Source organism: Ruditapes philippinarum, unplaced genomic scaffold, assembly GCF_026571515.1.
Source record: "Ruditapes philippinarum isolate M1 unplaced genomic scaffold, ASM2657151v2 ctg500_1_1_1_1, whole genome shotgun sequence".
NCBI lineage: Eukaryota > Metazoa > Mollusca > Bivalvia > Venerida > Veneridae > Ruditapes > Ruditapes philippinarum.
The window spans coordinates 191233-256793 of record NW_026867377.1 but is presented as its reverse complement, the minus strand read 5'-3'; the positions used below and the strand labels follow the sequence as shown (position 1 = coordinate 256793).

Sequence of the window (65561 nt, the reverse complement as noted above, 5' to 3'; positions counted from 1 at the left end):
ATGACCCATTTTCAACTTTATTCTCGTGAAAGCAATGATTTTAATAATTCTGTACGATTATATTATTTTAAATATAAATCATTTTAAGTTCCTACATTTAAGTTTTTACCATAATCACATTTTTATCGACTTTACCTTTTGATTACGTGACCATACGCAAGATGACCATTACATAAAGAGGTTTTTAATAAATGCATAGTAAGCATTTTACAAACGCACGCACATGCGCACGCACGCGCGCGCACACAGACCGACATACATACACGTGGACTCGCGTGAAACGTATACTCACACTCATACGAGTATTTGTTTTTACCAGATCGTTATATGTCTATATCGTGAAAGTAAGAGTCCTGTTTGGCAAATCGACGCAATATGAATACTAAAACGTATAATTATGTTTCCGACGTCCGTGTTATATATTTAAAATAATTAGAAAGAAAAATTTGATACTAAAATCACCTGTTTATACTGTTATTTAATCTTATAAATAATATTCAAGAATGGTCTTACTTTTCTAAGAAAATGACCAAAAAATGACAAACAATAATTAACAAGGTGTTATATGAAATAATAAGAAAGAACGTCAAAAAATGTAAAAAAAAAACACACACACAAAAAACTGTCATTATCAGCAGAACCTTTACAGATGATGACTTCTTGAAGATCATTAAATAGGAATAGAATGGGAAAAAATGATATTACAGGAGATTTTACTTATTTGAGGGATGAACAAAGACGTTTTTATGAGTTATAACACCATTACCAAGAGTATTCATCACAAAAATCACAATTTTATTTACTCACCTCATAAATTTGGATAGAAGGTTTGCAATGAGAACACCGATTTTTTATCATCAGATATTTGTTTTAAGAATGTATTTTCATACAACATCTGCTATTGTTTTAAAGGAAATCTTAATTAGGGACACACTTAATTATGAAGTTTTACTATTTATTTCGTTGAAGAAATAAAAACCATGTTTCTGCAGGATTTGTTCGTATCAATATGAAAATTTCACAACAAAGGGGATAACAAGATTTCAAATTTTGTGGAATTCAACTGTGTTTCGCCTTTTTTCTTATATCAGTAGCTGTGATAATTAGAAAAATAATAGTTATTGGCTTAAAACTGGGCGCGATCTGAGTTTATAAACAACGTGTACTGACATTAACATACAATAAGGAACGTCAAATTAAGACAATTAATCTAAGATAAATCTAATTTTTTATTCACATGTGTGTTCAGCTAACAAAATTAGTCGAAAATGAAGCTGATCAAATAAAAATTAGATTTGTTATATCTATGATAATAACAAACTTTTGTATAAATGAGATGTGTGCATGTGTTGTTTTCGTCAGTTCTAGATCTAGACGTCTTACAAAAAATAGTACAAGCATTGTATATTGAAAACATATGACTTGCGTTTCAAAAATTAAATCGCAAATTTTTAAAAATTTCGCTAAGATGTGCATATGGATAAATATTACACACATTGATTTTGATTGTGACTTTAGATAGAAAAAAATGGATAACGAAAGTTACAATGGTAATTACTCAATAGACAATTCAAATGACGAAGATTCGGAAACAAAAGAATCCTATTATTTGATGTTCGTTGTTTCTACGCTTATAATCATTTTAAATGGAGCAGTACTTTCTTTGTTGATCATTCACCGCAAAGATGAAAAACTGAAAAAGCTTGCATTTCAATTATCAACGCTTTGCTTGTGTGACGTCATTGCAGGACTTGCCTTGCTCTTATACAGATTCCCATTTTTTGAATCATTCAAAGTCAGAAAAGATGTATGCATTGCTTACGTCATACTTCTACCAATCGTTCAGATTGTATCACAGTCTAATATGATTGGTTTGGCTTTGCAAAGGTATGTAACCTTACGAAATATAAATTCAATGACAATTTCTTGGAAACAGCGATATTTAAACGGTATACGGTTGACAACTATTTTAATTATCATTGCATATATTGGAATGGCGATTCACTTCATACCAGAGGGAGAAAGAACCTTAACAGGCAGATGTACCTCTGTTTTTGCATTTGGAGACAACAGAAACAAAATTGGAATTATTGGAAGTTCAATATTTGTCATCATGCTTCTCCTTGCAAATCTTTTGTGTGGCCTTTGTATAAGGATACTGATGCAAACTCGACTGCCTCGTCCAAAATGCACATCAAATCCTGCTTTAAAAACCAAATCTGAGCAGCAAAATACTAATCGTATAAATAAATCTGATCAAATGCAACAAAGCAGTATCACGTCTGTGACGGAGGAACTTGGCAAGAAACAGTTCCCTGAGAAAAACATGACATCTTTTGATATCTCTACCACGGTAAAGACATCTACAAGAAACAACAAACAAGAAATGAAAACCACGGACACAAAACGAGATAAAATGATTCGAAAGGCGGTTAAAACATACATGTATATACTCCTTTGTTCAAATATTTGTATTTGGACATCGATTGCGCTTATCGTTGTCAACATTTCTCTTGGAATAACAACACAATTTGCGTCGGACATGATTTTAATGGGCCCTTTTCTGAATTCTCTGTTCAACCCATTCATATACGTAATCAACGTCGAAGCATTTAGGCGTGTTATATGTTGACAAAGTAAGGTGGAATGTTCACTACAAGAGGAGAAGGAACACGATGAAATGCATATGATAGTTTATTTTTATATGAATATTTTGTTACTCTTAAAGTCACATTAAACCATACATATATATAGAAATAGCAAACATATGCTAAATAATATTTCAACAAATAATTTAACACATGTTATGTACTTCTCGTCTAATAACGATAGCACTGAGTTTGACATTATAAGTGGAAAGGGTAGCAAAATATAAAAAGATTGGTTTTTTAATACGATACAAAAATGCTAAATCACTATAAGTGTACCTTTTGCCAAAACGCAAAAGAAACAAAATTGATTCAGCTATATAACGAAGTATAATAACATTTTTGGAGTCGAACCGGACATCAAAATGAAAAAAGCTTTTGAAAGATAAAAATGTTTGCATTATGAGGCTTAATGGGCATTTAATATAATTGTTCATATTGATATTGTTTTAAGTATAGTGCTATGTTTCCTGTAGATAATGTTAAATGTACAACAATTTCGACATCACAATCAGTATTAGCGAGAATCCTATAATCATTTGTACATCAATACTCAGTTGAATAAACGTTGCTTACTAGTATATTGAAAAATAAGAACAAAGATCTACAAGGCAAGGCGACGTTCACAGTAGCCCCAACACAACCACTTACATTTAGCCGGGTTCGGATATCATTGTACAAATGTTAAAAAGGCTGTAGAAAATAAAAGATGTCTAGTGATTACAGTATAATTGAATTAGTTTTTTTATAAGAATTATAGTGAAGTATGTAAAATGTATTGATGTTCATTCCAATTCACTCTATGTTAATATCCAGCTGTACAGTAATGTAACTTTTCCGTTATACTTCGAAGGACAATATTGGAAACTGAAAAAAACCTGCTCAGACATTTTAGGAAAACGATTTTCTAGATTTTGTAATTATAATAATTCCCTGGATGATATTTCTGATTGTTTAAGACCTCTACAGACGGTAGGATTTTGAAGTACAACACCAATTAAAACTAAGATGTACAAGTAAATCTTAATGTGTGAAGGCTATTATATGTTTTTCTTGCATTCGTACACCTTAATACCAGATTTACAGGATAGGACATGTCCTATCTGTTAATTCTAATTCTCGCATACACGCAAGCATCTTGTCGTTGTTATTGATCATATGATTGGTATTTTGGCATCACCTGTGTTTATGTTTTTCTCTGGTTAGTGCTTCATCATCTTTTAGTGGTCTGGTGTTAGTATTGGCATCTTTGTCATCGTCTATTGATATGTTATTGTATGGTATTGAATAACTACAGATGTGTTGTCGTAGATAATAATCATGCAGACTGTCCAATCAAAAATGACATCTTTTAGTCTGCTGTTTTCATCGGTTATGTCGTAATGTGTTATTAATGTGGTCGTTTGGCTTTCATTAGCATTGGTTCTTAATTTTTCGTTGTAGTGAAGTGAATATTGAAATTTAAAACTTTGTCTTTTCTTCCAGATTCATGATTAGTATTTGTTTTTGAACAGAACGTATTTTCTTTCATTGTGTCCGATGTCATTGATTGTCTCCCGGTTCATTGTTGGCCATTTTATTCAAGTTTTTTTTTGGTAAGTGTTTGGACTAATTCTTGGCCAGCAGACACAGTCTATTCGCGTTTGAAAATTTTCTTCCATGACTTTCTCTTGCTTTGTTTTTTTCGGATATTATTCTTTTTTGGGCATTTTGGAGCATCGACTCTTCATGACAGTAGTGACAAATTAATGTTTAAATTATTTTAGGCTGATACCCCTTTTTACATCTTTTTACTTCCTGTTAGTATGGTCATATTAAGTGGATCTTTTTTCTGCAGAGATTAAGTTCGCTTGCAAATTTGGAAAACCAGTCTTCTGTTACAAATCTTTTGCGCTGTTTTCTTATTGAAAATTGTTGGTTATCATATGTTGAGGATAAAGCATGATTTATTCTTCTAAAACTGTCTTTACTTACTTGATGATGAAAAATGATATATATTGCTTCTGAAATGCTTCTTGAGGTTTTTATTGATATTCATACGCCATTTGCTGATCTGGGAATCCTTTCAGAAGGTGTGTGTTGGTGCCAGCATTTGTTTGAAGGGTTCTGGAAAGCAGTTTCATTTAGCAGCTGACTATAGTACTAAGATTATTTTAGGTTTGACAATATTCAAAATATGTTCTACATTCTTCACGATTTGAAGCCAATATACAGACGAAATTTGAAGAAAGATTTGCTTGGCAATTGTCGTGCCATTTAAAATAAAATGTTTAGAATTAGTATTATAGATACAGGTCAATAGTTCTGGTTATACACACTATATTGCCGAAAATGTGTGTTTAGAAAGTTTGAACCGTCGAACGCTGAAAATTCAGTCGCATTAGTTGGTTATGACTGCGCACTTTATAAATCAACACGTAAACAAATAATCTGGGGCAATAGATTCATTAAAATTAAAAACCAATGTTTGTTTTTTAAAACATGTATTAAATCGAATACATATTTTTTAAATGATTTACTTAATGATCAATGTGAAATAGATAAAAAAGTTATCTTAAATAAGCTAGTAGATAAACGCAACTGCGTCGTTGAATTAAACTTGCTCTTTAAGGCTATACCCCTAGCCTGGAAACAAACTATGAAAACGTTTCACTCTTCGCAAACAAAAATAAAAACAGAAAAACGTCTTAAGATAAATAACAGACCTTTTGAATTGATGGATTCAAAAACAATATATCAAATATTAGTAAACAAAATATTCATTAAACCCGCTACACATTCGTATTGGTCAAATAAATATGAGAGAAAACTGAACTGGATTGATATATATAAATTCATTACAAGAATTCCTGATAATCAGTATAAACAATTCAAATTTAGAGTAATTAACATGATCTTTACAAGCAAAGAAACGCGCTATAAATGGAAAATGGTCTCGTCTCCACTCTGTAATAATTGCAATAAAATAGAAGATTATCAACATCTTTTTATCGATTGTATGGCACTTAATTATTTTGGGAGAAAATTATATATATTTTTCAAGAGTGCGGAATTCAAAGAAATATACGTAAACTAGACATCCTTATTTTCGGTTATAAAATATCTCAAGAAGAATACTTTTACATAAATGTTATACTCACCATTGTAGGTTTTAGTATTTATAAAGCTTACTTTTGTAGTAATAATTGGTCAAATGAATTTAACATATCCAAACTGTTTAAAACAGAATTCAAAATAACGTATCAATAATATAAATACAAGAAGACAAAAGTTAATTTTTTTGACAAAATACTCCAACTTTTAAAAGATATATACTAACCTCTAGATAGATTCAAGTTTTTTTCACTTTGTGTGTTTATGTACGTTGTTACTCTAATACATATGAATATCTCAAATTGAATTTGTTATATTATGTCATTGTATATATGTATAATTATATATAATATTTGTGAATAAAAAAATAAAAAAATAAATCAACACGTTTGGTTGCTATTTATCTCTACACATGAATTATCTGAACTGTTTGTGTGTATTTGAAGTTACTTTCCTGGGTGTCCAACAAAACCGTGCATAAGATTGGGCGCATTATGAACCTCTTGAGAAAAGCATGAAACTTGCCATATTTGTTGGTTGATATAAGACATTTCATTTAAACCTGGGATCTGGGTTGTCCGAATTTAATATAGCTGCCATATTAAGTTTTTCAGAATATTATAGATTTTAGTTGTAGACAATTTATTATTTTACAGAGTTCATAATATATACAAAACAACCCCACTTCTGACATCATTGTTGTGGTGTTAAAATATAAGTGTTTCTAAAAAAGGTAAGCCTAATTACTTATTCATGTAATGTTCTTAAATAGATTACTCAGGAGTTGTAGCTAATCTTTAGGTTTTTTTATTATGGAAGAAAAATTAAGCGTCATGATGACACCGCCCTTTGAATTCAAAGAAAACACAACTCAAATGAAATGAAATGAAAATAACCACGGCTTTATTAAACTAACTTTTAATTATACTTAACTTGAATATATACTATGCTCGTATTTTGGTAAAACACATTTATTGTAGAGAAATATATTAAAAGCTAGTAAATTCTTCCTAAATATGTCTAATGTGAATAAGTGAATGTGTAAACTATGTTTGGTAAGCTGCATCCCTATCTATTGTTAATTTAATTCATTCATTTTTTATAAAAACTGACAGGTTTTTTTAATGACACTATGTTTAAATGTATTGTGAAGAGTTGAAAATGTAACATTTTCTCTGTATGCACGTAGTCAAAAGATGTTTATTTCACATTTAAAAATAGATTTTAAAGTAAATATCAGTTTTATTCACATATCAAATTTGATCATAATATATCCTTAAAGTTACTTAAAGGTAAACAAGTTTACATTATGTACTTCAATATAAACTGTTCTTATATTATAAATAATGTTGAATGTTAACGAGTTGAAAAGAAGTATCAAAATTGTAATAATTAACTATAGGTTTGAAAAATAACCCTAATGATTATGAGCTATTAAACTTATAGAAATTAAATAGTACGAGCATCAAGCTCTGTTACAAGAATAAAAATTTAAAAATTCAAGATTGCTACCACTTAGAACAAAGAAAAAGTATTAATCTGTAAAATGAAATTACCAAAATTACTTACAAATGTATCAAATATGTTTCAGGGAATTAGATGTTCTTTATGGTTTACTTAATAATTATAATTAATTGATTCACTTTAGAGAGCTTTTAGAAATGTTACTTCTTCAAAGTTATCAACATAATCAATACTCCCTGAGATACCTGGTTAAAAAACTTTTGAATCCCAAAATGAGCTAACATCAACACACAGGTGGCACTGTATGTAACAACTTATCTGATGGGTCTGCAAATTACAGCCAAACAGAATTAACTTAAAAATGCTTTTGTTAACAAAAAGATAATGATTCATGAAAAAGTTTATTAGAAAAACTTAACATTCTACAATAAACAATAGCAATTGAAATATATTCTAGAAAGTAATAAAAAGAATCAAAATACTACTAAAAACTAAACATATTTCTAAACAACTTATATCTCACGGAGTTAAAAGGCCAATGTAAATGAAAGTACAATCATTATCTACTTATATTGTACATAACTACATAAAAGAATCTAAGATTTAAAAATAATGTATTAATAAGCTCTACACAGTTACTCAAAACAATCATAATCAACATTAAACTAGTGAATAATAAACATGAAATGTCCATAGAATATAAATGTTTAAACCTTAATTAAAGTTTACGCCTTTATTTCCTGAAAAATATTCATAAATATTATTTACTCAATATCACTAATTCCGTGTCATCACTTAGTTCATGGTAATGGCATATTTCCATGTGACCAGTGTTAAAATTTGTCAGAATTGATATAATTTATTCATACACCTAAACAACATAGATTTTGTGCAATTTTTTTTAAATCTCTAGGTTTTTACGTAAAACGGAACATCATTTTACAAATTCTGCAAAAAGCTACAATAGTCCATAAAATGTTTGCGTATGTTGGAAACAGTCATCATTTTCTAAACGTTCTTTTTTGTTGAAAAAATAAATTTTGAGTCACAAAGTAAAACTAGTTTTGATATTTACAATTGAGCAGTATACAATGTAGAAATTTTAACTGAAACATGAAAAACTATAGTGTAACACCATTTACCGCGATTAAAATGGTGACATTGTGTTTTTAAAATGGCCGACACAGGGTCTACATCTGGCCCATTGAAACTAATTTTGATTGAATATATTGTTGTTTCCTTGTGTCATATAGTAAAAGAATACCTAAATGTTACAGCACCGTGAACTAAGAGGAGCACATTATATATTATACTTCTTGAGAAATATTTGTAATGAGTATATCACCTGCTGTGAGAACAACAAAACAAAAGAAAAATACAGAAAACTTACGTTGACATTTCCTTGAAATAAAGGGTATGCTTATTGATCTGATTAATTAAGAAATCTACATTAGTAAACTTTCAAAGAATACGCAAAGCCACTGCTATTGTCTTCAAATTGAACAACTGTCATGCATAAAATATAAAATGTATAACTTTGGTCAAGAGATGGATCCGTTCAAGTAATGGAATCAAGAGGCTTAGAACATGTGACCACGGACAAATACATGTATATATTGAATATTAAAAAGCAAAAAAAAAATCGGCCAGATGCAGCCACGTTCAAATAAAAACTAAGATTGTACAAGTATTGTCTTATAATATATAGTTTTGTAAACTCTGCATCAAATGTCGAAAAACGAAGAATACTATACCATATAGATTTTATTAAAGTTGCAAGGAAACATACATATGGTGAATTTAAGTTTGAACTATAGATGTGGCAGCTTTCTCAGTAAGCGAATTTAGCGTTAAAAATTAAAATACATGTAATAAAAAATTGTTTTAAGATGTTAATAAAGTCAATACCTTCCATTTTCTCAGTAGTTCCAGGAGATCATTAGAATAACAACATGTCGCGTCGCAAAAAAATGTCAAAATGTCTATCCAATGACCTAGCTTTTTACTGCTCTGATTGTAACGCATAACATAAATGTATGATCTCTACAGTATGTTAAAATTTGTTGACGAACGCATTATATACCGATTCCTATTACACTTCTTACAATAAACAAAACACAAAACATATACAAAAAAGAAAATCAAAAGAACGCAAAAACGCCCGAAGGAAACAATATAATTAAATAAAAATATGAAAAACAAGATCAATAAGGAAGGGCGGCGTCAATGAACGCACCTCCACACGATCCAGTAACAAGAACCCCCGAACAAGGAGGACCCCCGCCCCCGTTATGAAATGGTTAGGGCAGGGCATAAGACAAAGCACGGACAGGACAATCACATAACTGATACTTAAAAGGAAATAATAGTAACCGACAAGAAAATCAAAGAAAACAAATAACTGATTGTTAAATAGAAATCTGGAAACAAAGTGATCCTTCGGGAGCATTATTCACAACAAAATTACAAGACAATTGCAGACTCGGTTTGATTGAGTCTGTACATGAGGAATAATGAATACGTGCAACATCCCTCACGCCCACAGGCCCACAAAGTAAAAGGGCTCGGGGAAGGCGACTCGAGATTCGGGGAAGGGCGGGACAAAATTAAAAATATAAAACTAGGGACAAAAGGGAAGATACTTACCATAGACGAGAAAACAACATGACGGATAATTATAAAACATAAAATATATAAGGTTCATATCAAAAGAAGCACAAAAGTTGTAAGTATATCATAAACATATAAAATTGTTCAATATATATAATTTAATCTATATATATAAACTGCATGAAAACATAAACACTTTATTTCTGAAACACTAAAAGTAAATATATAAACTTTTAACTAACCAGCGTATTGTTTGGCGAAATTTGTACATAATCATATTTTGATTTAAGAAATGTATAAGTAAACACTAAAACCATTATTATGCTTTAAATAATATACAATAATCATATAAAATCAAAACTGAAAAATCTATATACGTGAACGCATTTGTGAACGCATTTGTACATATTACTAACGAAAACAATTCTAAAGTAAATGAACAAACTTGTATTGGAACAAAAGCTTAAAACTCAAAACTACATGTGAGTAAAATATTAAAATTGAATTAAAAATTTTAGTTGTACGCGAGTACACAGTGTCTTTAAAATATGAGTGACCCCAACCCCGTCCTAGAATAGACACTGACACATTTTAAACTAGGTCAATCATGTGAAATTAAATAGGAAAAATCGCAACGCAGAGTGAACACTTGAATGTAGCCCATTAGTTCATGCTGTTTAGGTCGGACCTCTAGAGAAATGTTGTTCATTACATGCCTTGAAATCACAGTAATCCCCCATTCGTGAACTAACAACAATCCATTAACCGCAATATGTGTCGATCAAGATTGCATCGCGAGCGCCAGCTGTTCATGTATTGTCATGTTTGATTTCATTTCATTCGCAAATTATTGAAGTCTTGGTTACTTGAAGACAAACTTAATTTCGCATATTTAGTTTGAAGGGTTTTCTTCTTTAATTAAAGAGGGTGAAGTTGTTCCCTGTCTGTTCTTCAAGTTGTTTGATTCCTTTATCCAACGGAAGAGCTATGTATGTAGTATCTGAATCCGCACCAATAAGCATTGCGTGTGCATTTACATGTTCATCGTCGGGATCATCAGAACAAATGATTCCCCCACTATCTCCTTCTACTACAAAAGGTTTTACCTCAGCACCTGGATAACTTTCCTCATTTTGTATTTGAACAAGGCAGGCATTCATTCCCTCAATGGTGTAATTGGTATCTGTAACAATTCCCTTTCCGGGTTGGGATTTCGATCCCCAGACATGAACTTTTATTCCGGACATTGTTGCATGTTTAGCCTCAATGTTTTCAATAAGTTTTCCGCGCCGTAGATTACCAACGGAATCTTTTAATTTTTTGTCGTCATTATCAATGTTCACAACACACTCAGCAGCTGCTATATCAAGCGATCCATGTTCTTGTGTGGTTGTACTTTCAATGACACTTGCAATCCTTCTTTCTGACCCGTTTTCGACAAGAAAAACGTCAGAACAGTGCGACACAACATGCTTTGAAACAAGTATGCCGTCTGTCCTCGAACCCTTTGCTTCCATTTCTGCTATACATCCAAGAGAACCTGACTTGTTGAAGTTTTTATTTTTGTTTCGGGCTATGATTTCTGAGCCAGCAGACATTAGCTCCTTCATTTCCGGATAAACGATTGATGTACGATAATTTGTAATATTGTGCGTTCCCATAAATGTTTCAATGTTTTTTTCGCGTTGTATTGTTTCATTCTTATCTTTTATTTCTTCAAGATAAACGTGTACCTTTTGGAAACGGAAGCCTACGGCCTTTATCGTTGGACAAGTTTCAAATAGTGCCTTTCTTACCTAAAATAGGTGTTTAAAAAGATGGCATAAATAAAATGTGCATAAACGTATATTGATATTAAAGCTAAAATTATATTTCATTCATTTTCGGAACAAGCATATGATCACTTTTAAAAGAATAAAGACTTTTATTTTATAAATCTAAATCAAATCATTTTCCCATGTACTAAATGTTTTTACACAGGAAGAATGTAGCATTTCCGGAACAGTAATGCATTTTACAGACCTACCTTTTCTGAAATAGGTCCAGTGACGCTCTTTTGTTTAGGTTTTTGATCCAGTGGTATATGACTTGAATTTAACAACGCCATAATCTCTTCTAGCAGTTGTTCAATCGTTCCTCTTGGTATCGCTTTTGGTGTTTCAAACTTGGAAATCATCTGCTTATCTATAAAAGTCAGAGCTGAAAACGTACTACATTTAATCATTGTCTGCAACATTTAGAATAGAAATAAGGATCATTACATCGTTTGTTGTACATACGTGATTTGTAATTTTTCCATTCTAAAGGCGAAAAGGAGGAAGGACCCCAAACAAAAACAAGACAGGGCACAAGGCAAAACACGGACAGGATAATCACTTAAGTGATACTTAAAACTGAAATAATAGCAGGGTGGGATTTTACCTTCTGGCTGTCTCAGCAGGGTGGGATTTTACCTTCTGAATGTCTCAGCATGGCGGGGATTTTACCTTCTGACTCTCTCAGGAGATTGGGATTTTACCTTCTGACTCTCTCAACAGGGTGGGATTTTACCTTCTGACTCTCTCAGCAGGGTGGGATTTTACCTTCTGACTCTCTCAGCAGGGTGGGATTTTACCTTCTGACTCTCTCAGCAGGGTAGGATTTTACCTCCTGGTTGTCTCAGCAGGGTGGGATTTTACCTTCTGATTGTCTCAGCAGTAATATTTTAATGCAGTCATTGTTTCCATGTAATTAAATTGAATTATTTTTACAGAAACAAATATACTTGTATCTATCTAAGGATAATGCCATTTTGTGACTATTAAAAGTCTCCTACCGGTTTAACGGGGGGGGGGTTAGGTTCACCTCCCATCCGTCCATTTGTCCGTCCGTTAATCTTTTGTCAGTCTGTACGTCCGTCCGTTCGTCCAAAATACTAGACGCCGTGGTAAGCAATAAGTCCTGAAATTTGACATATGGCAGCCTGGAGATTATGCACATTTTTTTTTATAATATAGAGACTTGGAACTTTTTCAACAAATTTACTTAAACTAGAGAAAAGTTGAAACATAAGTAATACATATTCATTCTGGGAAGATTGGATCTGTCGATTACTTGTTGCTTATGCAAAATTTCCTGAACTTAACACATTACTATGATACAGGCAAATTCAGAACATAAAAGATATAAGTTCTGTCACGTCTTCCACAATGGCATAATTGAATGACCCTGACCCTTCAGAATGTTTTTGTGGTTCTAAACGGTAGGGGAATTTTGTATTGCTTGAAGTACTTTGATAATTGCTTTTTCCAGTTTGTATTTCGTTTTAATTTTTTAATCATGTTAACAGGTCTAAATTAAAAGAAAGAAATAACATATATTTATTTAACTTTTTCGATAAACATACCTTCCACGTTTTCATCAAGACTACAGTGCAACAAATCCTGTAAAATCTTGTAGTATTCCATCAACGGTCTGTACACTTCATGTTCCAAATAATCATCAATTGCACTGGCGAGTGATTCTGCTGTAGTAACTACAGAGACCTCCTCTGAATTAAGAACATTTTTGACTTCCTGTGCATGCTTTTGTGAACGCGCGACATAAATTTCAAAACGTTTACTAGTATTTAATACTAATTTTAAGATATCTTCTTTTTCCATAGTAGTAAGTATAGCAATTTTCAAACATTCTTTGTTCTTTTGATGAAACTCGTCTATCAATTCAACAATTTTGCTTGAATTTCGTTTCACAATTTTCTCAGTTGTGAATGTGTCATTTTCGTCCATTTTTCTGTATATAGAAATGATAACTGTATCAGTTTTACTGCAATGGCGGTCTTTTTCACCAGTCATTCCAGCCTGTTTCATCATTCTATTGAATCTTGCTTCTATCCCTGGAATGTTTCTTGAAGCGAAAGACAGTCGCGGAAAACAGTCCTTAGGAACTTGAAATTTTGTAACCGCCATTGTAATACGCAAAAAGTATTTAAAAATTTTATCTTTCAAAAATTTGTTTAATCTTCTATGTGAGTACACTATGAAATCAATGTGTAACAACTTATACCTAAATGTGCGAATTATCTAATCTGTTTTATCATCATTATTATATATGATTTATAAATATCTACTATTATGTTTCAATTTGCACTTAAAAGTTGTAAACAAGCAATAAAATCATATCTTTAACCACTCAAAACTATCCACGATTATACTTTACCCGTGATCTGTATAAGTTGGTAGAAAACGCATACAACTTATGTATATAAGAAAGAAGGTCACGTGCGCGAAATTATACATAAAAAAACACATAAGAAATCGGCACACAGGAGCCGGGATTCGAACCACGGGTCTATGGATTGCCAGTCCAGTATGCTTACCACTACAACTATATACATCTTTATTGCCTCCGAATGTTCTTACATAAAACAGTCATTGAAAAGAAATAAGCAAAGTAAAGCATCATAATTATATACAAAAGGAACAATTTCAAAGATATAAAAGTATATATATTACATAAGACAATATTTGAAGAGAAGTGACGTTAATCTTATCAGCACATCATATTAATGCACTAACATCTTACGCAAGAATAGTACATTCAGCTGCAAACATACATGCATTCAACATTTATATGCTTTTAGGTGTTTTTCGTTTTAAGTTATCATGTACAAAACGTTTGGACCATACAATGAAGAAGAAGGAAATTAAATTGAAATTAAAAGCAAGCCTTACATATAGAAAGCTTAAGAAATGCATAAAATGGCAGTAGTTCCTTTAGCTTTTGCAAGACATTATTTAACATTTTTTAAACATTGTTTAATGCGAAATCGAAATTTTAACAAATATAAATGAAATAGTGACTTTCTTAACATTCCTTTTACATTTCTTTCTTGTCTATGTAATAAATTCATTATGTCCAGTCCAGTATGCTTACCACTACACCTAGCAATAGTAAATTCATTATTATTATTATCCAGTATTTTTCATATTTGGTAGGAATATTGATCGTCGGAAGGAAATGTCACTTTATGGCTCAAATTATGTTGGCTTTAACAAAAATATTGTTTGATCAATAAACAAAAACTCTTTTGACTGCAGAAGAGGGTTTGCGATTATGAGAAATAATAACCCCTTTGTTTTTGTTCGTCGTCATCGTCGTAGTTGAAGTTAACGTCGAAGTCGTCGAGTCCGTAGTAATCGAAGTCTTAGCCGGTTGTAATTGTATTCGTACAAGTCATAATCTCACTTGAAATCGTAAAATTCTCTGTCAAGATCGTAGTTGTCATAACCATCGTGGTGGTCATAGCTGACGATTTTGTCGTGATCGTATTATGAGTGGTAGGTGGTGGTAATCGTTGACGAACCTGTAATCGTAAATGAAATTCTCAAAGTCGTTGTCATGGTCGTTATTGTAATAGTTGTGGTCGTAGTCATAGAGTCGTAATAGTCGTAGTCGTAAAAGAGTAGTAGTAACCGTAGTTTAAATCTACACGTCGTAATACTAGATGTCGAAAAGTAGGTTGTAGCTATACAGGTAATCGTAACATTCTAGAATACTAGTGACCATGGTCGTTGTCGTCATAGATAACAACTTTTACTAAAGTTGGAGTCGTGACCGAAGATAACATAAGGACTTTGTAGACGTAGGCATCGTCAAGTAGTTGTGGTCGAGGTCTTGAAGTAAAGACGATTACCATCATGGTCATCTTACAAATATGAGCTATATATATGTACGTAGATATGCAGTATCTCGACACGGTGTGCTGCATCCGGTGTTATCTGTAAACAGGTGTTTATTTCTCCGTCATCTTTGCAAGAACACTACTACAGGGTATGCAGTGAAGAATGTGGCAACAAAGTACCATGTTAGTGCAGAGAATGTAAGGCCCACTTGATTATACTATTTTGTACTCCATTTGCGACCGTTTTGGTATTTTCTGATCGCAGATCAGGAAATACAATGCTGACATTCAATATCAGGAACAGCGCTTTGCGACAATCCTAACAACAAAAGTAGTTCTCAAAACAGCTTAAAACTAGCGATGTAAGAGAAAGAAATATTTTCATTTTGTTACAAGTATTCAGTAAATTATAACGCATTCAAAATTTGAATGTAGCTTTTGCTTATAGAATTGTTAATAAATGTACAACGCACGAACATCATTTTAATCAATGAAAATTGCTCGGCTATTTCCGTAAAGCTTCGGATTATTGTGATCGGAATTAAACGCCGCCTAAATGAACATTTGTATTCAGACTTTCTGAAAAATAAAGTAAGGATGTTGACCTAAGGACAGGGACGAATTTAGGGCCGTCGACGATCGATAATCAATTTCTACCATTAATAACGGTCATATTAGTTAAATAATAAACAAAACGGTCTTTTTAGTGATGTCGCTTAACGAAGGCCGCTATGGTCACACTTCAGCGCGTATTACACAAAAAAATCTGACTGTCGAGTAGTGAAATACTACTCGTACATGTCGGACTGTTTGGGCGAGAAGATGTTCACATCAGGTTAACCGTGAACAAACTATCTGATGGAACTTCTAAATTTAGAATTATTTGGTTTGCTTAAAACTGTTTTTAACTGTCCGTGGTCCAGGGGTAACACGCTCGTTTAGGAATGAGAGGTCTGGGGTTCAAAACCCAGTCAAGGCAACTATTTTTTTAAGTGTCTTTTAAGCGATATTAACATTCTTTCTTAAGGAATTAGCCACGATATTCAAGGATTAAGTGGGGCTGTCATAAAATATGTACATAAATGATTTTATAATGCAAGTTAGAAACTCTGGTCATGCAAAATTCTGTATGTATCAAACTCAAACTGTTATAGCAAAAAATCTAAACGCCGTCGCTGCTGCAACTCGGTGCCCTGCAAGATAAAATATAGTATATCAAAATAAACTGATACAGGAAAATACATACAGATATACAGTACGATTTAGATTGCAAAGATCAGAAAATACCACAGAGCTTGCATTCCTTTGATGTTTACATAATAATAATATTACATTGTATTATGTTCATAAATTTATCCAATCTCAACTGATAAGAGTAATCGCATATGATTTTATCAAACTACGCAGTTTTATTCTTCCTTATCAATAGTGCGTGGTTACAATTATTTACATGTACATAACAGGATATATACAATATGATTCATAAAATATGTTATCTTATACATGCAGTTCAAATATGATTTCTTTTTATCTTACAGGGACCCCACTGAGGTTTTTTGATGGACGGCACTGGGATTTTTTTATGATAAATGTTCCATTTGTACAGGTCTACATTAATAATTTGTGTTCATTATTTCATATCATTCCACCGTGTATATCCAGTAACGCAGGTATATGCAAATAACGCAGGAATTGTGCAAACGTAACGCAGAATTGTGCAATTTAGTGGCTAAAACGAGCACCGCGATAAGTAAATGGACCAATATTTTTATATTGTACACCAAATTGGAAGAAATGAGTTAGCGCATACGGCTGCTGAGACCTTATACTTTAAACCTCATCAAAAGTATTTCCATTGAAAAGGTTTATTTTTCAAGATCATTTCGTGAAAATGACAACCTGACTAGCGTATTGATGTCGATTTTTAGTTTCGTTGATATCTTTAAATACAATAAAGTACATATTACTTTATGATTTTTATATTCGGTGTACCTGACACATTTTCAAATCTACCCGTGTCATATCACACTTAATTTAGCAGATAAAACATAATTTGAGAGCATTTTTACGAGGTAACGCCGAATTCGTGAATGAAGCACTGCAGCAATGGCGTTATCTCATTAAAAGTAGGTATATCCTATTTTACCAGCTTCTTTCTTTTGCTATGCGACACTTGTAGTTTGACAAATGTCTTAAATTTACAGAATATGAAGAGAAAATGTTTTAAATATGTTAAATTTATGTACATATTTATTTGATGAAACACAAAAGTCTAATTTAAAACAGTAATCATGTTGTCTTTCTCACGAATGATCAAAAAGAGTAAAGGTATTCCTGAAAAAAATGTAATACAGGCTAAAGAATAATATCGTAACAGCCGTATGCGTTAATTCATTTCTTAAAAATTGATTTAGAATAAAATATGTTGGTTCGTTTACTGACTGTGTTATTCGTTTAGGCAATAGCGTTGCACAGATTTGGCGTTACTTTTACGTTAATTGCACATTTCTTACTCACGGTGTCATTCGTTCGCTCTATTTTCCTGATAAAACTTGACAAAAAAATGAAAAGCGTAACAACGCTTTTCTATGAAACAGAAAAAGTGCATCTTGCTTGATGATATTTGGACTTTCATTATGCTTGCTTCCATACTTCTTTAGGACAATGAAAACCTACGTTTTGCTGAATACAATCAAGCATTATGATTACTGATTGCACTATCATGTAATATTGCAACTTCATGTGTTCCTTTCTGAACCATCAAACTCACATACTTTAATATGCCATATGTTTAATTGCATCTTTTTTGAGGACAGCGTATTATGTTCGGTGATTTAGATAACATTCTAGATGTAAAATGGTAAGTTCCTGTAAGTACCTTTAATTTGCTATAAACCTGCCACTTACATTGTCGACACTACTAGTATTTCACAATTAATAATTGATTTTGATCAATACTTGGCGAATTTGACGTGTCTTAGCATTCATATGCTTCAATATATTCACTGATTACAAATATAATGCAATACATGATAAGTGCGCATCGACAACGAAGATAACGACGGTAGCAATATTATAGGCGCATGTAGATGTGTGAATTTGGCGGCCTAGCGGCCCATCGGCCTAGCGGCGTGAAGTTGGCGGCCCAGCGGCCCAGCGGCCTAGCGGCGTGAAGTTGGCGGCCTAGCGGCTTAGCGGCCTGAACTTAAAAAATAATACAAGTTTGGCAAAGAAATTAAAACGATTCTTAATTAATTTTTAAAGACATATCTAACCCTTTAAAAGTCACATAAAAAAAACATTTAAACAGTTTTTTTTTTATCTCTAACGACCTGTCAGCCGGAAATTTTATAAAATTATATTTGTAGAAATGTTATAAATATGATAAAAACGTTACTTTATGGGTTCTTAAGACTATTCTTGATATTAATAAGGTATTTAAAAAGAAAAAAATACTTTCAGAGATTATTTTTTTATTTTCTCATTTTTGTGAAGTTGGCGGCTTAGCGGCCCAGCGGCCAAAATTTTAATGTTGTAGAAATGTTTTTTTAACAATAAAACGGTATTTAATGAAGTTTTAAAGACATTTCTTGTTATTTAAAGGATATATAAAAAGAAAAAATCACTTTGAGAACACTTTTTTATTTTCTCATCTTTGTGAAGTTGGCGGCCTAGCGGCCCAGCGGTCTGACGGCCAAAAAATTTAATGTTGTAGAAATGTTATTTTAACAATAAAACGGCATTTAATGAAGTTTTAATCACAATTATTGTTATTTAAAGGATATATAAAAAGAAAAAATCACTCTGAGAACACTTTTTTTTTATCATCATTTTTGTGAATTTGGCGGCCTTAGCGGCCCAGAGGCCTAGCGGCCTGAACTTAAAAAAAATACAAGTTTGGCAAAGACGATTAAAACGACTCTTAATTAACTTTTAAAGACATATCTTACCCTTTCAAAGTTACATAAAAGAAAAGAAACCACATTTAGACAGTTTGTTTTCTCTAGCGACCTGCCAGCTGGATACTTTAATGTTGTAGAAATGTTATAAATATGATAAAAACGGTACTTTATGAAGTTCTTAACACTATTCTTGATATTTATAAGGTATATAAAAAGAAAAAAAAATCACTTTCAGAGAACTTTTTTATTTTCTCATTTTTGTGAAGTTGGCGACCTGGCGGCCCAGCGGCCTGACGGCCAAAATTTTTAATGTTGTAGAAATGTTATTTTAACAATAAAACGGCATTTAATGAAGTTTTAAAGACAATTCTTGTTATTTAAAGGATATATAAAAAGAAAAAATCACTTTGAGAACACTTTTTTTTTATTTTATAATTTTTGTGAAGTTGGTGACCTTTTAAAATTTTACGCTTATTGAAATGATTGAAATGAAATAATTATACCTCAGCACCGCATGAATTATGGTAAACAATACATTTTTGTTACAATGGTGCCAATATTTGGAATAGAATCTGATTTTATAACGGTCATATTATTCTCTAACATATTTTAAAAATAAAGATAAAAACATAACTTGTACACGAAATAAATATTTATATATCATTATGTTATAAATACTTATTATGCATGTATATTTATAATAAATAAATTAAAGTATTATTATGGCGAGTGGTTAGCGCGTCGGACTAGTCATCTATGTATCCGCTCGCCGCGTGGGCACAAAGCCAGTCAGGGGCAAGCCGTTATTTTCTTGAGCAAGAAACTTAACACTAAATGAATAATGGCTCCGAGGCCACGAAAGAACGGAACCACGATGACAAGAGGTCGAAAGTAATATGACGATGATTCGATATTATGCCGAGTTTTCAACATCGTGGTTTCATTTGGGGTTTTTTATGGTTTTTTTTTTCCTTTTTCGACTTTTAACCATCATAATTTCGTTTTAACGCTGTTTCGCGTTATGTGTGTGTCGTAATAGCTGTAATGGGACATCGTGGAAATCAGAAGAAAACTTTCTGGAACAATATATTTTCCTTGTTTAGCGTTTATTTCTTTGAGAAAGCTGGAAATATAGGCCTAAAGCTTTATAGCTAGTATGAAATGCATACACTGTTTTAAATACATGTGCTAGTATGTCCCTATAATTGTTTGAATTAGGGGTAAACCGCTCATTTAGGCAAATATGTTTTGGCCCGAACACCATCCGTTCACAATTATATAAAACCATTCACGATGGCTGCTTTCTTGTTACTGAACAGTGCTCCAACAGAAAAGTAAGAGTCTATTATTGAGAGATAATAAATTATAAACCCCCTTCATCATTTCCGATATAGGGCCTTTTCTGTTCTACTGTTGTTTGGAACCGGTTTGTACCTTAAAGATTAAAGTGATCTGTATGTGACAATGTGGATTTTTTGTGAGTAGTCGGGGTTATTTAGATGCAAAGATTAATGAATTATTTAAAAATTGAAAAATTGTGTATAGCACTTTGTATGACATATTTTGTTGCTTTATATTTCAATAGGATAGCGAGTAAGTACTGTTGTTTCAAGCAGTGATGAAAGATTTGAACTATTTTTACTGTAGATCTACAGAAACTGGAGCAAAATATTTACAGAAATAAGGAGAGGATGTAATTTCATACATACTTCCATACAGATATTTGAGGTTTGTTTCTTTAAACAATATATGGTGGATAATATTTAAAATCTAACATTTCCAAATGAGCTTTTATTGTTAATGAAATCATCTTATATTCTATAACTGATACAAAGATGGCCTGACATTGTGGCACAAATAAATTGTGTCGTACAAGACTCGTAGCTACGGATTCAAATCGACTTTGTGAGAAAATGCATGGCCCTGGTGATGTGAGAATTGTATTAAGATAAATCTGACTTGAATGTGGTGTCTGATAAATCGTTAGATAATGCTTATACATAATACATATATTATATGTCCATGTACCACTTACGCTGTTATTCTCTATTCCAGAACTGTAAAGAATGATTTATCTCATAGGAAGCAACTATAAGCCTTTAAATCACCAGCATGTTAATAAATTCCATTAACGTTTTCCATGATAATGAAGAATATGATTTTCCTGCTGAATTGGAGACAAATAAAAACACCCCGCACAAACTGATGACATACAGAGGGGAGCACTATATTGCTTTGGAGACTGTCCGTTGGTGTACTTGAAACTTTGTTTTCGACATAGAATATTGTTTATTGTTTATGTTTTCAAGACTCTCGCAGCAGTTTGTATTTGAGAAGAAATTTAGGAAATTATCCTTAATTCATGTGTTATGTTAAGAAGACTGCATTCGTGCACACAAGAATATAACACATAAAAATACAACATGTAATAACAATAAGTGAAACAATGCTAGGATATTGAGAGACAGGTTATGTTGCTGTGTGATTATTACTCATACTTTTGTGTTCTGATAAGAAACGCAAGATTCATGTTAACATGTACAAACAATTACTGAAAGAACTTTGTAAAACAGTATTTAATTTATTGCATTTTATTATAATTGTGAGTCTTAAAAACTTTTCATTTTTTACTTTGTAACTGTTTATAAGGCTTATAGTTAGAAAATAATAAGACATTTTGGATAACATTATTCATTTTCTTATTGTGAATAACTAACGAATAATTAAACAATCTCAATATGATTTCTTCGTTTTATGACTTAGATCTGTTGTTTTAACAGGTGTTCAAATGTTAACATAAGTTTTCATCAGTGTTCTAACTTTTAAAATACCTAATTTTGAACATTTGCTATGTGTTCAGTATCTGTTGCATCGAAATTGAACGCGTCTGGCATTTAAAAGTAGAACACCTGAATGTTCATAACATGTTCTATAATGGAATGGTTTTAACGTCAACGTTAAAATTTTGAACACTAGATGTTCATAAGGCGTTAGTATGACAAAAGTTGAACACTAGTATTAAGAAATGGAACGCGTTTTGGCGTTCAATATCTGTTGCAAATAGGCGTTCAAGATGTGTTCTATTCTTGAACATTTACATTTACAGTGTACAACATTAAAATTTCCGGCTGACAGGTCGCTAGAGAAAAAAAACAGTCTTTATGTAACTTTTAAATGGTAAGATATGTCTTTAAAATTTAATCAAGAGTCGTTTTAATTTCTTTGCCAAACTTGTATTTTTTTTTAAGTTCAGGCCGCTAGGCCGCCAACTTCATACCGCTAGCCCGCCAACTTCATGCCGCTAGGCCGCTGGGTCGCTAGGCCGCCAACTTCACACATCTGGCGCATGTTACAGTATATTGGGGCGTATACCGAACAGTGTTAGTTGGGGCTGCAGGTAAGTAGAGTATCAAGAAGTTAGCACTGACATCAAAGATAGAAGATCGAAATTCAGTTTATAGTGAATATCGATCTAGTTTTGAACTTTGAAATTTTCAAAAGCCGAATTTGGAACTGGAGTTGAATTTCGAGCCAGCTCAAAAATCGAAGATCAAAATTTTCGAAACCCAAATATCGAGCAGGCGATGAAGATCGAAATTCAAGCTTATAAAATCCGAATTTAACCCGAGCTGGTTTTGAATTTCGAGCCAGCTCGAAGATCGAAATTCAAAATTTTCAAAACTCGAATCTCGAGATGGAGTTGAATTTCGAGCCAGCTCGAAGAACGAAATTCAAAATTTTCAAAACCCAAATTTCGAGCTGGAGTTGAATTTCAACCAGCTCGAAGATCGAAATTCAAAATTTTCAAAACCAAAATTTCGAGCCGGCTCGAAGATCGATATTCAAAATTTCCAAAAGTCGAATTTCGAGCTGGAGTTGAATTTCGAGCCAGCTCGAAGATCGAAATTCAAAATTTGCTAACTCGAATTTCGAGCTGGAGTCGAATTGCGAGCCAGCTCGAAGATCAAAATTTGAAAAAAGCCGGTATATTTATTTGATATGTGACTTTATTTTTATTTTAAAACTAAGATTGCTATTACAGTAAAAAATATATATTTTCAAAACCTATAATGAAAAAGAAAGAAAAAACTGTCATGGTTATTATGAGTTTACGCAATTATGACCCTAGTCCCGAGGGAAGAGTCAGATTTCAAATTTGGGATTGTCAATGTCCTGTTATGAGCACAGCAACGATATATAGCTTGGGCAATTCTGGTGTCTGAAGAAAAGTAAAACATCGACTCATGAGAAACGATGCACGGTCAGAATGACACAGCCGTTATAAATAACAATAACAGACGCTTTAGCTTTTATGAAAATAGTTATTGCGATTTCCTGTTTTAACTCCTAGAGAGTTTCAAATAAATATCTTAGAGTATATCATCATTATTGTAATGTCAATCAAAGGCAATCAAAGAGCGACAATCGTTGTATGGTTTTATAATTATTTTAAATGTAGCTGTACTCACTTTGTTGATCATTCAACGCAAAAATGAAAAACTTAATTATCAACACTTTGCTTGTGTGACGTCATTGCAGGACTTGCATTGGTCTTATACAGATTCCCATTTTTTGAGTCATTCAAAGTCAGAAGAGATGTATGCATTGCTTACGTCATACTTCTACCAGTCGTTCAGATTGTATCACAGTCTAATATGATTGGTTTGGCTTTGCAGAGGTATGTTACCTTACGAAATATAAATTCAATGGCAATTTCTTGGAAACAGCGATATTTAAACGGTATACGGTTGACAACTATTTCAATTGTCATTGCATATATTGGAATGGCGGTTCAATTCATACCAGAGGGAGAAAGAACCTTAACAGGCAGATGTACCTCTGTTTTTGCATTTGGAGACAACAGAAACAAAATTGGAATTATTGGAAGTTCAATATTTGTCATATGCTTGTCCTAGCAAATGTTTTGTGTGGCCTTTGTATAAGGATACTGATGCAAACACGACTACCTCGTCCAAAATGCACATCAAATCCTGCTTTAAAAATCAAATCTGAGCAGGAAAATACTGATCGTATAAATAAATCTGATCAAATGCAACAAAGCAGTATAACGTCTGTGACGGAGGAACTTGGCAAGAAACAGTTCCCTGAGAAAAGCATGACAACAATTGATGTCAATACCGCCGTTAACACGTCTACAAGGAACAACAAACAAGAAATGAAAACCATGGACACAAAACGAGATAAAATTATTCGAAAGGCGGTTAAAACATACATGTTTATACTTCTTTGTTCAAATGTTTGTATTTGGACATCGATTGCGCTTATCGTCGTCAACATTGCTCTTGGAATAAAAACACAATTTGCGTCGGACATGATTTTAATGGGTCCTTTCCTGAAATATCTGTTCAACCCATTCATATACGTTATCAACGTCGAAGCATTTAGGCGTGTTATATGTTGACAAAGTCAAGTTGAATCTTCTCTACAAGAGAAGAAGGAACACGATGAAATGCACATGACAGTTGATTTTAAACTAAATATTTTGTTACTCTTAAAGTCACATTAAACCTCTGATTTTATCCTTTCAGTTGAAATAGCAAACAATTGCTAAATAATGTTGCAACTATGAATTTAGCACATGTTACATAATTATCAATTAATAACGACAGCACTGAGTTTGAAATTATTTGTGAAAACGGTAGCAAAATATCAAAAGAGTGGGGTTTTTTTTACCACGAAACAAAAATGCTATAATCTTGACGAGACTGGCTTGTTTTATCGGCTCGGTCCAAATTCTACACTTGCCCCTGGTTCGATCTATGGAGCTAAACGATGGAAAGAGAGAATTTCAATTGCCCTTTGGTGCAATGTTTCTGGAACGGACAAACAAAAACCACTTGTAATTGGGAATTTTCCCAGGCCTAGGTATTTGGTAAAACTTTTGATCCGAACATATATGTAAATTACACTTTTAACAAAAAAGCCTGGATGACGTCCTCTGTATTAACAGACTTTTTGAATTGATGGATTCAAAAACAATATATCAAATATTAGTAAACAAAGTATTCATTAAACCCGCTACACATTCGTATTGGTCAGAGAGAAAACTGAACTGGAATGATATATATAAATTCATTACAAGAATTCCTGATAATCGGTATAAACAATTCAAATTTAGAGTAATTAACATGATCTTAGAGTAATTAACATGATCTTTACAAGCAAAGAAACGCGCTATAAATAAATGGAAAATGGTCTCATCTCCACTCTGTAATAAATGTAATAAAATAGAAGATTATCAACATCTTTTTATCGATTGTATGGCAGTAAATGTATTTTGGGAGAAAATTTTATATATTTTTCAAGAGTGCGGAATTCAAAGAAATATACGTAAACTAGACATCCTTATTTTCGGTTATAAAATATCTCAAGAAGAATACTTTTACATAAATGTTATACTCACCATTGTAGGATTTAGTATTTATAAAGCTTACTTTTGTAGTAATAATTGGTCAAATGAATTTAACATATTAAAACTGTTTAAAACAGAATTCGAAATAATGTATCAATACTATAAATACAAGAAGACAAAAGTTAAATTTTTTGACAAAATACTCCAACTTTTAAAAGATATATACTAACCTCTAGATAGTTTCAAGCTTTTTTCACTTTGTGTGTTTATGTACGTTGTTACTCTTGTTAAATTATGTCATTGTAAATATGTATAATAATATATAATTATATATAATATTTGTGAATAAAAAAAATCAACACGTTTGGTTGCTATTTATCTCTGCACATACTTTATCTGAACTGTTTGTGTGTATTACTGTCTAGGGTGTCCAAGAAATCCGTGCATAAGATAGGGCGCATTGTGGACCTCTTGAGAAAAGCATGAAACTTGGCATAGTTATTGGTTGATATAAGACATTTCATTTAAGCCTGGGATCTGGGTTGTCCGAATTCAATATAGCTGACATATTAAGTTTTTCAGAATGTAATAGCTTTTAGTTGTAGACATGGCACCAATTTATTATTTTACAGAGTTCATAATATATACAAAACTACCCCACTTCTAACACCATTGTTGTGGTGTTAAAATATAGGTGTTTCTAAAAAAAAGTAAGCCTAATTATTTATCCATGTAATGTCCTTTAATAGATTCCTCAAGAGTTGTAGCTAAGTCTTGAGGGTTTTTTATTATGGAAGAAAATTTAAGCGTCATGATGACACCGCCGTTTCAATTCAAAGGAAAACACAACTCAAATGAAATGAAATGAAAATAACCAAGGCTTTATTAAACTATTTCAAATTTATACTTAACTTAAATATATACTATGCTCTTATTTTGGTAAAACACATTTATTGTAGAAATATATTAAAATCTAGTAAATTCTTCCTGAATATGTCTAATGTGAATAAGTGAATGTGTAAACTATGTTTGGTAAGCTGGATCCCTATCTATTGTTAATTTTATTCAGTCAAGTTATATAACAACTGACATTTTTTTAATGACACTATGTTTACATGTATTGTGAAGAGTTGAAAATGTAACATATTTTCTCTGTATGCACGTAGTCAAAAGATGTATTTCACATTTAAAAATAGATTTTAAGGTAAATATCAGTTTTATTCACATATCAAATTTGATCATAATATATCTTTAAAGTTACTTAAAGGTAAACAAGTTTACATTATGTACTTCAATATAAACTGTTCTTATATAATTAAAATACATTATGATTATAAATAATGTTGAATTAAAGATTTAAACGAGTTGAAAAGAAGTTTCAAAATTGTAATTATTAACTATAGGTTTGAAAAATAACCCTAAAGATTTTGCGCTATTAAACTTATATAAATAAAATAGTACGAAAATCAAGCTCTGTTACAAAAATAAAAATCTAATAATTCAAGATGGCTGCCACCTAGAACAAGTTTTAATCTGTAAAATGAAATTACCAAAATTACTTACAAATTTATCAAAGATGTTTCAGTGAATATAGATGATCTCTATGGTTTACTTAATAATTAATTCGCTTTAAAGAGCTTTTAGAAATGTTACTTCTTCAAAGTTATCAACTGAATGTCAATACTCACTGAGATACCTGGTTAAATGAACTTTTGAATCCCAAAAGGAGCTAACGTCAACAAACAGGTGGCACTGTATGTAACAACATATCTGATGGGTCTGTAAATTACAGCCAAAGCATCATTCACTTGGTGCGCCGTAAATTACAGCCAGACAGAATAAACTTAAAAAGCTTTTCTTAACAAATAGATAATGATTCATTAAAAAGTTTATTAGAAAAAATTAACATTTCTACAAATTAAATTATGAATAGCGAATTCTAGAAAGTAATAAAAAGAATCATAATACTACCAAAAAACTAAACATATAACAACTTGTATCTCACTGAGTTTTAAGTCCAATGTAAATGAAAGTAGAACCATTCTCTACTTATATTGTACATAATTACATCAAAAGAATCTAAGGTGGAAATAATGTATTAATAAGCTCTACAAAGCTACTCAATACAATCATAATCAAAATTAAACTAGTGAATAATAAAAATGGAATGTCCATAAAATATACATGTTAAAACCTTAATTAAAGTTTACGCCTTTATTTCTTGAAAAATATCCATAAATATTATATATTATACTTCTTGAGTTATATTATACAAGATTATGTAATTAGTATATAACCTGCTGTAAGTACAACAAAACAAAAGAAAAAATACAGAAATATTACGTTGACATTTCCTTGAAATAAAAGGTATGCTTATGTTCTGATTTATTAAAAATCTTCATAAGTAAAAATATAACTTCCAAAGAATACGCAAAGCCACTGCTATTGTCTTCAAATTAAACAACTGTCATGCATAAAATATAAAAACTTTGGTCAAAAGATAGATCCGTTCGAGAGATGGAATCAAGAGGCTTAGAACATTAAGAATTTATTTCTTTTATATTACAAATTTAGTACAGACCTTTTTACGACGCGATCCGTTGCTATGAAAAAATGACCGGAAGTAGTATTTTTTCGCGTATTTTTCGCGCATCTGCAATTTGCGTAGGGCAAAAAAGCCATGTACTACATAAAATTGAAGTACAAATAAATAGACAATTCCGAGTGTGTTTTAGGTAAAAATTAGAAAATCATATAAAATAGTTTTACCAGAAACACAAAAGATGCCTTCATAGCTTTGTGGCCAAGATTGCCCAAAAAAGCATGGAAAAGACGATTGTTTAAGAATTCCCCCTTACGTCATTGAGATTATTGTTGTAAAAATATGTGGAAATATATATATTAGCAAATAAAGAAGTCAATTTAATTGTTGTTGAAAATGTCTATATTAAAAAATATTTTTATTACATATCATATTTAACATTTTTATATAAATTTTATAAACATTTAAAATCGAGGTTAAATATCATTCTGAAAAAAGTCGGAACACGTGATATAATGCATTTTTAGTTTTCAGTTTAGCTAATTTTATTCTTTATCCAACTTGACTAGAATGCCAAACAGAAAATTTTTAAGTCACATAATATATTTAAATAAATTTTCAAACTCTTGTAAAATTAAGATGTGGAATAACACACATTTTTGTCTGGTTCCTTGTAAAACATGGAAATGCACGTCACGTACACTATTTGTCACTTCACAAAATCAATAAACATTGATTAGATTGGTATCAATAAAAGTTACTTAAATTACGATTTACCATTTTCTTAAATTTAACTAATTAACTATGTCATGGTACTAAAACGACCCGGTTGAATGATATTGCTAAGTAGCTGGCAAAAAAGAACCGGTCACTTGTCTTTCTGTTTAACACTTAATCCACTTTCAAAGGAATATCAATTGTGTAATATTATGTAATACATGGGTAATAAAATGTGATCTTAAACACCCTGCTGTTTTAATTTAAATTACTGATGAAAAAGTCATCTAATGATACCTTGAACAGAGGACTTTTGGTCGTTGAATTATAAGTCCCGCTAGTTTTGTATATCTGTTATAAATATCAATTCACGTTTTAAGTACTTACCGCTTTAATTCATCCCAAAATTTCTTTTTTCTGCGTGACATAACTTGAAATCACGCCTTTTAAAGACTTTAAGTGTGCTAAATGTATGCTATCGTTATTGCGCTTTTGTCCTACGCAGAATGCGCATGCGCGAAATGCAACATACGTTGCTATGGAAAATCATAGTGTAAAAAGGTCTATTGAATAAATATATCAAATACGTTTTAACCATTCATTGGTATTATTAGTAGTCAAGAATAAAAAAAAAGATATAGAAAAAATACAAGAACAAATAACAAATAACATAACAAGCATCGAAAAACAACATGTAGCCATTGACAACTATATGTATATATTGTATAATAAAAAGTCAATAAAAATCGGCCACATGAAGTCACGTTCAAATAAAAATTAAGATTTTACAAGTATGTTTTATAATATATAGTTTTGTAAACTCTGTATCAAATGTTGAAAAACGAAGAATATTGTAGCATATAGATTTGATCAAAGTTTCAAGGAAACATAAATGTTGTGAATCTACGTTTGAACTATAGTTGTGGCAGCTTTCTCAGTAAGCGAATTAAGCGTTAAAAATAAATACATGTAATACCAAATTGCTTTAAGATGTCAATAAAATCAATACCTTCCATTTTTTCAATAGTTCCAGGAGATCATTAGAATAACAACGTGTCGAAAAAACCCATCAAAATGTCTATTCAAGGGAGATTTACTGCTCTGATTGTAACACATCACATAAATGTATGATCTCTATGTTAAATTTTGTTGACGAACACAAAATATACCGATTCCTATTACACTTCTTACAATAAACAAAACACAAAGATTACACAAAAAAGAATAACGTACAAAAAAAAGAAAATCAAAAGAAAGCAAAAACGTCCAAAGGAAACAATATAATCAATAAGGAAGGGCGGCGTTCAATAAACGCACCTCCACACGATCCAGTAACAAGACCCAGCGACAAGGAACCTAGGAGGACCCCCCCCCCCCCCTAATCAAATGGACAGGACATGGCATAAGACAAAGCACGGACAGGACAATCACTTAACTGATACTTAAAAAGGAAATAATAGTAACCGACAAGAAAATTAAAGAAAACAAATAATTGATTGTTAAATAGAAATCTGGAAACAAAGTGATCCCTCGGGAGCATAAATCACAACAATATTACAAGACAAATGCAGACTCGGTTTGATTGAGTCTGTACATGAGGGATAATGAATACGTGCCCACAAAGTAAAAGGGCTCGGGTGAAGGCGACTCGAGATTCGGTGAAGGGCGGGACAAAATTAAAAATATAAAACAAGGGACAAAAGAGAAGATACTTACCATAGACGAGAAAACAACATGACGGATAATTATAAAACATAAAATATATATGTTACAAAGTAAGAATTAAAGCACCAAAGTTGTAAGTATATCATAAGAATATAAAATTGTTCAATACAATATAATACATAGTAAATATATACTATATTGAACAATTTTATATGCTTTATATATATAAACTACATGAAAACATAAACACTTTATTTCTGAAACAACATGACGGATAATTATAAAACATAAAATATATATGTTACAAAGTAAGAATTAAAGCACCAAAGTTGTAAGTATATCATAAGCATATAAAATTGTTCAATACAATATAATACATAGTAAATATATACTATATTGAACAATTTTATATGCTTTATATATATAAACTACATAAAAACATAAACACTTTATTTCTGAAACAACATGACGAATAATTATAAAACATAAAATATATATGTTACAAAGTAAGAATTAAAGCACCAAAGTTGTAAGTATATCATAAGCATATAAAATTGTTCAATACAATATAATACATAGTAAATATATACTATATTGAACAATTTTATATGCTTTATATATATAAACTACATGAAAACATAAACACTTTATTTCTGAAACAACATGACGAATAATTATAAAACATAAAAATATATAAGTAATAAAGGAAGAATTAAAGCACCAAAGTTGTAAGTATATAATAAGCATATAAAATTGTTCAATATAGTATATAGTAAATCTATACTTTATTTAACATTTTTATATGCTTTATATATATAAACTACATGAAAACATAAACACTTTATTTCTGAAACAACATGACGGATAATTATAAAACATAAAAATATATAAGTTACAAAGGAAGAATGAAAGCACCAAAATTGTAAGTATATCATAAGCATATAAAATTGTTCAATATAGTGTATATATCAAATATAAATATATAAATATATTATAGTATATATTGTTCAATATAGTATATAGTAAATATATATTATATTGAACAATTTTATATGCTTTATATATATAAACTACATGAAAACATAAACACTTTATTTCTGAAACAACATGACGGATAATTATAAAACATAAAAATATGACGGATAATTATAAAACATAAAACTATAAGTTACAAAGTAAGAATTTAAGCACCAAAGTTGTAAGTATATCAGAAGCATTTAAAATTTTTCAAAATAGTATGTACATATATATAAAGGGAGATAAATATATACTATATTGAACAATTTTATATATATATATATATATATATATATATATGAAAACATAAACACTACATGAAAACATAAACATTTTATTTCTGAAACACTAAAAGTAAATATATAATCTTTTAATATGCTTAAAACAAAACATATCTATTAATTAATCATAGCCGCATAGCCGCGAATTAACTGACTAACAAGCTTATTGTTCGGCTAAATTTGTACATAATCATATTTTGATTTAAAAAAATGTATGAGTAAACACTAAAACCATTATTATGCTTTAAATAATATACAATAATCATATAAAATCAAAACTGAAAAATCTATATACTGAACGCATTTGTAAACGCATTTGTACATGTTACTAACGAATACAATTCTAAAGTAAATGAACAAACTTGCATTGAAACAAAAGCTTAAAACTCAAAACTACATCTGAGTAAAATATTAAATTGAATTAAAAATTTAAGTTGTACACCCAGTGTCTTTAAAATATGAGTGAACACCCCCACCCCTTCTCCTAGAATAGACACTGGCACATTTTAAATTGGTTCAATCGTGTGAAATTAAATAGAAAAAAAGTTCGCAACGCAGAGTGAACCCATTAGTTCATGTTGTTTAGGTCGGACCTCTAGAGAAATGTTGTTCATTATATGCTTTGAAATCACAGTAATCCCCCATTCGTGAACTAATAACAATCCATTAAGCGCAATATGTGTCGATCAAGATTGCATCGCGGCGCCAGCTGTTCATGCATTGTCATGTTTGATTTCATTTCATTCGCAAATTATTACTTGAATACAAACTTAATCTTGCATATTTAGTTTGAAGGGTTTTATTCTTTAATTAAAGAGGGTGAATGTGTTCCCTGTCTGTTCTTCAAGTTGTATGATTCCTTTATCCAACGGAAGAGCTATGTATGTAGTTTCTAAATTCTTACCAATAAGCATTGCGTATGCATTTACATGTTCATCGTCGGGGTCATCTGAACAAATGATTCCCCCACTATCTCCTTCTACTGCAAAAGGTCTTACCTCAGCACCTGGATAACTTTCTTCATTTTGTATTTGAACAAGGCTGGCATTCATTCCCTCAATGGTGTAATTGGTATCTGTGATTATTCCCTTTCCCGGTTGGGATTTCGATCCCCAGACATGAACTTTTATTCCGGACATTGTTGCATGTCTACCCTCAATGTTTTCAATAAGTTTTCCGCGCCGTAGATTACCAACGGAATCTTTTAATTTTCTGTCGTCATTTTCAATCTTCACAACAGCCTCAGCAGCTGCTATATCAAGCGATCCATATTTGTATTTGGATGTACTTTCAATGACACTGGCAATCCTTCTTTCTGAAACGTTTTCTTCAAGAAAAAGGTCAGAACAGCCCAACACAACATGCTTTGCAACCAGTATGCAGTCTGTTCTCGAATCTCCTGCTTCCATTTCTGCTATACATCCAAGAGAACCTGACTTCTTGATGTTTTGATTTTCGTTTCGAGCTATAACTTTTGACCCAGCAGACATTAGCTCCTTCATTTCCGAATAAACAATTGATGAACTGTAATTTCCAATAAGGTTCTTTTCCATAAATTTTTCAATTGTTTGTTTGCGATTTCCCATTTCATTCTTATCTTTTATTTCTTCAAGATAAAGGTGTATCTTTTGAAAGCGGTACCCTACGGCCATGATTGTTGGACACATTTCAAAAAGTTCCTTTCTTACCTAGAATAAGTGTTTTAATAGATAGTATAAGTAAACCGTACTTCTGCATACATTACGTATATATGTGCATACATGTATATTGGCATTAAAACTGTAGTTTATTTTCGGAAAATTGAATTTTTGCTCCCAAAATACAGTACTTATACAAACATATGATTACTAGTAAATGAATACAGACTTTTATTTTGTAAAAGTGAATCAAATCATTTTCCCCATGTACTTAACGTTTTTATCCCTGAACAATATAGCACTTTAGGAACATTGCATTTTAAAGATCTACCTGTTCTGACATAGGTGTAGTGCAACACTCTGGATGAGGTTTTTGCTCCTCTTGTATATGACTTGAATTTAACAACGCCATAATCTCTTCCAGAAGTTGTTCAATCGCTTCTCTTGGTATAGCTTTTGGATTTTCAAACTTGAAAGTCATCCCCTTGTCTGTGAAAAATAAGAACTAAAACGTACTACATTTTATCCTTGTCTGTAAAATTTAGAATAGAAATAAGTTTCTTTAGATCGTTGTCGTACATTCGTGTATTTATAATTTTATTTCTATTCTCAATGCAAAAATAGCGACAATATGAAATGGCTTAAATGTTTTTTAATCTGTAAAAATTACAATACAATCCCGGGGCCTGTGAAAATGAATTAGTAATGAAGAATCTCATAGTCCATCAAGATTATAATTCAGATTGTGTAGGATATGGCTCTATTAATTTTTCACTTTTCTATATTTGTACTTTTCTATGTTAGAAATAGGTAATTGCATAATGGTCACTTTTTAAGGTTAATATCACCACAAATTTGTGTTTGAATGATGGCTCACCAAATGTCCTGAAATCTGAGACATGTTTCACACGTTGAAGCCTTATTTCAAAGTTGATTTGACATAAGATTTAAAAAAAACGGTCATTGTTGAAAGAAATTGAAAGAAAGAAAAACATATATTTATTTAACTTTTTCGATAAACAGACCTTCCACGTTTTCATCAATACTGCAGTGCAACAAATTCTGTAAAATCTTGTAGTATTTCATCAACGGTTTGTACGCTTCATGTTCCAAATAATCATCAATATCACTGGCGAGTGATTCTGCTGTAGTAACTACCTCCTCTGAATTAGGATCATTTTTGACTTCCTGTGCATCAATTACAAAACGTTTACTAGTATTCAATCCTAATTTTAAGATATCTTCTTTTTCCATAGTAGTAAGTATAGCAATTTCCAAACAATCTTTTTCCTTTTGATGAAAACCGTTCAATAACTTTATAATTTTGCTTGAATTTCGTCTCACAATTTTCTCTGTTATGAAAGTATCTTTTTCGTCCATATTTCTGTATATAGAAATGAAAACTGTATCATTTTTACAACAATGAAAGACTTTTTCATCAGTCATTCCAGCCTGTTTCATCATTCTATTGAATCTTGCTTCTATCCCTGGAGTATTTCTTGAAGCGAAAGACCATCGCGGAAAACAGTCCATAGGAACTCGTAATCTTGTCACATCCATTGTATCAATACGCAGGAGTTAGTAAAAGTTTTATGTTTCAATTTCTTTGATCTTCAGTTTGAGTACACTATGATATTAATGTGCAACAACTTATGTTTAAATATGCGAGCAATCTAATCTGTGTTTTTTATCATCATCATCACATGTATTATGATTTGTACAAATGTAATTATCTACTACGTAGTTTGTTCATAATGCGCTTTATCTTATGACAATTGATTTTCTTCCCATCATACTTTTATCATTTAAAGGATTTTAACTCAAACATAAAATACTTTAGATTTTGCTTACTTCGATAACAAATAGTAAAATATTAATAGCAAAGATGAACGTGGAAGAGCAGTGTTGCACCGTATAAAACTTACGACGTGTATTCCTTACCCATGAGCTGTATAAATTGGTTGAAAACGCATACAACTGATGGTGAGCTGTATTCGTAAGTTGACAAATTATAAGGCTTACGAATTATACAACTTACGTAAGCTGAATACATTAGATATAGTTTTCATTTTTAGTGGGGATATGAGAAAATGTCTCTTTACGTCTCAATTCTATTATACTGTTTTGGTCGTCGTCGTCGTTGAAGTTGTCGTAGTCGTCAAAGTGGTAGTCATCGAAGTCTTAGCCGGTTGTAATTGTATTCGTAGAAGTCATAATCTCACTTGAAATCGTAAAATTCTCAATCAAGATCGTAGTTGTCGTAACTATAGTCGTGGTCTTAGCTGACGGTGTAGTCGTGATCGTGTTCTAGGCGGTAAGACCCTTGTGGTGGTAATCGTCGACGAACCTGTAATCGTAAGTGTAATTCTTAAAGTCGTTTTTATCGCTATAGTCGTGGTCGTAGTCATAGAGTCGTAAAAGTCATAGTCGTAAAAGAGTAGTAGTAACCGTACTCTTAAAAGTCTAAAAGTAAGTTGTAGCTATACATGGTCGTTGTCATCATAGATAACGAGTTGTAGTTGTAAACAATCATGGTCATGGTCGTGATCGAAGTTGTCAGCGCAGTCTTTAAATATAAGATCGTTTTCGTGGCCGTATATGTCTACATTGTCTTTTTAATTTGTTCAAAATCGTGTCCGAAAATCGAAGACACGACAACACGACAAATAAAGGGGGTGCCGATACGTCGATCCCTATCCGCCGACACGAAATTTCTACAAAAGAAAAGCTCGAGTATTCGCCTATTAAAATATCGTTATATCGCCTAAAATAATATCGTGTATTTGTGTCGGTGCATCTCAAAAGTCGAAAAGGAGATACGAAAACGTGAATTGGCAGAAATCAACCACCACTTGAATTATACAAATAATTTTGTATCAGTCTGTACTTCATTTGCAGCCTTTTACCATATACACCATTAATCTGATACCTGAAGTGCCTGTATGATATTACAAAATAATTTTGATAAATATAATCATAAATGCTGACTGCATTTTTTTCCCTACGCAGTTCTTTTCGTCCATTCCAATAATTTTATCAATTAAGCGAGATAACATTTATTTACGTCACATCGTATGATGTGATACATATACATTTAATGCATTTGCTTATACATGTGGTGCAAAGGGCTTCAGTGGTCGGATGGTTAAAGTCGTTGAGTAAGATCAAATTTAATATTTTAATGATTTTGGACCACAGTGGAGAAATGAAATACTGTAGCTGATTTGAACACTTTCTAAACTGTTTCCTTGTCTCAGCGGTAATGGTTTCACATGAGGAGACATGAACATAATACCAGACGGGTTTGAACATATAAAGGCAGACAGCGAATGATTTAGGCCTATTCTGTCATACATTTGTTTCACTTAACAGCACGGTGTATCACAATCGCATCCTCTCTGCACTTTCCGAGAGGACCTCGAACACAAGTATACACAATACGGACTCACCTACGCTAAGAAACTAAACATGTTAACAAACAGTAATTTTATGCTGGTATAGTTGTTTTCCTAATTCATTCCAATTTATCGAGTTAAATTTCGCCTGAATTTAGTAATTTATAGACAAAATACTCAACAGAACAATATTTATATACTTAATAGTATTGTTTGGGAAACCAAAAGTACTCAATGTTTCCAACTTTTGACATTTATTCGAAATTGGTTATAATTGTGGGTATTTATAAATTGATTATGATTGTCAGACATGATAATATTCAATTATAATTTACCGAAGTAGACTTTACCACATACCCGTGGCGCTTTTGCGACTCCGTAAAAATGGTATTTCACGGCCATCACCATAACAACAAAAAAATAATTTTTAAACTTTTATTGTTATTATAACTAGAAATAATTCTATAGTTATACAAAATGAAATAAACTAATTATAAAGTTATCATTCTTGATGTAATATATGTAATATCTTGATATAAAAACTATTATTTGTTTTCAATAATCGGTTGCTATGGCAACAAAAATAAAAAATCGTCAAATGCAATATTTTTGCACTTAACATGTTTAATTAATCACCAAATTAATGCATATATTTTATCAAAGAACAGCAATGTTTAAGGCTTTTCAGAAAAAGAAAAAAAAAGATTTTTCCTTTAAAAGTGTTATTGATAATAAATATAAAGGTAAGGATTAAATTCTCAGAATTTCAGTAACTTCTCCATGATTAAGGCGAATATCATTAATTAAGTAATTTCAGTTTAAAGCACATAGCTCTAACATGATGGGAAATTAATTATAAATCCAATGCAAAACAAATATTCTTTAATGCACTGATTACAAAAAAGGTGTATATTTGGTTGCCATGGTAAAAAAAATATGAAAAAACTGCATGATTTAAAATAATGGCATTTTATAAAAAAATATTCAATATAAATGATTAAATGTATTCACAATAATTTCAAAAGTCTTTCAGAAATTTAACCACAAAATAGAAAGATCTTGCACTAGTTATTTTCCTGACTATATTTTCAGTTACAGATATTTACGGTGTAATCATATTCTCATCAGTGTATTTTAAATTGTTTAATATGAATAACGTTTTAGTATATTTTTAAAATGAAATAATTTCAAAAATTTAAAACAATTATAATTAAATAACAGATTTTTGCAAACACATGGAAATTGGAAAGTCTCAAATGATAGCTCACTTATGCCCTTGAATGTAGTCTTGCAACCCCAGTTTGAGGACTTGAGCCATTTGTAACAACAAACATGTCTCCTCATATGCCTTCAGTTTTTGTATAAACTTGCAAAATTAAGTAAAAATATTGTAGCATCTGCCACTGCAGTATTCAGCTTTTTCAGGGATATTTCTGTAGACATAAATTCTATGAGAATAAAATTCATTTTTGGTATACTGTCAAACATAGACAAGTCATTGACTTCTCACAATGCCATCCTGAAATAACAAAAACCTGAATAAGTATAAATGAAACAATATAGTGTATATGATAATTTGACTGAACAGAAATGAACTACAAGTAAACTGTTGTATAATATTGCACAGCTATTTGGTTCATATAAGGTCCTGTTCATCATGTAAGTTCTTGTGTAATATATGACAGTCTATACTAGTATATCATGTACATGTAGCAGTAACATTCATCTTGAACATGATTAAAATAATCTGAATCTACATAATATGCATGTATTTTGGTGAGAACACCCCACTCTTTATTTCACAAAATTGATTATTCAATATGGAATACTGAATAAATATACATGTTACCCAATTGAAGTGATTTTTTTTATCTTGACCAATACTGTGCAGTTGATACAAAGTGATTGTCTCTTATTACTTCATACCCCTGTTGCTCAATAGGACATAGATTTCACCAATTGTGCCTCATTTTCATCAATAGTATATTCATTAGCATATAGATGAACTATCTATGTGTTCTGAAAATTATGTACAAAATGTATATGTACTTTAACAGCTTAACATTATTTTCAATACATTAATGACAGTATTTGCATAAAAACAATACAGCCTTATTTCTAAATATAAACTTAAAAATTTAGTTCCTGTTACTGTACAATTTTTTTAACATCTTATCTGACATCATATTTTAAATGCTAAATTTCAAATAAGTTACATTGCTTTCAACCGCAATTCAGGAAATTTATCATTATCATTATTTGATAAAAATGGTTGAGAATGATCAGTTCATGATGATTATTTATATTCCTGTATGTATACAATGATTACAATCATAGTAAATCATTTGACCTTTAAAACAGTATCAAACCACTTACAAGTAAATTTCCTTGTGGTCTTAAAGAATATGGCTCCAACATGCTGGGTATTATCTACTTTAAAATGTTAAATGTCTGTTGGCTGACCTAAAATTACAACACAAAATATTTCATCAGCAAAAAAGTACTGGCTCATACTAGTAAATGATAGAAATATCCGGGTAGCAGGGCTTCTGTTAGGGGATGTTTTGGAGTCATTTCCTCCTTGATTTTGGCTTGTAACTTCATAAAATATAATGCTTGTCCTTTTTCACCTATATAATGATAAATGTGACTTCCAATGTCAAACATTTTGCAGTCTTTGACTTCCAATGTTTTGAACTAAATGGGACCCCTGATTGTGGAATTATGCTATGTGGTATTCATGAATAATGTGAATATAATATGATTTATTGTAGATACTACCAAAAGGATAATAATAATAAATGCATTTTATTATTTATCTATGGTGACATCTTCAATAGCAGTACTATTTAATGTATTTCAAAAGCAGCATGCAGTACAGGAAAAACATTTTCTTTACTAAATTGGATCTTGAATTGTAATAGAAATTCATTTGTCAATTATTACAGTACCAGTACAGTTCCCTTGTCATATCCTAGTATTTTCTTTGAAATTTACACTTTTATAATTTATTTCTCAAATCATGAATGTTATGCAATCATTAAATACAATTTAAAATACTAATAATATTACGCAAGACGCATATATAATGATGGTATACGTGCTTCCTTGTTGATTAATGGACATTTCAACATGTGATAAACCAATTATACATAAAATAAGTGGCTACATATTACAGAAGAGATAATAAATGCTGACTTCATTTATCTTTGTTGATAAATCAGTTAATGATACGTGACAGTTGTTTATTTGCTGACAAAAGAGAGTGATAAAACCTTCAAGGGGGTTTTATATTTAGGTCAGATCATTCTATAAGCGCAACTTAAACTGGCCGGTCATACCTGTAAAAAAAGATGGTGCCATTGCTTCTTCATAGATGTGTATGCATTTTCGTATACAATATACTTGTTGTCCCTAAAGCTCATTTTATTACCAATTGTTTTCTTTGCTTTTTATTCTTTTATTTACTAGTATTTGTTGTACGGTACGGAATAAGACTTTTATTTTTTCTTTCATCCTGGTATATTATAGATACATGCATTTATAACATGCAATGTTAATTTTAAAAATAGCTATGGTCCTAGGACATTCTATCGCCATAAAGTTTATATATTCAAATGTTTCGCACTTGTTGCAGTAATTTAATATTAATTATTCATTAGAACTGACAAATGAAAAACAAGGACAATCTAAATGATTTTAGGCAATATCATGCCGTATCGAATAGCCGCCATATCCAGTACACTCCTTATAGTTATATAAAAATCTAAAAATTGTCAATAATCATCGAAAATAAGTAATAGAAAGAGCATCGAAACACGAGGCTATCTGATTTGTACGAGGGGGTGTAGCTCCCGAGTATCAATCAGATTGCCGAGTGTTTTGATGTTCTTTCTCTTTTGTATCATACTCAAACATAAAAACACGTTCCTTGTTGTCACAATATGAAACCCCAGAAAAAAGAAACCAATGAACGAGCATCTGAATATAATATTTCCATCGCTTTCCCTTTCTCTGCGTCATAATTTGTAAACCCCAGCGAAATGAGCCAATCAATGGAGTGCTGGTAACTAATACATGCATGCATGCACTCCAGTTAACGCACTGTGCATGTATATACGTATACGATTTAACTCTGACACATTTTCAACGGAAAGGTACCCAAACTATGATACAACTTAAATTTAAAACATGTTGCCAAATATATTTTGAAATTACACGCACTTATAAAGCTGAAATAACACTACAACTTCAACTCTAATGAATTCAGATTTGTTCCGCACGAAGTATAAATATCTCCTAGGTTAAAGATATTTAGTATAACGGAACAGAATTTGTAATTTGCCAAATTCCCCACATATTCATAAGTTGAGGACGAATGATGTCACACACAAATCGGCATGGAGAACATAGCCCGACCGAGGATCGAACTCGCGACTCCGCGATTCTTAGGCCGACGCACTTCGATACAGGGTTGGAAACAACATTGTAAGATTTGAGAACATTTTAGCCATAAATAATTGAATGTACATGCACTTATAAAAGCTGAAATATCAGTATTACAGTTCGCGCTGTGTACAAACTATTTCTTCAACACTATTTATTCAACACACTAGATTATCATTCAAAATAGCAGACTTACATCTCTTTCTAATGACTCGTCACTTTTAGGAATGGCAAAATTTTAATCAAATACAGAAATATGGAAACTGTTCAAAAGCCTAATAGTGTCAAATAAAATAAAAAATAAACTAAAAGGCAAAGGCGTTATAACACGAATAAAGGCGTTATAACGCGATTCAAAAGGCGTAATTACGCGTATAAAAAGGCGTAATAACGCGAATAAAGGCGTTATAACGCGAATCAAAAGGCGTAACAACGCCTTTCATAACACGAAAGAAAAGGCGTAATAACGCAAATCAAAAGGCGTAATTACGCGAATGAATGCGTTAAAACGCAAATCAAAAGGCATAATAACGCAAACCAAAAGGCGTAATAACGCGAAGCACAAGGCTTTATAACGCTAATTTAAAACCATATAAATTCAAATCAGTGGCCTCGTAATGTAAGGAAAGGAAAAGCAATGTTGATCTATATGAATTGATCAAGATGTACGTTTTCATACGTCCTAAGGCCACAGTCTGGTGGTATTGTTTTATCTTTTATAAGGAAATGCTTTCGTCAGATTAGAGGTTAACTATCACCCAACTATAGATACTTTTCTAAAAAGACAAAGAAGACAATGTCTTCTAATTATGACTTAACTGAAACACTTTCACCCTTTTAAGCTACCTATCAATAATTAAGATACACTTTCACCCTAATGTGACTAACTTATAGCTTACGTTTTTCCAAATCTCTTTACGTAAAGTCTATTACTTAGTATAGCTTTATTAGGAACGACATAATTAAAATATACTAGACTTAGGTAATTGTACAGAACATACCCGTAGATAATTGAACGTATGGCGCACATATAAAATAGGAAAAGATAAGATATAAGATAACATAAGAAAAGAAAATAAAATAAATTAATTGTAAAATCAATTATGAGATACATGCGAATTCAGAGCAACTGTATTAAAGGGGTACCCAGGCAAATTAATGACAAAAATAGCAAACTCAACTCGAATCAGTCAAAAATGACATTTGTAGAAGTCCTAGCATGAATTTTTGTATAAATTCTCTATATTTTGGGTTTGAAGCGTATATATCTAAATATGTTGAATGAAATTTAGACGGCGACAAAATCACCCTGTAGTTTTAAGACTAGTCATGTGACTTAAACAAACCTTGGAGGTTACAATAACAGATATTGCGGAGAAACAAACCTAAATCATTAATTTGACATGTTCTTTAACGTTTCCAGAGTTAATCTATTATGAAATCTTAATTAACGCTCTAACCTGACCCACGTGGGTCAGGTTAGGATTCTTTATAACGAGAAAAATTTTGTTCCTGTGACTGCCTTGTGTATTCATTTTAAGAACATTTACAGGTTAATGAATGAAAAATTCAAAACAAAAAAAAATGAAAATTTTGCCTGTGTCTCCCTTTAACAACTTGTAAGTCACCAAGTCGCCTTATATTGGAAAATATCAAAGAGTCTTCATAAGTGTATGACAAATAGTTTGCATTATTACTGCGCAAATGGAATGATATTTATGATTGTAAATGTATATTATATTATTATATACGAGTTAACATCTTGACAAATAAACTCAGATGAATATTGTTCTTCCTTTCTCGCGTTACTATAGGTCATTTGCTTAGTATAATTATGGTATTCAATTGGCATTAAAAATCATTACGCCTTTTGGTTCGCGTTGCTACGCCTTTATTCGCGTTACACTGCCTTTTGATTCGCGTTATTACGCCTTTTGATTCGAGTTATAATGTGAATAAAGGCGTTATAACGCCTTTTATGATTTGCGTAATAACGCCTTTATATGCGGTAGTACGCCTTTTGATTCGCGTAATTACGCCTTTCGATTTGCGCGTTTATTCCATTTTTGCAATACTACGCCTTTTTTCGCGTTATAACGCCTTTTGATTCGCGTAATTATGCCTTTCAATTCGCGTTATAACGCCTATCATACGCGTTACTTCACCTTAATTTTCGTTGCTTCGTCCTTTTTTGTGTTATAACACCATTTTATTCGCGTAATAACGCCTTTATTCGCGTTATGACACCTTTGAATTTTAATTTTATTTTTTAATTTGACACTATTACGCTTTCGTAGAAACTGTTAATGTATAAACGCAATACCATTTTAACCATTAACCATGATGGGTTAAAGCGGTGAATTTCTATGAGGTGACTAACCTAAACGGCTTCTATACGGACAATTTTGCGTTTCTTTTTTCTTCTATACAAGTAAGCGCCGGTTTCTATCAGAATAAAAGTAAAATAAAATCATGGATGAGGAGCCAAAACCGATGACAAATATCTCACAATCTTACCGGAAAATCTGTGCAATAAGCACGAATACTTGACCTACGCATTAATCCTCTAAATTTATATTGAAATTACAAAAGAGGTATAAAAGGTGTAGTAAGTTAATGAAAGGGCCATAACTATGACAAAAATCATTGAACCGGACAATGCCGACGATTTGCACAACTACACTTGGTAGTCCTATAAAATTTGGATGAAATTGTAGCATTTTTTTTTAAGAATTAGTCCTGTCAAGATTTGTGACAGGCGGACGGACGTGCCAAATAATGTTTTTTTTTAATAGATCTTAATATGCACATTGGAATAGTTGTTATTGTTTGATGATGTTTTCATTTGTGTTTTATTATTATTTAGAAGGCCACGTAAAGATGTATATTTATTTGTTTTATATATATATATATATATATATATATATATATATATATATATATATATATATATATATATATATATATATATATATATATATATATATATATATATATAATTATAAATATATATAATTAAAGTTTAAAACGATACGGATAAAAATAGCGGGAAAAAAAGAGAATGAAGTGATGCCTTTTCCAGTTTACAAAACTGTAATAAATGATTGAAGAGAAATATCAACCGGTTTCACCCGTTAAAGGGATCTTCAAGATAATGACGTTAATAACGTCGCTTGGTAACGACGTCAAAACAATGTAAAGGGACGTTACTCTTATAACGTTTTAAAGGGACATAATAATCAGCTATAATATTATTGTTATAAATATATATCAAAGTTATTTTGAATTCAATTCTGGTTTAAAAACGTTTATTAAAACAGTTTCTTTCATTCTTCTTTTGAATGTATCTGGTTCTTGCATTTTATAGATTGGCATTATATTAAACTTTGGAGTGATGTCTTTTGCGCAAATGGCAATGTGTCGACTGACTGGTAATAATGCATTGTCTGGATTTCGTATATGTTGGTTGTGTAATGTTACTCGATTTCTTAAATTTGAAGTTTCTCCAATATAATCCTTGGAACAACCATTACATTTCAATGCATATATTACATTTTTAATGTCGCATGAACCTGAGAATTTTACTGGTTACGTTATAAGAGTAACGTCCCTTTACATTGTTTTGACGTCGTTACCAAGCGACGTTATTAACGTCATTATCTTGAAGATCCCTTTAACGGGTGAAACCGGTTGATATTTCTCTTCAATTATTTATTACAGTTTTGTAAATAAACTATTGCAATGTAAACTGGAAAAGGCATCACTTCATTCTCTTTTTTCCCGCTTTTTTTAGCCGTATTGTTTTAAACTTTACATTATATATATATATTATATATATATATATTTATATATGCATGTGCGTTGTTTAAGATGCGTTAATCAATGTTACATATGTATATTGGAAGCAGAAGTTGTTACTCCATGTTTAAATTGTGGAATTTCACTTCATAGAGAGACAGTAAAATATGCAACATTTCCCATGCGTACCTTTCCCCAGTACCGTCTTGAGCACTCTTAATTTATCAACATTGCCAGTTATAGAATCATTAACAAAGTACTGCCAGTTACATAATCATTAAGATAGTATAGAGACGAGGTGAAAAAAAGGTATTAATCAGATGGCAATGTATTAAGTAGGTGGTGGAGAACATTAACATGAAAATGTTGCATTGAACCAAGTCATCTTACAAACTTGTGTGCCTTGACGAGAACTTGACTACCAAATGTGTTTAAACAATTGTCTTAGTAATATTTGTAATATAATTTGTTTTATAGATAAATTTTGACCCTTATTCTTACTTTCTCAATGACGGTACTTTTAACGTGAAATTATGACGAATTCTGACATCACGGGAGATAACTGTATTCACTTTTTTACTTAAAGCTGGTATGAGTGGTCTCCCTGAAGTACATTCTGATAAATGATGTAAAGAAATCATTTTATAAGTAGATGAGATTCCATATTTACATTTGTTCTGCATATGTTTCATGTTTATTACGGATGAATAGTTAGATAAAAGTCTTGAAGCATCATATTTCTATTAATTATACTTTTTGACTAACCGCTTGCTCCATACACAGCAAAGTTATTTTTAATTTAGTACTTTCTGGTTTATACATGACCGTAGGTATCATATGTTTAACGTGAAACAGATAGATTGAAGCTTATCTGTGAAAAAGAGCACACTATTTGCATATCCATTTCAGACACTGAAATAATTATTAGGTTGTTTAATATTTCCAGACGGAACCATGAATTGAGCATTGTTACAGTCATTTTTTGGCAGATTTAAACATTCTTATGTTTACTAAAACATATATCCACCGTGTATATCCATGAGTTAGGAAGAAATAAGAGGTTGATGCACGGCAGAGTAGGACCGGAAGATGATACGGGCCCGTAAAATGAATAATGGGCGCCGAGGGCATAATTTATTTCAGGGCTGATTATAACTTTCCGGATTGTATATGTTTGATATATCTATATAGTAGCAGTACTATTTTCAATCATATTGTACTATGATATTTCTGATTTTGATGTTTCTGTCGTTGAAACTCGTGTCTCTGCATTGTATAGTTCAATATCTTTTTTTCTTTTTTCAGGGCCGCAAACTCATAATCTGTTAAACTGTGAAACTCATTATCAGTATATAAAATAGAAAAAAAATAATATGGCAGTAACTCGACAAGCCTCGTTACCGCCAAACGGACGGGTCCCCTCGGGAGACAGAATTTTGTGTGTACCGTATCTTTTGAAATAACAGTGTGTTCCGTACCATTTCAACATAACTTAATGAAAATATGCTAAAACATACTTGCATTCCCTCGATGCATTGGACATAGTAAATCTATTAGATTTAACATGTATTTTCCTATGAAATATTGACAAAAAACAGATGACCTGCTAGAAATCGCTTGTTATGACAAATGAGTGTGTACCGTTCCCCTCGACCCCAGCTATGAAAAGAAAACTGTACTCAAATGTTCTTAAAAACCATTCAGGGGTTTTCAGAATTTTGATATACCGTGGAAAGCTGATATAATTACGGTTTCTCTGCGCCTTTTCTGATCAAAATCGGCTGAGTAATAAATAAGTCATAAATAAAAAATACCTGAATCGGGTAAAAATTCGGCGTGCTCCGTACCCGGAAAGTTACGTGGTATGACCACGTTGCCAATGCCAGATGAAATTTCCGGCATTGGTAAAACTCACGGAAACGCCAGTCTGCTATGCAAGAAATTATTATTCAAGAATGGTCTTACTATTCTAAGAAAATGATTTTAAAAAAAAATATCAATTTACAAGTTGTTATACCAAATAATAAGAGAGAACGTCAAAAAATGTAAAAGAAAAACACAAAGAACTGTCAACCTTCAGTTAAATATCAGCAAAACATTTACAGATGATGACTTCTTGAAGATCATTAAAAAGGAATAGAATGGGAAAAAATGATATTACAGGAGATTTACCTATTTGAGGGATAAACAAAGACGTTTTTAATGAGTTATGACACCATTACCAAGTTTATTCATCACAAAAATCACAATTTTATTCACTCACCTCATGGATTTGGATAGAAGGTTTGCAATGAGAACACTGACTTTTTTCATCAGATATTTGTTTTAAGAAATGTATTATCATACAAAATCTGCTATTGTTTTAAAGGAAATCTTAATAAGGGACACACTTAATTATGAAGTTTTACATTATTTTTTCGATGAAGAAATAAAAACCATGTTTCTGCAGGATTTGTTCGTATCAATATGAAAATTTCACAGCAAAGGGGATAACAAAATTTCAAATTTTGTGGAATTCAACTGTGTTTCACCTTTTTTTTTATATCAGTAGCTGTGATAATTAGAAAAATAATAGTTATTGGCTTAAAACTGGGCGCGGTCTAAGTTTATAAACAACGTGTACTGACTTTTACATACAATAAGGAACGTCAAGTTAAGACAATTAATCTTAAATAAATCTAATTTGTAATTCACATGTGTCGAAAATGAAGCTGATCTTAAAGAAATTAGATTTTTTTATATGAATGATAATAACAAACTTTTGTATAAATGAGATGTGTGCGTGTGTTGTTTTCGTCATTTCTAGATCTAGAATTCTTACAAAAAATATAATTCAAGCATTGTATATTGAAAACATATGACTTGCTTTTCAAAAATTAAATCGCAAATTTTTAAAAATTTCGCTAAGATGTGCATATGGATGAATATAACAAACATTGATTTTGATTGTTACTTTAGATAAAAAAAATGGATAATGAAAGTAACAGTGGTAATTACTCAATAGACAATTCAAATGACGAAAAATCGGAAACAACAGAATCTTATTATTTGATGTTCGTTGTTTCCACGCTTATAATCATTTTAAATGGAGCCGTACTCACTTTGTTGATTATTCACCGCAAAGATGAAAAACTGAAAAAGCTTGCATTTCAATTATCAAAACTTTCTTGTGTGACGTCATTGCAGGGCTTGCATTACTCTTGTACAGATTTCCATTTTTTGAATCATTCAAAGTCAGAAAAGATGTATGCATTGCTTACGTTATACTTCTACCAATCGTTCAGATAGTATCACAGTCTAATATGATTGATTTGGCTTTACAGAGGTATGTAACCTTACGAAATATAAATTCTATGACAATTTCTTGGAAACAGCGATATGTAAACGGCATACGGTTGACAACTATTGCAATTGTCATAGCATATACTGGAATGGCGATTCACTTTACACCAGAGGGAGAAAGAACCTTAACAGGCAGATGTACCTCCGTTTTTGCATTTGGAGACAACAGAAACAAAATTGGAATAATTGGAAGTTCAATATTTGTCATTATGCTTGTCCTAGCAAATGTTTTGAGTGGCCTTTGTATAAGGATACTGATGTAAACTCGACTGCCTCGTCCAAAATGCACATCAAATCCTGCTTTAAAAACCAAATCTGAGCAGCAAAATACTGATCGTATAAATAAATATGATCAAATGCAACAAAGCAGTATAACGTCTGTGACGGAGGAACTTGGCAAGAGACAGTTCCCTGAGAAAAGCATGACAACAATTGATGTCAATACCGCCGTTATCACATCTACAAGGAACAACGAACAAGAAATAAAAACCACGGACACAAAACGAGATAAAATGATTCGAAAGGCGGTTAAAACATACATGTATATACTTCTTTGTTCAAATGTTTGTATTTGGACATCGATTGCGCTTATCGTTGTCAACATTTCACTCGGAATAACAACACAATTTGCGTCGGACATGATTTTAATGGGTCCTTTTCTGAATTCTCTGTTCAACCCATTCATATACGTTATCAACGTCGAAGCATTTAGGCGTGTTATATGTTGACAAAGTCAAGTGGAATCTTCACTACTGCCAGAGAAGAAGTTGAATAAACGTTGCTTATATTGAAAAATAAGATCACAAATCTTTAAGGCAAGGCGACGTTCACATAACACAGTCCCGACCCAATCACTTTCATTTAGCCGGGTGCGGATATCATTGTACAAATGAAAAACAAGAGCCGGTTGAACCGGGTGATGCTCCCCGAATAGGTTTTGGACACAGGAAGGTATACCTCTTGTAGTGTCAGAGTTATGTCACAGACAAAGTTCAAAGTGTAAAAATAACCCAAATGTTGTGCACGACACATGATCTCAATATGGTGATCATTTTTGTGAAATAGTTGTAAAATCCAACTTCAAATAACAAAGTTATGGGCCGGACACGATTTTGCTGCAAGGTCATGCTGTGACCTTGACCTTCAAGGTAGCAACCCAAATGTTGCGCACGACACGTCATCTCAATATGGTGATCATTTCTGTGAAATAGTTTTAAAATCCGACTTCAAATAATAAAGTTATGGGCCGGACATGAATTTGCTGCAAGGTCATGCTGTGACCTTGACCTTCAAGGTAGCGAGGCAAATATTGCGCGCGACACTTTATCTCAATATGGTGATCATTTCTGTGAAAAAGTATTAAAATCCGACTTCAAATTACAAAGTTATGGACTGGACACGATTTTGCTGCAAGGTCATGCTGTGACCTTGACCTTCAAGATAGCGACCCAAATGTTGCGCGCGACACGTCTTCTTAATATGGTGATCATTTCTGTGAAATATTTTTAAAATCCCACTTCAAATAATGAAGTTATGGACCGGACAAGATTTTGCTGCAAGGTCTTGCTGTGACCTTAACCTTCAAGGTAGCGAGCCAAATATTGCGCGCGACACGTCATCTCAATATGGTGATCATTTCTGTGAAATATTTTTAAAATCCGACTTCAAATAATGAAATTATGGACCGGACAAGATTTTGCTGCAAGGTCATACTGTGACCTTGACCTTCAAGGTAGCGACCCAAATGTTGCGCGCGACACGTCGTCTTAATATGGTGATCATTTCTGTGAAATATTTTTAAAATCCGACTTCAAATAATGAAGTTATGGACCGGACAAGATTTTGCTGCAAGGTCATGCTGTGACCTTGACCTTCAAGGTAGCGAGCCAAATGTTGCAGGCGACATGTCGTCTCAATATGGTGATCATTTCTGTGAAAAAGTTCTAAAATCCAACTTCAAATAACAAAGTTATGGGCCGGACACGAATTCGGGACGTACGTACGTACGTACGGACGGACTGACGGACGGACGGACAACCCGACGACTATATGCTCCCCCGAAATTTTTCGGGGAGCATAAAACGGTGTAGAAAATAAAAGATGTGCAGTGATTACAGTATAATTGAATTAGTATTTTATAAGAATGGTTGTGAAGCATGTAAAATGTATTGATGTTGATTCCAATTCACTCTATGTTTATATCCAGCTGTACAGTAATGTAATTATTCCAGAAAATATTTGGAAAAGGAAAAAAAACCTTCTCGAACATTTTAGTAAAAGGTTTTTCTTAGATTTTGTAATTACAATGAATTATAATAATTCCCTGGATGATATTTTTGATTGTTTAAGGCCTCTATAGACGACGGTAGGATTTTGAAGTACAACACCAATTAAAACTTGTACAAGTAAATCTTAATGTGTGAAGGCTATTATATGTATTTCTTGCATTCGTACACCTTAATACCAGATTTACAGGATAGGACATGTCCTATCTGTTAATTCTAGTTCTCGCATACACGCAAGCATCTTGTCGTTGTTATTGATCATATGATTGGTATTTCGGCATCACCTGTGTTTATGTTTTTCTCTGGTTAGTGCTTCATCATCTTTTAGTGGTCTGGTGTTAGTATTGGCATCTTTGTCATCGTCTATTGATATGTTATTGTATGGTATTGAATAACTACTGATGTGTTGTCGTAGATAATAATCATGCAGACTGTCCAATCAAAAATGACATCTTTTAGTCTGCTGTTTTCATCGGTTATGTCGTAATGTGTTATTAATGTGGTCGTTTGGCTTTCATTAGCATTGGTTCTTAATTTTTCGTTGTAGTGAAGTGAATATTGAATTTAAAACTTTGTCTTTTCTTCCAGATTCATGATTAGTATTTGTCTTTGAACAGAACGTATTTTCTTTCATTGTGTCCGATGTCATTGATTGTCTCCCGTTCATTGTTGGCCATTTTATTCAAGTTTACTAATTCTTGGCCAGCAGACACAGTCTATTCGCGTTTGAAAATTTTCTTCCATGACTTTCTCTTGCTTTGGTTTTTTTCGGATATTCTTCATTTCTGGGCATTTTGGAGCATCGCCTCTTCATGACAGTAGTGACAAATTAATGTTTAAATTATCTTAGGCTGATACCCCTTTTTACATCTTTTTACTTCCTGTAAGTATGGTCATATTAAGTGGATCTTTTTTCTGCAGAGATTAAGTTCACTTGCAAATTTGGAAAACCAGTCTTCTGTTACAAATCTTTTGCGCTGTTTTCTTATTGAAAATTGTTGGTTATCATATGTTGGGGATGAAGCATGATTTATTATTCTAAAACTGTCTTTACTTACTTGATGATGAAAAATGATACATATTGCTTCTGAAATGCTTCTTGAGGTTTTTATTGATATTCATACGCCATTTGCTGATCTGGGAATCCTTTCAGAAGGTGTGTGTTGGTGCCAGCATTGGTTTGAAGGGTTCTGGAAAGCAGTTTCATTTAGCAACTGACTATAGTACTAAGATTATTTTAGGTTTGACAATATTCAATATATGTTCTACATTCTTCATTTTTCTTCAATTTGAAGCCAATATACGACAGAAATTTGAAGAAAGATTTGCTTGGCAATTGTCGTGCCATTTAAAATAAAATGTTTAGAATTAGTATTATAGATACAGGTCAATAGTTCTGGTTATACACACTATATTGCCGAAAATGTGTGTTTAGAAAATTTGAACCGTCGAATGCTGAAAATTCAGTCGCATTAGTTGGTTATGACTGCGCACTTTATAAATCAACACGTAAACAAATAATCTGGGGCAATAGATTCATTAAAATTAAAAACCAATGTTTGTTTTTTAAAACATGTATTAAATCGAATACATATTTTTTAAATGATTTACTTAATGATCAATGTGAAATAGATAAAAACATTATCTTAAATAAGCTAGTAGATAAACGCAACTGCGTCGTTGAATTAAACTTGCTCTTTAAGGCTATACCCCTAGCCTGGAAACAAACTATGAAAACGTTTCACTCTTCGCAAACAAAAATAAAAATAGAAAAACGTCTTAAGATAAATAACAGACCTTTTGAATTGATGGATTCAAAAACAATATATCAAACATTAGTAAACAAAATATTCATTAAACCCGCTACACATTCGTATTGGTCAAATAAATATGAGAGAAAACTGAACTGGATTGATATATATAAATTCATTACAAGAATTCCTGATAATCAGTATAAACAATTCAAATTTAGAGTAATTAACATGATCTTTTCAAGCAAAGAAACGCGCTATAAATGGAAAATGGTATCGTCTCCACTCTGTAATAATTGCAATAAAATAGAAGATTATCAACATCTTTTTATCGATTGTATGGCACTTAATTATTTTAAGAGAAAATTATATATATTTTTCAAGAGTGCGGAATTCAAAGAAATATACGTAAACTAGACATCCTTATTTTCGATTATAAAATATCTCATGAAAAATACTTTTACATAAATGTTATACTCACCATTGTAGGTTTTAGTATTTATAAAGCTTACTTTTGTAGTAATAATTGGTCAAATGAATTTAACATATCAAAACTGTTTAAAACAGAATTCAAAATAATGTATCAATAATATAAATACAAGAAGACAAAAGTTAATTTTTTTGACAAAATACTCCAACTTTTAAAATATATATACAAACCTCTATAGATTCAAGTTTTTTTTCACTTTGTGTGTTTATGTACGTTGTTACTCTAATACATATGAATATCTCATATTGAATTTGTTATATTATGTCATTGTATATATGTATAGTTATGTATAATATTTGTGAATAAAAATAATAAAAAAATAAATCAACACGTTTGGTTGCCATTTATCTCTGCACATGAATTATCTGAACTGTTTGTGTGTATTTGAAGTTACTTTCCTGGGTGTCCAACAACACCGTGCATAAGATAGGACGCATTATGAACCTCTTGAGAAAAGCATGAAACTTGCCATATTTGTTGGTTGATATAAGACATTTCATTTAAGCCTGGGATCTGGCTTGTCCGAATTTAATATAGCTGCCATATTAAGTTTTTCAGAATATTATAGATTTTAGTTGTAGACATGGCACCAATTTATTATTTTACAGAGTTCATAATATATACAAAACAACCCCACTTCTGACATCATTGTTGTAATGTTAAAATATAAGTGTTTCTAAAAAAAGGTAAGCCTATTTACTTATTCATGGAATGTTCTTAAATAGATTACTCAGGAGTTGTAGCTAATCTTTAGGTTTTTTTATTATGGAAGAAAAATTAAGCGTCATGATGACACCGCCCTTTGAATTCAAAGGAAAACACAACTCAAATGAAATGAAATGAAAATAACCACGGCTTTATTAAACTAACTTTTAATTATACTTAACTTGAAAATATACTATGCTCGTATTTTGGTAAAACACATTTATTGTAGAGAAATATATTAAAAGCTAGTAAATTCTTCCTAAATATGTCTAATGTGAATAAGTGAATGTGTAAACTATGTTTGGTAAGCTGCATCCCTATCTATTGTTAATTTAATTCATTCATTTTTTATAAAAACTGACAGGTTTTTTTTAATGACACTATGTTTAAATGTATTGTGAAGAGTTGAAAATGTAACATTTTCTCTGTATGCACGTAGTCAAAAGATGTTTATTTCACATTTAAAAATAGATTTTAAAGTAAATATCAGTTTTATTCACATATCAAATTTGATCATAATATATCCTTAAAGTTACTTAAAGGTAAACAAGTTTACATTATGTACTTCAATATAAACTGTTCTTATATTATAAATAATGTTGAATATTAACGAGTTGAAAAGAAGTATCAAAATTGTAATAATTAACTATAGGTTTGAAAAATAACCCTAATGATTATGAGCTATTAAACTTATAGAAATAAAATAGTACGAGCATCAAGCTCTGTTACAAGAATAAAAATTTAAAAATTTAAGATTGCTACCACTTAGAACAAAGAAAAAGTATTAATCTGTAAAATGAAATTACCAAAATTACTTACAAATGTATCAAATATGTTTCAGGGAATTAGATGATCTTTATGGTTTACTTAATAATTATAATTAATTGGTTCACTTTAGAGAGTTTTTAGAAATGTTACTTCTTCAAAATTATCAACAGAATGTCAATACTTTCTGAGATACCTGGTAAAATAACTTTTGAATCCCAGAAGGAGCTAACATCAACAAGAAGGTGACATTGTATGTAACAACTTACCGGTATCTGATTGGTCTGCACATTACAGCCAAACAGAATTTACTTAAAAATGCTTTTGCTAACAAAAAGATTATGATTCATGAAAAAGTTTATTAGAAAAAATTGACATTCTACAATAAACAATAGCAAATTAAATTATGAATAGCAAATTCTAGAAAGTAATAAAAAGAATAAAAATAATACTAAAAAACTAAACATATTTTTAAACAACTTGTATCTCACTGAGTTTAAAGTCCAATGTAAATGAAAGTAGAACCATTCTCTACTTATATCGTACATAATTACATCAAAAGAATCAAAGTTACTCAATACAATCATAATCAAAATTAAACTAGTGAATAATAAAAATGGAATGTCCATTAAATATACATGTTAAAACCTTAATTAAAGTTTATTTGCCTTTATTTCCTGAAAAAGATTCATAAATATAATATATTATACTTCTTGAGTAATATTATACAAGATTATGTAATGAGTATATAACCTGCTGTAAGAACAACAAAACAAAAGAAAAATACAGAAAAATTACGTTGACATTTCCTTGAAATAAAGGGTATGCTTATTGTTGTAATTTATTTAAAAAAATCTACATTAGTAAAGATATAAGTTTCAAAGAATACGCAAACCCACTGCTATTGTCTTCAAATTAAACAACTGTCATGCATAAAATATAAAATGTTTGTATCATAGTTTGGGGACCTTTCTGTTGAAAAAACGTCAGAGTTAAATCCTATACATATACATGCACAGTGCGTTAACTGGAGTGCAGATATTAGTTACCCGCACTCCAGAGCACGCCCATTGATTGGCTCATTTTTTCTGGAGTTTACTTAATGTGATGAAAGAGAAAGGAAAAGCGACAGAAATATCATATTCAGATGCTCATTCATTGGTTGCTTTTTTCTGGGGTTTCATATTGTGACAACAGGGAACGTGTTTTTATGTTTGCCTATGATACAAAAGAGAAAGAACACAAAAACACTCGGCAATCTCATAAGTACTCGGGGGGGGGGGGGGGCTACGGTCCCTCGTACAAATCAGATAGCCTCGTGTTTAAATGCTCTTTCTATTACATAACTTTGGTCAAGAGATGGATCCGTTCGAGTAATGGAATCAAGAGGCTTAGAACATTAAGAATTTATTTCTGTTATATTACAAATTTAGTATTGAATAAATATAACCATTAATTGGTATTATTAGAAGTCAAGAATAAAACAATATATATAGAAGAAATACAAGAACAAATAACATAACAAGCACCGAAACACAACATGTAGCAATGGACAACTATATGTATATATTGTATATTTAAAAAGTCACAAAAAAATTGGCCAGATGCAGCCGCGTTCAAATAAAAACTAAGATTGTACAAGTATTTTCTTATAATATACAGTTTTGTAAACTCTGCATTAAATGTTGAAAAACGAGGAATACTATACCATATTGATTTGATTAAAGTTGCAAGGAAACATAAATGTGGTGAATTTATGTTTGAACTATAGATGTGCAGCAAATTTAGCGTTAAAATTAAAATACATCTAATACCAATTTGTTTTAAGACGTTAATAAAGTCAATACCTTCCATTTTTTCAGTTGTTCCAGGAGATCATAAGAATAACAACGTGCCGCATCGCAAAATAACATCAAAATGTCTATCCAATGACCTAGCTTTTACTGCTCTGATTGTAACGCATAACATAAATGTATGATCTCTACAGTATGTTAAAATTTGTTGACGAACACAAAATAAACCGATTCCTATTACACTTCTTACAATAAACAAAACACAAAACATATACAAAAAGAATATCGTACAAAAAAATCAAAAGAACGCAAAAACGTCCGAAGGAAACAATATAATTAAATAAAAATATGAAAAACAAGATCAATAAGGAAGGGCGGTGTCAATGAACGCACCTCCACACGATCCAGTAACAAGAACCCCCGAACAAGGAGGACCCCCGCCCCCGTTACGAAATGGTTAGGGCAATCACATAACTGATACTTAAAAGGAAATAATAGTAACCGACAAGAAAATCAAAGAAAACAAATAACTGATTGTTAAATAGAAATCTAGAAACAAGGTGATCCCTCGGGAGCATTAATCACAACAAAATTACAAGACAATTGCAGACTCGGTTTGATTGAGTCTGTACATGAGGAAAAATTAATACGTGCAATATCCCTCACGCCCACAGGCCCACAAAGTAAAAGGGCTCGGGGAAGGCGACTCGAGATTCGGGAAAGGGCGGGACAAAATTAAAAATATAAAACTAGGGACAAAAGGGAAGATACTTACCATAGACGAGAAAACAACATGACGGATAATTATAAGACATAAGATATATAAGGTTCATATCAAAAGAAGCACAAAGTTGTAAGTATATCATAAACATATAAAATTGTTCAATATATAATATTGTATATATAAACTGCATGAAAACATAAACACTTTATTTCTGAAAAAAAAAACTAAAAGTAAATATATAAACTTTTAATATGCCTAGCATAAAACACATCTATTAATTAGTCATAGCCTCAAATTAATTGACTAACAAGCTTATTGTTTTGCTAAATAAATTTGTACATAATCATTTTTTGATTGAAGAAATGTATGAGAAAACACTAAAACTATAATTATGCTTTAAAATAATATTCCATAATCAAATGAAATCAAAACTGAAAAATCTATATACGTGAACGCATTTATGAACGCATTTGTACATGTCACTAACGAAAACAATTCTAAAGTAAATGAACAAACTTGCATTGAAACAAAAGCTTAAAACTCACTTGTACGCGAGCACACAGTGTCTATTTTAGGATTCGGAAAACAAGGGGGAATTTTATCAAAAAGTGAGAAATTATTACATTTGTTGATCTTTTTCCTTCTTTCTCTATGTAAAAATTTCCCCCTGTTTCTGAAAAAAGGGGGGATTCTCAAAATTTCTTTTTTAAATATGAGTGAATCCCCCCTCCTTGAATAGAAACCAAAACATTTAAAACTAGGTCAATCATGTGAAATTAAATATTCGCAACGCAGAGTGAACACGTGAATGTAGCCCGGTCTTGTCGTGTGGTAACACCGTATGAGCGTATAGCAAAGCGATTGTGGTTGATTCCATAACTTGTGCTATTCAGCTGTCACGGCTCAGAAATGTTCACTTTTTAGGGGAGAAGATGTGTAAGTGGCCGGATAACTCAGTCGAAAGAGCCGCGGTACGGTATTCCGAGGGTCCCGGTTTCGAGTCCTGGTCCGGCTGCACATTTTTCTCACCCTGTGACACAGCCCTCGTGAAATTACTTACATATCTCTACAATATTCTGTTTATTAGATTGTGCATGTTCATGCTGTTTAGGTCGGACCTCTAGAGAAATGTTGTTCATTACATGCCTTGAAATCACAGTAATCCCCCATTCGTGAACTAACAACAATCCCTTAAGTGCAATATGTGTCGATCAAGATTGCATCGGGGCGCCAGCTGTTCATGTATTGTCATGTTTAATTTCATTTCATTCGCAAATTATTGAAGTCTTGGCTACTTAAATACAAACTGAATCTTCCACATCCTAGTTAGAAGGGTTTTCTTCTTTAAAGAGGGTAAATTTGTTCCCTGTCTGTTCTTCAAGTTGTTTGATTCCTTTATCCAACGGAAGAGCTATGTATGTAGTTTTTGAATTTGCACCCATGAGCATCGCGTATGCCTTCACATGTTCATCGTCGGGGTCATCAGAACAAATGATTACCCCACTATCTCCTTCTTCTGCAAAAGGTTTTACCTCAGCACCTGGATAACTTTCCTCATTTTGTATTTGAACAAGGCTGGCATTCATTCCCTCAATGATGTAATTGGTATCTGTAATAATTCCCTTTCCGGGTTGGGATTTCGATCCCCAGACATGAACTTTTATTCCGGACATTGTTGCATGTTTAGCCTCAATGTTTTCAATAAGTTTTCCGCGCCGTAGATTACCAACGGAATCTTTTAATTTTCTGTCGTCATTATCAATCTTCACAAAAACCTCAGCCGCTGCTATATCAAGCGACCCATGTTCTTGTGTGGTTGTACTTTCAATGACACTGGCAATCCTTCTTTCTGGTCCGTTTTCGACAAGAAAAACGTCAGAACAGTGCGACACAACATGTTTTGAAACAAGTATGCAGTCTGTCCTCGAACTCTTTGCTTTCATTTCTGCTATACATCCAAGACAACCTGACTTGTTGATGTTTTGATTTTCGTTTCGAGCTATAATTTTTGACCCAGCAAACATTAGCTCCTTCATTTCCGGATAAACGATTGATGTACTATAATTTGTAATATTTTGATCGCTCATAAAATCTGCAATTATTTGTTCACGTTCTTTCATTTCATTCTTATCTTTTATTTCTTCAAGATAAACGTGTACCTTTTGGAAACGGTAGCCTACGGCCTTTATCGTTGGACAAGTTTCAAAAAGTGCCTTTCTTACCTAAAATAGGGGTTTAAAAAAGATGGCATAAATAAACTGTGCATAAACGTATATTGGTATTAAAGCTAAAATTATGTTTCATTCATTTTCGGAACAAGCATATGATCACATTTAAAAGAATAAAGACTTTTATTTTATAAATCTAAATCAAATCATTTTCCAATGTACTAAATGTTTTTACACCGGAAGAATGTAGCATTTCCGGAAAAGTATTGCATTTTACAGACCTACCTTTTCTGAAATAGGTCCAGTGACACTCTTTTGTTGAGGTATTTTCTGCGCTGGTATATGACTTGAATTTAACAACGCCATAATTTCTTCTAGCAGTTGTTCAATCGTTTTTCTTGGTATAGGTGTTTCAAATTTGGAAATCATCTGCTTATCTATAAAAGTCAGAACTGAAAACGTACTACATTTATTCCTTGACTGCAAAATTTAGAATAGAAATAAGGATCATTACATCGTTTGTTGTACGTGATTTCGTATTTTTTTCCATTAGCTAAAATAAGACAGGTTCGTGAATGGCGTAAATGATATATTTACTGTGAAAATTATAATAGCATCTCGTTGCCTTTGAAAAAAGTAATGTAGGATCTCATAGTCTGTGAAGATTATAATTCAGATTATGCTATTATCCCCGTATCTGTCAAAATTAAAAAAAAACAGATATAAGAATGTGTCCATGTAAACTTTTTCACGCACATTTCTTTTCAATTTAAGAAATAGATTATTACGTGTTGGCCACTTTGAAAAGTTGATATCATCACAAATTTGTGTTTAATTTCAATTTGTATATTTACAATATTACTTAATTTGTATAATTTACACACAAAAAAAAAACAAATTTGAATGCCCTGCTATCTGGATAATGTTTCACATATTAAATCCTGATTTCAAAGTTTAGTTGTCAAAAAAAAAATTGTGACCGGAAAATAATTTTGTAATATTTTAAGCAGTCATTGTATCCATGTAATTAAATTGAATTATTTTACAGAAACAAATATATCTAACGATAATGCCATTTTGTGACTATTATCAGTCTCCTACATGTTTAACCGGGGCGGATTTAGGTTCACCCCCAATCCGTCCATTTGTCCGTCCGTTAATCTGTTTGTCAGTCAGTACGGCCGTCCTTCCAAAAAACTAGACCCCGTGGTAACAATAAGTCCTGAAATTTGACCTATGGGTAGATGGCAGCCTGGAGATTATGCACATCTTCTTTTTTTTCATATGATAGAGTGACTTGGAACTATTCCAACAAATTTACTTGAACTAGAGAAAAGTTGAAACATTAGTTATACATATTCATTCTGGGAAAATTGGATCCGTCGTTTACTTGTTGTCTAAGCATAATTTCCTTAACTTAACACCAGACTATGATACAGGCAAACTCAGAACTTAAAAGATTTAAGTTCATACATGTCTTCCACAATGGCATAATTGAATGGTCATGGCCCTTCATAATGTACATTTTGTATTTGTTGTTCTAAATGGTAGGGGACTTTTGTATTACTTTGATAATTGCTTATTCCAATTAGTATTTTGTTTTAATTTTTAATCATGTTAACACATCTAAATTTAAAAAAAAAATATATATATATATAGCAGGGTCATATTTTCGTATGACAGTATTATGAAACTTGTCAGCCCTTTCCGGTATTTTATTTCTTTAGGTTTTGATAAGTTCTTGCTTGTCTTTTATTTTCTTGTTTTCTGTGTGATCTCGCGAGAGTTTGGCGGGAATGTTGTGCAGGTTTTGAAAAGAGTTTAGGGGGCAGGGGACATATTCGAATGATGGCCCCGGTCAAATTTTTTAATAACTCAGACATGGTGTTTTGAAGGTACTGATAACTTCTGATGTTTCTCTGTCATTGTAATTCTTTCTTGTTGGTGTGTAGGAAATGAGATATATTTTTGGGTTTTTACCCGAAACTAAGCATTTTGGTAGCCTTGTATGTATTTCTGACTCTCCGAATGGAGGTGAAAAAGTTAAAAATCAAGCTTTGACAGTTGGCGCCAAACAAGTAAGAAATTTCAGATAAATTTTGTGAAAAATCTAAACGTATGACAGACACTTTATTTGTCATTTCTGAAAATGCCATAGCTTGCACTGCGTGTTACTGATATTTTTAAAGGAATCGGGCGGATTCTGGAGTATGCTGCACCTTCATGAAGATTGCCCATATTGGTATATTTTAGGTGTGATTTTGGCTGGGTGGGGGTAAATATAAATTGCTGTCAGTCATTTTTTGAAGGAGCAATGCATGCAAACTATTATTTTCTTCAATGTATGTCATATACCATTGAATAATGCTGTGCAACTGGTTATCTGCCTGTGAAACAGATTTTGAAATATTTGGAATTGTGTTTCTGGTCACACTGAAATACAAAATTTTTCATTTTTAGGTCCCCTGCCCCCTTACATGGTTGATGTAGAGAACATTCTGTTAATTTTAACTCGTTAATATGATTTACATTTGGTTGAGCTATCCAAGTGTTTGTGAGAAGTATTTAAGGTAGTTTTGTGATGGCTGAAATGATTATTTATTATTCGGTTTATTTGCAATGTTGTATTTTACAGCGCGTTGAATGTTCCAAAATGGCGGTCATTTACTTTCTCTTTCAATTCAATTCTATTTTTTTTTATAACCAGCATGTATTATATGTTTTAATCTTGTTCACAGTTAACCATCACGTGAGACAGGATGTATGTGATGTGAAGTGGAGTGATATAAATTGTAACATTGTATTGTGGAATAGGCTTAAGATCCCTTAGATCTGTAAGTATAAGAGTATGTTGGTATTTATACCTTTTGTAATATTGTAAACCATATACATGTAATGTTTAACTGGTAAGACATAAGAGTACAAATGCTTTAATCATTTAGTGATCTTAATGTCTATAGTAATAAGATGTTTATTAAATGCTATGTTTATTGATTGTATATATTATAATATATGTGCAAACATTGTTATTATTATGTCATTTCAGTGCCTTGATTAAAGTTGACTTCAATAGAGAAGATATATTGTATATTTATGAGTTTGACTGTATATGTAGATTGGAAACAATAAATGAATTACCACAACTACCCTGTGTTATAACACCATGTGTTACATATATTTATATATTATATTTATTTATTTAACTTATTTTCGATAAACATACCTTCAACGTTTTCATCAAGACTGCAGTCCAACAAATCCTGTAAAATCTTGTAGTATTCCATCAACGGTTTGTACGCTTCATGTTCCAAATAATCATCAATATCACTGGCGAGTGATTCTGCTGTAGTAACTACAGAGACCTCCTCTGAATTAAGAAGATTTTTGACTTCCTGTGCATGCTTTTGTGAACGCACGACATAAATTTCAAAACGTTTACTAGTATTTAATACTAATTTTAAGATATCTTCTTTTTCCATAGTAGTAAGTATAGCAATTTTCAAACACTCTTTGTTCTTTTGATGAAAATCGTCTATCAATTCAACTATTTTGCTTGAATTTCGTTTTACAATTTTTTCAGTTGTGAAAGTGTCATTTTCGTCCATTTTTCTGTATATAGAAATGATAACTGAATCAGTTTTACTGCAGTGACGGTCTTTTTCAACAGTAATTCCAGCCTGTTTCATCAATCTATTGAATCTTGCTTCTATCCCAGGAGTATTTCTTGAAGCGAAAGACAGTCGCGGAAAACAGTCCTTAGGAACTTGAAATTTTGTAACCGCCATTGAATCCATACACAAAAAGTATTTTCAATTTGTTGAATCTTCAATGTGAATACATTATGAAATCAATTTTCAACAACTTATATACTTAAGTAATCAAATCTATTTTTATTATCATTTTTATGATTAATAATTATCTACTACAAAGTATGTTCACATTACAATTTATCTAATCATAATTGATTTTCTGCGCGTTGTAACATCCTATCATATTGTTATCATTTAAGGGTTTTAACTAAATGATAAAATACTTTAGAATTTGCTTATTTCGATGACAAATAAAAAATATGAGAAACAAAGATGAACATGGAAGAGCAGTGTTGCAACGTATAAAATTTACGAAGTGTTTATACCTAACCCATGAGCTGTATAAGTTGGTTGAAAACGCATACAACTGATGGTGAGCTGTATTCGTAAGTTGACAAATTATACGGCTTACGAATTATACAACTTACGTCAGCTGAAAACATTAGATATATTTTTCATTTTTAGTGGGGATGTGAGAAAATGTCTCTTTACGTCTCAATTTTATTTTAACTTTAACAAAAATATTGTTTGATCAATATGAGAAAATACCCTCAATGTTTTGGCCGTCGAACCGTTGAAGTTGTAGTCGACAAAGCCGTAGACATCAAAGTTTTAGCAAGGCGTAATTGTATTCGTAGAAGTCATAATCTCACTTGAAATCGTAAAATTCTCAATCAAGATCGTAGTTGTCGTAACTATAGTCGTGGTCTTAGATGACGGTGTAGTCGTGATCGTATTCTAGGTGGTAAGACCCTTGTGGTGGTTATCGTCAACTAACCTGTAATCGTAAGTGTAATTCTTTAAGTCGTTGTTATTGCTTTAGTCGTGGTCGTAGCATAAAGTCGTAACAGTCATAGTCGTAAAAGAGTAGTAGAAACCGTACGCTTAAAAGTCTAAAAGTAAGTTGTAGCTATACATGATCGTTGTCGTCCTAGATAACGAGTTTTAGTTGTAAAAAACCATGGTCATGGTCGTGTTGTCAGCGCAGTCATTAAATGTTAGATCGTTTTCGTGGCCGTATATGTCTACATTGTCGTTTTAATTTGTTCAAAATCGTGTCCGAAAGTCGAAGACGCAACAAAACGACAAATATAGGGCGCCGATACGTCGATCCCTACCCGCCGACACGAAATTTCTACAAAAGAAAAGCTCGAGTATTCGCCTATTAAAATATCGTTATATCGTTTAGAATAATATCGTGTATTTGCGTCGGTGCATCTCAAAAGTCGAAAAGGAGATACGAAAACATGAATTGGCAGAAATCAATCACCACTTGAATTATACGGATACATTTTTCTTCAGATAAAATTATATATCTGTACTTCAATTGCGAAATTTTAACATATACACGATTAATCTGATACCTGAAGTGCCCGTATGATTTAACAAAATGACTGCTTTTTTACCTACGCAGTTCTTTTCTTCCACTCCAATAATTTTATCAATTAAGTGAGATTACATCTATTTTCGTAACATCGTACGATGTGAAACATATAATGCATTTGCTTATAAATGTAGTTCAAAGGGCGTCCGTGGTCGAATAAAGTCGTTGAGTAAGTTTAATGATTTTGGACCTCAGTGGAGAAATGAAATACTGTAGCTGATTTGAACACTTTCTAAACTGCTTCCTTGTCTCAGCGGTAATGGTTTCACATGAGGAAACATTACCGTGATCCCAGAAAGGTTTGAACACATAAAGACAGACAGCGAATAATTTAGGCCTATTCTGTCACTCAACCAGAAATTGTATCATAGTTTGGGGACCTTTCTGTTAAATGTGTATCGTATACATATACATGCACAGTGCGTTGACTGGAGTGCAGGTATTAGTTACCCGCACTTCAGAGCATGCCCATTGATTGGCTCATTTTTGCTGGGGTTAACTTATTGTGACGGAAGAGAAAGGGAAAGCGACAGAAATATCATACTCAGATGCTCGTTCATTGGTTACTTTTTCCCGGGGTTTCATATCATGAAACAGGGAACGTGTTTTTATGTTTGACTATGATACAAAAGAGAAAGAACATCAAAACACTCGGCTATCTGATTAATACTCGGGGGCTACGCCCCCTCGTACAAATCAGATAGCCTCGTGTTTCGATGCTCTTTCTATAACATAATAAACTCTCAGTGTATCACAATTGCATCTTCTCGGCACTTTCCATCAAATTTTGAACACAATTTTGAGAATACATGATGTACACGGAACGGACTAACCTACACTAAGAAACTAAACGTGTTAACAAACAGTAATTTTATGCTGGTATTTCGCCTGAACATAGTAAATTTATAGACAAAATACTGAACAGAACACTATTTACATGTATATACTAAATATAATGGTTGTGGAAACGGAAAGTACACAATGTTCTAACTTTTGACATTTATTCGGAATTGGTTATAATTATATGGTATTTATAATTTGATTATGATTGTCAGACATGATAATCTTTATCACATTGCCGTGTCGCTTTTGCAC

At 31.8% G+C, this 65561-nt stretch overlaps 3 protein-coding genes across 3 annotated transcripts; all 3 read right to left on the bottom strand.

The window, feature by feature from the left end:
* Positions 1 to 9097: 9097 nt before the first annotated feature.
* On the bottom strand, positions 9098 to 13830 carry LOC132735880 (uncharacterized). The gene is made up of 3 exons (XM_060722897.1): positions 13201 to 13830; positions 11842 to 11999; positions 9098 to 11611 (listed from the first exon to the last, which is right to left on the bottom strand). The coding sequence occupies exons 1-3, from the start codon at positions 13760 to 13762 to the stop codon at positions 10730 to 10732; spliced, it is 1602 nt and encodes a 533-aa protein (XP_060578880.1). The 5' UTR covers positions 13763 to 13830; the 3' UTR covers positions 9098 to 10729.
* Positions 13831 to 32148: 18318 nt separating this feature from the next.
* On the bottom strand, positions 32149 to 35279 carry LOC132735874 (uncharacterized). Its single transcript, XM_060722892.1, has 3 exons — positions 34637 to 35279; positions 33943 to 34100; positions 32149 to 33662 (listed from the first exon to the last, which is right to left on the bottom strand). The coding sequence occupies exons 1-3, from the start codon at positions 35169 to 35171 to the stop codon at positions 32781 to 32783; spliced, it is 1575 nt and encodes a 524-aa protein (XP_060578875.1). The 5' UTR covers positions 35172 to 35279; the 3' UTR covers positions 32149 to 32780.
* Positions 35280 to 55930: 20651 nt separating this feature from the next.
* On the bottom strand, positions 55931 to 63152 carry LOC132735875 (uncharacterized). Its single transcript, XM_060722893.1, has 3 exons — positions 62497 to 63152; positions 59559 to 59710; positions 55931 to 59327 (listed from the first exon to the last, which is right to left on the bottom strand). The coding sequence occupies exons 1-3, from the start codon at positions 63065 to 63067 to the stop codon at positions 58428 to 58430; spliced, it is 1623 nt and encodes a 540-aa protein (XP_060578876.1). The 5' UTR covers positions 63068 to 63152; the 3' UTR covers positions 55931 to 58427.
* Positions 63153 to 65561: the final 2409 nt, after the last annotated feature.

Coding starts and splice junctions, on each gene's coding strand:
- LOC132735875 (XM_060722893.1), bottom strand. CDS start 63,067: ATGGATTCAATGGCGGTTACAAAATTTCAAGTTCCTAAGGACTGTTTT. Junction 59,711..62,496: donor TCTTGATGAAAACGTTGAAG/GTATGTTTATCG, acceptor TGACTTTTATAG/ATAAGCAGATGATTTCCAAA. Junction 59,328..59,558: donor CTGGACCTATTTCAGAAAAG/GTAGGTCTGTAA, acceptor CCCCTATTTTAG/GTAAGAAAGGCACTTTTTGA.
- LOC132735880 (XM_060722897.1), bottom strand. CDS start 13,762: ATGGCGGTTACAAAATTTCAAGTTCCTAAGGACTGTTTTCCGCGACTG. Junction 12,000..13,200: donor TCTTGATGAAAACGTGGAAG/GTATGTTTATCG, acceptor TGACTTTTATAG/ATAAGCAGATGATTTCCAAG. Junction 11,612..11,841: donor CTGGACCTATTTCAGAAAAG/GTAGGTCTGTAA, acceptor CACCTATTTTAG/GTAAGAAAGGCACTATTTGA.
- LOC132735874 (XM_060722892.1), bottom strand. CDS start 35,171: ATGGATGTGACAAGATTACGAGTTCCTATGGACTGTTTTCCGCGATGG. Junction 34,101..34,636: donor TATTGATGAAAACGTGGAAG/GTCTGTTTATCG, acceptor TATTTTTCACAG/ACAAGGGGATGACTTTCAAG. Junction 33,663..33,942: donor CTACACCTATGTCAGAACAG/GTAGATCTTTAA, acceptor CACTTATTCTAG/GTAAGAAAGGAACTTTTTGA.